Source organism: Motacilla alba, chromosome 10 (genome assembly GCF_015832195.1).
Source record: "Motacilla alba alba isolate MOTALB_02 chromosome 10, Motacilla_alba_V1.0_pri, whole genome shotgun sequence".
NCBI classification, from domain to species: domain Eukaryota; kingdom Metazoa; phylum Chordata; class Aves; order Passeriformes; family Motacillidae; genus Motacilla; species Motacilla alba.
The window spans coordinates 12704012-12776100 of NC_052025.1; the positions used below are offsets into that span (position 1 = coordinate 12704012).

General features: G+C 45.2%; 1 protein-coding gene across 2 annotated transcripts; it reads right to left on the reverse strand.

The window, feature by feature from the left end:
* Positions 1-20763: 20763 nt before the first annotated feature.
* Positions 20764-38847, reverse strand: MINAR1 (membrane integral NOTCH2 associated receptor 1). 2 transcript variants are annotated; one of them, XM_038147464.1, is made up of 4 exons: positions 38661-38847; positions 29755-32110; positions 28035-28289; positions 20764-24507 (listed from the first exon to the last, which is right to left on the reverse strand). In XM_038147464.1, the coding sequence occupies exons 2-4, from the start codon at positions 32062-32064 to the stop codon at positions 24310-24312; spliced, it is 2763 nt and encodes a 920-aa protein (XP_038003392.1). In that variant the 5' UTR covers positions 32065-32110; positions 38661-38847; the 3' UTR covers positions 20764-24309. The 2 variants fall into 2 exon arrangements, with proteins under 2 accessions (XP_038003392.1, XP_038003393.1); XM_038147465.1 differs by lacking the exon at positions 38661-38847 and adding an exon at positions 38487-38652.
* Between the last annotated feature and the right edge of the window lie 33242 nt (positions 38848-72089).

Sequence of the window (72089 nt, forward strand, 5' to 3'; positions counted from 1 at the left end):
CCTGAAATATTTGTGTAATATTTTGCTAGTAGGAAAATAGTCTTTAAACATCACACTTTCATAATACTTTTTCTGAGGGTTCAGGTTTTCTTTACTGTTAGTCATCAAATCTGCCATTTTCTACTCTCTTGACTTCCACTGTGCAATGCCTCTCCTAGGAGGCAATTATAGATGCTTTTTTAGTGTTCTTAAATGTTATCATATACTCTGAAAAACAGTTGTCAGATCTCTTACAAAAATCTAAGGGATTGTTGTTTTGCTTGGAGTGCCTTTGCTTACAATAAATCAGATAAACAAGACTAACTAAGTGCAGCTTAACTCTTCCCACTGTGATTTGAGACTTTCCTGAACTACACGTGCTGCACTTTTCAAGCTGTGCCAGCTATTTTTACCCATTAACTGAAAATGAATTAGGAGAGAAGCACTCCACAATACACTTTTTTTTTTTTCCCCCTCAAATCAGCATGAGGGATGAGCAGGGTGCCTGGCAGTTGTCTCAGCACATACCTCTTCCCTTGTTAGACCAACAAAAGGGATTGACGGCCCAAAACAGTGAGTGAGGACAGTTTGGGTGCTTGGATTCCAAGCGCTGTTCTCAAAGCTGCCCTCAATATACGCACCGAGTTCCTTTGTGCCCTAGGTTTTGCCCCTGCTTTCATTGCAGGCTGCTGGAATCCTGGCAGGAGGCTCAGAGCCTTCCTCCCATCTGGGAGGCTCTTCCTGGGCAGTGTCCCTGTGTCCCCCCCAGCCCCGTGCCATGGAGGTGAACCCCAGCAATCCCCAGACACCTTCAATGGAGTGCACCACAGTTACTGAAAATTCCCACCAGAGTTCTCTGTGTCACCCAGAAAGGGTGCTGGGAGAGGGGGGCTTGATCCCCTCAGGCACACAGGGACTTGTCCCCTGGTCTTTGCCATCCCCAGCTGAGGTTCAGATCGCAGCAGTGAGCAAAACCAACCTCTCTCCACCCTCAGCACCAGCCAGGTCCATCCTCCAGCATCTGGGACTGGAAGGAGAAGCCAAACAGAGCACCCTAGACTAGGATCTCAAGGCACCAGCAAGCAAAGAGGGTGCAGAAGCATCTCTCTCCAGCATTTCCTATTGGATCACCCAGGCAAGTCTCTGGCAGGCAACCCTCAAGGGAATCCCTCCTCATCCATCCTCATTCAGGGATAACAGGAGCTCCAAAGGATCCCAGCTTGTAGACAGCAGCCTTATTAACCCAGCAATTAAATTTCACCAGCCCTTTACCAAGAAACCACTTGCACACAATGCTTGGGGTATTTAACATTCCCTGATCACTGCATAGCTCAATTAATTTGCACCACTCATTTCCTGAGTTTATAAAAGTAAATAAATCAATATACAGCTCTCACTTCTCATCTGAGACAATGAGCAGCATCATCCCTGCGTTTAGTGTCCTGAGATGGAAAAGAGCAGAGGAACAGATCACAGAGAAGGTGCCATAAACATAACATTGTTACCATCAGGACAGAGAAAAGAGAGTGGAGATAAAGCAGAAATACTTATCAGCAAGAGTCTCATCACTTGAAAGGGACCTGGATTCCATCCTGTCCCTTTCAGAGCATGGAGCTCAGACAGAGGATACACAAACACCTCTCCAGAGAAGCACCACCTTTTCACACACATAAGAAAGTGCATTTGTGAGGAGACAGATGTACAAAACTTAGAGCTACTGCTTTCCAAACAAGCCACTCTCATTGAAATTCCTGATGGATTTGTGTTCCCAGGTATTCTCTCAAAAAAACATGTCACTGTCAGCAGGGGAGTGACTGGGAGGAGAATGCACAATCTATATCCTAAATCAGAAGGATCTCAGCAAATGAGCTGGCCAAGGAACAGCACAAGAGAAATGGGGCATGTGATGAAAACACATAAATCTGTCCTCCAGCAACCTTGATGCCACAATTTCCTGACACCCTCTCAGAGGGCTGGACCTCTTGTTTCCAATTCTTTTTCATGAGTAATTCAAATTCCTGACGTGGACTGAAAACTTCAGCCAAACTTTTGTCACCACACACTGTCCCAAGTACTTGCAGGACCTCTGCAGTGTGAATCCCTGTGCAAACTGGTGTGCCCATGGGTGATATCTGGCCCTGGAGCTCAGCCCAGAGATGCTCAGGTGATTCAAAAACCAGGAAGTCACCACAGAGAAAATCTCTCTATTAACCCCTCTGACCGATGACACTTGGAGCAGTAATTTTAGGACTGAGCAATCCAAATGACAGACACAGTTTCAGCAGATCCGAGCCACCAGCAGGTCTCTCCTCAACTTTCCAAGGTCACAGCCCTGTGATATCTCCTGTGCCCAGGTGGGAGGTGCTGCAGACCCCTGGGCACTGCTCTGAGCTGATGTCTGAGGTGACCCCAGCCCATCCCATCCCCAAGGTGGCACAGCACCTCCATCCTCCTGTGACTTGCCAGCATGGATAGGAACCACCGCTCACTCCTAAACTGCCTGGCCCCAAGAATGAAAAATAAGGATGAGAACAGAGCAACAGCAACTTTTTAATGCATTTTTCCAATGTAAAACCCACCAGCCCTTTCACAACCATCAGAGAAACTTGCACCAGCTGCAAAGGCTGTTCCTTCAGGCCCAATAACTGGAAAGGTTAACTCAGAAAAACTCACTGTACTAAATAAGCTTGCAAGGCTTTTCCTGTGATCCTTGTCTCTCACCTGGCATATTTCCTGATTGCTTCATAACAGCCCAGCCACCAGTGCTGTAATGGGTGCCGTGTCTCCAAAAATGCTCTGAGCTGAGCCTGGCCACACAGAAGCTCACTGAGAACAGGAATTAAACCAGCTGTTCATTTGACCTATGTATTTTTTTTTTTAATATGCAATTGTAAATCTTATCTCTTCTACACATATGGCTGCTCTACAGAAAATGCTTTTTCTGCTAAGAGACCCTCCAGGGGCATAGCATTAGCTGCAAGCAAGCAATGCAAATACTGAAATGCTTTATCACCATACAAAATAGAAATGCAAAAGCAATATTTGACACAGACCTATTTTTCAAATTATTTGTTTAAAAAAAAAAAAAAAAAGGAAAACACACAAAAAACACAGGTGACCAAAGTCTTCTGTAGGTACATCCAAATAACAAACAGTACAATATAAAAAGCAAACTGCTTAATACTCCCAGTGAGACACAGTATTTAAAAACTTAATTCCCTTTACTGTGACTCTTCAAATGACCTGCACCCAGAAGCAAGCCATGCAGAAATCAAGGACGGGGACAACTGAGGCACTTTGTTTGCTATGAAAAACTGCAGGCAGGAGGCTTCTGGGGACTAAACATCCTGCTGTGTTACTTGCACACATCAGAGCAGAGAAACAAGTTTTCAAGGAAAAGTTGAGTTTTTTACCTGAACACAAGACTACTCATGCAGCCTTTCCCCAGGAGACTAAATTATTGCACTGCTTGGGAAAAAATAGATCAAGTTTAGTGCAAGCTAAGGAACTCCATTGAGCAGCTTGGAGCAGGAAGCAATTACTGCTGCCATGTGGACTGCTGGAAGGCAGAGGCAGGGACAGGGACAGGGGATGCAAGAGCTGGGTCATGTCAGAAGCACCACAGATATTCAACGCTTTCCTCTGGGCAGCTGTGCAAGATACCACCTCAACAGTCCTGAGAATTATTTTGTTGGGTTTTGGGCTGCCATGTGAATTCCCAATAGGTTTTTCATGGTGAGTGTCTGAGTTCATACAGATGATGATTTGATTGCACCCATAAACTCAGCTGAAACTGCTGAGCTTCATCCAATTATGAGGTGAACCAATGTGAAATCCAAGCAGTGTCTGGGCAGCTGAGTCAAAGGTCAAAATTTATAGGAGCAAACCTGAGGTAGTTTCCTGCATTTTCAGGTTTCTGACACTGCAGAGATAGGTCTTGAGCTATTTGTATAGATTTAAGATATTTAGATATTTATTTTAAAGAAATATTTTAATATCATTTCAAATGTCTAGACATCCCTGAGTACTTTAGCACCTTTTTGGTACCTGCCATTACCCAGCTAGTTTGCAGGAGACACTTATGGGTTTCTCTGGAGCCTGGGTCCAGTTGGGTTTATGTGAACCCAGCCTCACACCTGGAGAAGTCTGTCAGTTCTGTGGTTATCACCAGCACTGCTGCCTTGTCATTCTTGGCTGGAGTTCCCTATGTGTGGTGATTGAGAATGAAGCACAGACCATGACATTTACAGAGCCAAGATTAATCAGAGGAAGGAGAGTTATCCCTTTACAGGTGAGCAAGCCTTTACAGTGTGAAACATTTTCCTTCTACTGCATGTGCTTGTTTTCCCTCTCAATTTATTCCTCCTCACACCCCTCCTCATCTGAAATATAACACTGTGGTTTTGCCAAGACTCCCTTTGTGAGATGAACCTTACCTACTGGAGCACCTTTGCCAGGCACTGGGTTATTACTGGCCTCTTCCCAATCTTCTCCTTTCACTGCTGCCATCATTATGTGCACAGGACAAGTCCACAAACCTCCAAAAGAATCCTCTTGTGCAGAGGCTCCAAGCAGCATAGGATGCTGCCTAAGCAAACCTCTCCTCTTCAGAACATCTATATGTATTTTTCTAAACCACTGAGGAGACTCCAACAAAATGCAAAACCCTCACGAGTGATTTTCTAAGATAAGTGAGTTGTCAGCTTTGCTGTTCACATCAGGTTTGACTGTCTCAGGTACAGGCTGAACTTTTGCTCTGCTTTTAGATTATTTCTGAAATCCACGAGCAGCCTGCCAGCGAGCCTGACTTTGATAGGTATGAGCCTGGGTCACCTCGCAAGTTTTCACTTGGGTATCCTTCCTAGGATGAAACATCCCTATTTATCATGCAGGAAATGACATTTTCATGTTATTGCAGCAGTTGGCTGATCTGGTACCATCAGAGGAACAACTGAGGTACAAGCTACCTCTCCTTTTAGCTACAAGGAGGAACAACAGAGAGATTCATGCTCTTGTCAACTTTTTTCTGATCTGCAGAGACAGCTCCTCAGCATTCAACAAGGTGGGAAATGCAGAAATTCTTTTCCTTGTGGTAAAGACTGCACCACCACTGATGATCACTGAGACTCTGGTTTTATCATCAGCCAAACCCTGACCAGAAAATGGTCTCATTCCTGGAGGGGCAGCAAGATTGCTGCACTCCTGGATGTGTCTACATAAACAGGAATGAGGGATCTGCTCAATTCTTTATCCTTCTGTACAAGAAAAGAAAAACACTTAAAGCCTGGCTAGAGCAGGGACCTACCCAGCACTTGGCCTCCCTCATCCTGGTCCAATCACCAGAAAAACTTAGCTGACCAGATTAAGGTAATAGAAAGCACTTTGGAGTTTATATCTTAAATAAAACTGCAATTAAATGAGTGACTTCTTGCTCGAATCCCTCATGGGAGCAGGGGGTGAGAACATTAGGGGCTGCCCCACATAGAGGAGAAAAAAATCCCGGCCCATCTCTGTGAGTCTGTTCAGACATGTGTGCATCCAGGAGAGAATATCAACCAGCAAATTATGATGCTAATCCTTCTATTAGTATTTAAAAATTGGAAAAGCTGTGTACATCTTTGGGGAATACTTGGAGCAAGATCTTGGAGTATGGCACATCTGGAGTGCAGCTGTAATGCACATGATGGTGTAAGGTGCCAAAGGAAAAGGTGCCACATTGGAGCTGGGAGCTCTGAGCACAGCACCAGCCCTGCAGTGCCTCACCAGGGGCAGGCAGCAGATCCAAACAAGGGCCTGCAGTCTGGATATTATTCATATTTTGTAAACTGAGGGTGCCCCTGCTCCCCAGGTTCCCACAGCCACAGGGAGATGGAAGGAGGAACCTCTGCAGCAGCAATGTTCTCCCTCTCCCAAGGGAGAGCTGTGCCTGTTCCTCTTCTGCGTTACAAATCACATGGGCAGGATCTGCTTGTCTAAGGTTTTCCAGGAAATCTTAAGGACAGACTAAAGCTGAATCTGAAGACACATGATTGATTACAAGCCTGAAGGTGCTGAGCAAAGCACCAGGCCAGCAGGACCCCATCTCTCACTGCTGGAGAGGGTGGGGGGTGACAGCCTGAGTCTGCTGCAGTTATTGGTAAATTGTCCTTGGTGAGCAGGATTTCACTTCCCAAGCTTTCCTGGGGGTTTCATGCTAACAAACCAGGCTGTTGGTCCTGCTGCCCTGCTGCACAGCAACTTCTGGCCAAGGGAAAATCCATACCCTGCATCAGCTTCTTTTCACACTGCTCTGCAAGGGGGATCCACAGGGGATCCTGGCTTCTTCCTGGCTTCGTGCAGGACTTCAGATAACATCTTAGAAGAGCAGGGATGAAGCTGTTCAGAGATGTTTCCAGCAGCCAGTGACAGTGTGGAGCACTCAGCAGCATTCAGGGATGACAGAAAGAAAAATTATCAGTTTTCAGGAGGGAATTAGAAGGAGTTTCTCTGTTTTCTGGCTTGAGAAAAGCAAACAATGTCAGTGTTTAAAAAAAAGACATTTCCTGACTGTAATCACACGAGTCAGAGGTTCATAAGCTTTTATTAAAGGCTCAGACAAGAAATCTGAAGTATGTGGTTACTGAATGCTACAAAGCCAGATTGGAAGTGTCCTCTCTTTCCAATAACACGTGAGCATGTGAAGCTAAATTAACTGTTTTGTGATTTTGAAGGTACAGTGGGGTAAAACATCAAAGGAATTAACATGGCCAAACTAATGCATCAGAATGTGTCAGGTGAAGGAATTGTATACATGGCTGGAGAGAAAAAACTGGGGGTTTACTTTAAGGGGAACCAATGCCTCACTTTTTCCTACTATGCTCCATAAATCCTCTTATTTAAATACAGGGGCAGTGAAGATTAGCACTTCTGTTTTCTAGCTCTTTGGATTGGGGCACTTTCCCCCTCATAGTGCAGCAAGCAAAAAAAGTAGTTATTCAGTGATTTAGTCACGACCATTGGAGAAAAAATTTGCTCTCTTCTCTTTCTTCCCTTTTAGCCTCCAGATGTGGGTAGAAGGAAAATTCACTTGAAAAGGCTGCAGCTCTTTGTGTGGTGAGCTGATTGAAATAAACCTTACCTGCCTTTGCATATGTTTGCAGTTTAAAATGGATCTGTATTTACAGTAGATGAAATATTTACCAAAATGATTATGCACATTTTTCATTTGCATAAGTCAATGAATTATATCTCTAATGCTGTTTGAAGGATTGGAGCATTTTTTTGTAATGAGAAGCAAGGCTTTGGCAATATTCTTTTTTCATATAGTTAAAGAATTGGCTATTTTTGGCAGGACATTTGCTATCAAACAAATATTCAAAGCAGTTCTGAAGGTTTCTCATAATCAATAAATATTAGAGTCTCAGCTTTTAAGTCCTTTGCCACTTATTAAGAAACTCAAGCAGGCAGCTCTGCACATTTAAGCTCAGGTTCACTTCTTAATGCAGCAGGGGAAAAATAAATTCTGAGAGAAACCTGTTGCTGTCAGCAGAGACACCAGAGGAGAGGAAAAAGGGAAGGAGAACAAACACATTTAAAGACTGAAATACCCACAGCAAAGCCAGATATGATTTGCTGTATGTCTCCAAAGGCAGTGGAACATCACTGTTTTGGATTATTTGCCCACACTGCCATGCTCATGCAACTCAGCAGCAGTACTTCTTCTCTGGCAGAGACTCCATCTGTTGTGCTGTTACAGCATCTGAATTTGCTGGGGTTCTGCCAGAAAGGATGTTTTCTTCTCTCTTTGGAGAAACAGCCATCTTCCAGGTGATCCTTGCTCTGCTGAGCATTAGGAAGCCACACTGAGGTGTCCTCCAAAGAGAAAGACCCCTTGGGAAAGTGCTTTGCCAGCCTTTACTTGAAAAGGTGGCTTGAACTCTGCAATCCAGTTTTGGTTAGTCCCAAATCTTCTGTTCTTGTGCTCATTTGAGTGGGAGGCTCACAGAGACCTTATATATTTACACTGTCCAAGTGTTGTTATTTGCTGTAGAAACTTATGGTGGTAATAGCATCATAAATGCTTTATTACACATTATTGTCAGATTCCTTACCTTGGTCTTCCAAAGGGAAGAGGAGCTTAACAGTACAACAGCAGTCTGGCAGCATTAGGGATGCTGGAATAATCTTTCTAATTGATCTTGGAAGGGGTGAGCAGTGATTTCCTTTGGATGATTTTCATTAACTGAGCTCCTTCTTATTGCTTGGGTGTGGGTTATGAATATAACAGTTTTCACATGAGTGTGCCTTCAGTTCAAACACAGTTCAAACACAATATAATCCGCTTCAGTAAACAGGTGAAAGAATGCAGTTTTCAGCAGCATTTTTATTAAGTACTGGCAAACCCTTATGCATGTTAATGCTTGATAAAAATACAGCCAGCCCAGATGGAAAACACTGTGATGAGTTAAGGCATATGACAGGTTAAGCAAAATATACCCAGTACCAAATGATACCAACCATCCTTGCAAACTCAGGTCAGAAGCACTGGGAAGAGGAAGGGGTGCCTGGGGTCCTCAACATGTTAAATTTCAACCATCCACTTCCTAAGAAACTGTAATTTATCCCAGGAAGGCTGTCTAAATAACCCCCACAGAATAAACTGGTTAGACATTTGCAAGTGGATCGCATCTTGTACTGTTGTTGAACTCATTCTGTGGGAGAGCATTGACAACGTGTCACTTAACTTCATATTCACATTTACGAACACAGTGAGAAGAATGGGAAATTAGAAGTTCTTATAGCCTCTAGATACTGAACCCTGCAATTTCCTGTTATTTGCCATTAGTTTCCTTTATTCACTTTTGGTTATGTATGTAGCCTACACAACATGAGCTGAGGAAATCACTTGGTTAAGCAAGCAGAGAATGGTGTGTCCTTGACCACGAGCATTGAGAACAGGAGCCATCACCTTTTCTATATGAGAGCTCTGTCATCCCTTTAAATCACTGTAAACTGGCTCTGCCACCAAAACAGCTGTTCCTGTCCTGCCTTGCTTCATCCTGTCCCATCCCTGCATTTCAGTCAAACATTGCTACAGCTCCATGGCGAAACAGAAAAGAGATCTGAGCCAGATTCAAATCACCCTGATGAAAACCAACAACTGTGTCTTATGGTGGTCCTAAGGCATTAAGAAAGGCATTATTCCTGGAACAAAATCTTACAGGATGTTTCCCAGTATATTGTAGTACAGCATTTTCCATGCCTGTGAGAATAAGATATTTCTATTTAAGCAGTAAATACCAATCCTTCTGCAAAACCAGTTCTTGCTCCAAATTTTGCACCACTGTGCTGATTTCAGACCTCTGGGGCAGATCTGATTTAGTGTGACCATGTGCAACCCCCCTGGGCCCTCAGGGCTGGTGCTGATTTCATTGGAGATGAAAAATTTTGCAGCAAATGTGAGGCTGTGCCCATCATCCATGGCATTCACTTGAAAAACTGCAGCCACCCTGGGATAAAATCCATGGATTTCACCATGGGGTTACACCAAGAAATGCCCTTAGCCCTAGAGTTCAATGACAATACAAGTAGCCTGAGCTGTAAGAGCACCCAGAATTGGTGAGCAGTTCAGAGATGCTCTTTCAGACAGTTGTTTTTGCTACATTACCTCATTGCCATTTTTCTTCTCCGTTAGACTGTGCTGCTATGACTCTCTCATTCAGGGTCATCTCAGGTCTGCAGGACATAGCATCACAATGGAGAGAGGGGGATATTTTTAGGCCTACTGGAGAAAAACATGAGTAAGCATGGATGTTTACAGTGAGGCTAGAGAATTGTGCAAGGAAGAAATGTGAAAAGAAAAAGATTTTGCTGCACATCACCCTTCCCTGAGCAGTCACAAATTAAACTGTTTTAGGCAGGAAGATCATAGAGCTAGGGTGGAGTTGAATCCAACTACACCATGCATGACCCACTCTGGGAATGACAGGTGGGGCAGGACTGACTTCAGTCAGCTCTCCAGTTGAGGCTCATGTGGATCTGTGCCCTGGTTACATCCAAACTTCCTTCCCAGCACAGGAAATCCATAGAAAAATCACCGCCAGGTCAGTATCTATCACAGCTCCACTACAAACACGTGCTCTGCCCGTGTTGGAGGGCTCAGCGGTGTCTTGGGGGCAGTGAACAAGCCAGTGCTTGTTGTTTCTTGCTCCTGTGTCAAGTTTTCACTGTGCTGCCTAATCAGAACTGCTGCAAGCAGGGAATGAGGGTTGTGCTAGTGCTTTTGCTGCATTCCTGCTGCAGGGAAGTTGTGCTGTTTGTACACTGACGTCTTCACCACAATGACAGCGAGGAACAAGGAATTTAATGCTGGATGGTATTTTCACAGTGTCACTGAGAGAATGTGCAAGAGCAAAAGCAGCTCAGTTCAATTTGGGTTATTTAGGAACTACTTGAAACACTGCTAAAGGACTATGTGATGTAATTAGGCACCAGGTCAGAAGAGCTCCCAATACAATTAATAACTTCATTTGGGAAACATCTTTTCCTGTTCATTAGGAAAAGCAAGTGTTAAGCAAGTAATCTGTCTCTTCGTTGCAATTTCAACACAATATATGTCATGACTTGTCTTACAAAATGAATTACAGGGCTCTCTGATAAGGCTTCATTTTACTAATAGTGAAGTGGCTCCATACACCCAACAGGGCTTTGTTAAGATGGAAGCATATTGTAGCATTAATGAAGCATGAGTTCAGCCTAATTAACAGGATGGCAACAGCAATCATACAGCCTTTTCATTCACTTTTATACATTCTGTCAGAGTAACAAAGTTGCGTTTCAACTCTGCTGGAACCCTCTGGCTTTGCTCCCTCTCTGCAGGCCTGCTAATCCTGCTTTTTGTTCCAACGGGCCGGGATCCAGGCCAACACCAAGCCCATCTAATCACAGATAACAAGGCAGGACCCCTGGGCAATGGCCCTGCTCAGCCACCCACCTGCCAGCTCCCACTCCTCACATTTAACTGCAGGCATGAGAGCTGATCCCTTGCAGCCAGCAGGACCACTCACAAATTTCACTTAAGCACATACTAAAATGCTTTACTGGATTACGGCCACGGTTTGTACTGTAAGAGGAAAAGTCACAGGCAGAATTCATTTTCCTGAATAACCTATTCTGGCCATGTTGGAAAACAATAGCATTCTCATTACCCACTTCACAACTCACCTGAATGAACAGGTAAGGTTCCTTGCCTCCAGTGGCTCTTTCATTTGGGCTTGCAAGATGAGCCTTTGAAGGGCAGCCCAGGGCAGGTGAGTTGTGTCTGATGTGGGTAGGATGGAGGAGATATCCAGAGAGAAACTAACTTTGTTTCATTAATTTCAACATGTTCTGTCGAAATCCCTCATTTGACGTGCTGAAAATAAGCCTGCAGATGGGGAGCCACAGATCCTCTGCCTTGGCCCAGCTCCAGCTAGGGTAATTACATGCTGTCTGCCTGAATCCCCTCATATGGCTTCACATGGAAAAGTCATCCTCCACTTCTGCTCCTGAAATACTGCAATGTAGCACAGCAGTCACAGAGTGGCAACTGAGCAGTGTCTGCAGCTCAGCAGTGGTGGGAACAATCTCTCATGGACTAAATAAAGGCTGAATTCCTTCAGTAACCACTACAGCTCCCCTGGAGAAGATTTTTGTGTTTCAAGGTATGGCTCCTGGCCCATGAGAGCTTCCAGATGGCTCAGAATATGCACAGATCAGTCTGGTGGAAGGATTAGCACAGAGACACCCCTATACCACACAATCTTGGGAAAAATTCATCTCCAACTCTGCAAAAATGAAACCTGACTGCAGAAGGTCACCTTTCCACTTCATTGTAGTCAATGGTGTGGCCCTGCTGTCAGTCACTTGGGACACCCTCTCCAGAGCAACTGCTCCAAAGTCATTCAAGATCTACACACAAACTCAAGCTCAGAGACTGACCATCTCCCGCCTTCAGAATGAATTTGTCTTTCTCTGGTTGAAGTAAATCACACACTACATTTCTACATAGAGTAACTTTGTAGGCAGCATGAAAAGAGATGAAGGAAGCTGTGATCAAAGCCTCCAGTAAGACTACAGTCATTGAGGGCATCTAACAAGATGCCAGATTTTGCTCTTGTTCTAAAGTGTTCTTCAGAAGCTGCATTTTCGTTTGATCACATATTTAAGTAAATCAGATCACTGCAGCAGAACTTTCACTGGAAGAATTTTATTCTCTTCTACCAGTTACAGTGCATGGCAAACTGATAGGAGCAGGAAAGACAACCCACTGTTATTGGGGGAGACTTGAATAAAACTAAATTCAGATGGAAAGGCTGGACAGCTTTCATGGGCCGACATGTGTGGGGAAGTCTGTCTTGGTTAATGCATTTCAGGTCTCACAGTGGCTACTATATTACTATATTTTACTACAAGGAAGCTGGGCCAGGACAAGAAGAGAGGTGGGACAGTTTGGACATCAAGTGACATCTCTCATTTCCTATCTTTTCCTGGACTGCATCTTGCTCTACACAACACACATATTGTTCCAGAATGGTTGCATGTTCCATCTTTGCAGTGTTTCTGAATGGTTACATTTTGTCTGCACCTTTTCTGAAACATAAAGAGTTCCTGTAACCTTGGCATTTTATATCCTTGAAGAGTTTTAGCAGTATCACCTCAGCTTCCTGCAAACACCAACAGAGTGAACAGATCTCTACCCATTGATCTCATCAGACAAGCTAAATACTGAATAAACCCAAGCACTAGATTATCCTCTTATTCCTAAAGGTTTGTAGCGGAATTCTTCCAGATTAGAGGTACATGATGATAAAATCATAAATGGAGTGCTGTCCTTTACTTGACCTGAATATAACTCTTCAGTTCCCAAGAGGTTCTTCCCCTTCCAGAAATCTAGTTTACCTAAAAAAGACACAGTTCATTTGTACATAGTGAAAAATAATTCTTGTGTACTAGTTTATCATAGAATAAGATTAAAATCCTGTCCTCTGGCTATTTTTTTGTTACTTTTATTGAACAGCAGAAATGCCTGCAGTGAAAGTAAGATGAAAAGCTCCAAAAGTATTACTCCCTTAAGGGGTCAAAAACATGCAAAGAACAACTCCTTTCTAAGTGTTTCAGTTCATACTAATCTTGCAGGAAAGGAGCATGACAAGCTTTTGCTAAGTATGGCATCAAAGCAGAACTCAGGAATGCTCAGGATATTTTCAGTAGCAGGCCCTGGTACAACATACACCTTTATTTTCAGGTGTCTTCTCCCACATCTGGCTGATAAAGCATTACTGGGGAACTCCTGAGAACTGAAGAAACTGGTTTGGGAACAGAATGTAATAATACATTACAATGAAGCCTTTTACAAGTGGGTGTCAAACCATTTTTTGTTGATCTGAGAAAGAGATTATAATAGGAAATGAAATTATGAAATTATTAGACATTTAAAACTTTGAGACAAAATGTTGGCAAGCTCAAGACACAGACAAATAGTTGCAAAATGGCTTTATTCTCCCAGAGAACATGGCACCATCAGCAACAAATATGCTGCTTGTCTGTATTTATATTCCAAACAGTCTTGTTTCCCATAAATCATTTATTCTACATTTGCCTGGGTTTTGTTCTAGTTTTTTTAGGTTTTTGGTTTTTTTTCTGAAGTAAATCATATCCATTTACACATAATGTCATGGGACATATTCCCATGCACAGGCAGAAGTGTTTCTCTCAAATCTGTTTGGATACCCCAACTCCTGGGACATTTTGAGTTGTGTGACAGAGACATTCTCACAGCACAGTCATCAACACAGATGCAAAAGAACTGATTTTCTCAACAAATGCTGCCTCTGCAGATGGAGCTGGCAGGTCCATGGTTGAGGGAAGAAGAACATGAGCCATCGTGGTGCCCTGGGAGCAACAGGGTGTTAAGCAGAGAGGGATGAAGATGCAAGAAGAGGATGAAGCCCAGCAGCTGGATCTGAGGAGAGTCTCTGCTCATGGAGGGCTGACCACCATGGCACTGAGTGAGGTTAAACTGCAGGGCCTGGTGGTGAGATGCTACCTCTTCAGAAAAACCTGGGAAGCAGGACTTCAATGACTCCAGGATCTCACCCTTGCCATTGAAAAGGCATTGATTTTCCTGTTATAGTCTATTTCTTCCAGAAAATAAGGCAGTTTGGACTCTCTTTTATTTGAAAATAAAATTTTGAATAAGTTCCCCCCCTGCCCCTTATTTGAGAAGATGCAGGGTCAAAAATAAATACTACTGCAAATACCACTAGAAAAATACTGGCAGTAGGAATGGGAAAGGTTACTCAAGTCATGCTCTGATAAGAAGAGCTCCAGCTCTAGACATGCAGATACAGCTCAGCAGATGGCAAAACACTGCAATTCACCAAACTTTCTTTTGTCTGAGCTGGGACAGGCGCTCACATGCTGTGAGTTGAGGATTCCCATCTCTTCATCCAAGCCTGCAGGTCCTCTGCTGAACTCCTCTCCTGCTTTACACTGACCCAGCCCCTCCAGAGCCAGGAGGTCACCAAGGACAGACAACCTTCAAAACCACTGCCTGTTCTCTTGGCTCTTTTGCTTTGAGCCCGAATTTCAGGTGGGCAGCAGGCAGGGAAGAGAGGAGCAGGGGACACGTTCTGCAAGGACAAGCCCTGCTGCAGTGTGCAGCACAGAACAAGTGACCCATCCCATCTCACCAGCGTGAACATGAGCTCCTGCAAGGAAAATGACAGGGGCAAAAGCATTCAAGGTCTTTTTTTTAAATGTTCTTCCCATTTTCTGAATTTTGTTCTCCTCTATTTCAGGTAGCTGATTGAGGAGTTTTCCCCTTTACCCACAGCTGGAAATAAGAAACCCTATGAGGAGAAACCTCATTGCCAATAAATGGCTCAAAACTTCCCCAGCTGGGACCTGCCAGGGCAGGCGGATTACAGCAACCAGCATCAACAGATTTGCATATCCAAAGCCCGTAATTGAGGAATAAGCAGTAATGCCATTATGCAAATCCCCGGGCTCTGAGTGGCCGAAGCCAGAGCTCAGTTTACACATCCTTCCCAAAATAAACCCGAGAGGCAGCGCAGGGCAGGCACAGCCAGGGAGCTGGGATTGCTGAACGGCAGGAAAAGGCACCGTAATTCATCGGGAACTAACCCTGAACTCCGGCAGCTGAGCCACCTCCTTCCCCCCTCTATATTAGATATATTTGAGCTCACAGTTCTCTCCTGGGTCCATGGTGAGTTAGAGGGCAAAATTATTGCCTGCAACAGGAGAAAGGCCATAGAAGTATATCAATAAAATAACATCCTTCCGTGTGCTACCGGTGAGCTAAGCAGCCGGTATCGTGGTTCCTTTCTTATTTTTTTCTTAACCCTTTTCCATCTCCTCATCAGCAGAATTGGATCTGAGAAGGTGTATTTCATACTTCATCTGGAGGACAATTCTTCACCAACTCCACTTGTGAACTTGGGCTTCAAGGTCAGCAAAGGTTATGGAGAAATGAGTGGTTCAATTGGCACCTTTAAAAGCAAGTTATAATTACAGGAACTTTTTTTTTTTTTTTTTACTTAAAACACCTGAAATACAGCCATGCTTTCAGAAGGATTCTGTTCAAGTCTCTCACATATTATTTTCCACAATACATGGCTGACTCTGCACCAGTAATTCACTTCACCTTGATTCATGAATAACTATCCCTCACTTCCTACTGTAAATACAATTCTAAACATATGGGAGAGAAATTATAGTGAATTAGGGTTGTACATTATCACTGTGATTAGCTGCATTTCTTACCCAGCAGATGTCTGGGTAGTAAAAATCCCCCATGAGGAGAGTATCCTGGAGTTTCCCAATTCCTTGATAACTGGTCCAAGAATTTCTCAGTCCTGCTGTGCTCTGATCCTGGTGGCCCAGAGCAGATGCTCGCTGTCTGCCCATGTTCTGCGGCACTAATCCCACTCTCCCCATGCTCCCAGCAGGGCATCACGCTTCCCCTGCTTTTCTCTCTCATGTTATCTTCCCCCAAAAGCTGTCCCAGGGACATTCATCATCCTCACAGTACCAAAACACTTTGACAAACTCAGCCAAACACACCTCCCTGGTGTCATATCACTGACTACCACCAGAGTTACAAATCTGATGACTGATCTGGCTGTAACTATTTATGATACTGGCAACGCCATCACAAGCATCAAGGTGGTGCTTGTAAGATTTCTCAGCCCTCATTTGGCCCCTCTTTTCTTGGGCATCTCACGACCCCACAGCAAGGGACAAGCTCTATTCCAAGCAAATGCCTGAAGAGAGACACAGTGAGTAACTGGCACAAAATGAAAGCCCACAGAGATCAAGCAACTAGTCCCAAAACACAGAAGACATACGGTACTGCCTTGAGAGCTTTCACATGAAATTATCTTTCCCACTGCACTGCTTTTCCCATCCAACAAGTGCCTTACTTTTGGCAGCTCAGCTCTTCCAGCAGAGAAAAAATAAGTATCACTGTCCCACACCCCCCCCCCAATGGCTCTTGTTCCTAGAGGCTACGAGAACATAAATGGGCTTTTTTTGTCCTCTTTGCAGGCTGCTGCCACTGAACACTGTGTTTGCTGTGGCTGGAGCCACCTTTGGGACCAGTGAGCTCATGCATGCTGTGACTTGGACATAGCCAGACGTTTGCCTGCCCTAGAGCTCCAGTACATCTCAGCTCCTCAACACTCCTGCTCCTGAATCCCAAGGGATGAGCTTTTCACCTCTAACAGCAGTGATCTTGCACCTACCACATCCCAAGCATCAGCACCACGAGCACCGAGCTTTCTTCTGGCTGTCAGACAAAGCTTTGAAGAACAAGTGCTGTCAGATACATTCTAAATTCCTGCCTCATCATCCTGAAAATATTTTTCCAACCTCTTTTCTCCAACATGAGCAAGCCCTCATCATTGGTCATTTGTCTTATGTTACGTCTCCAACCTTGAATACCAGATTAGCAACTATCTTTAAACTGGTAAAAAGGCTACCAACACCAATTCATCCTTCTAGCAGAAAGTGACTTTTCTACATAGTAAGAAAATGAAAGTTTAAATGTAAGTAATGTCCATGAATTTATCATTTACTGAGCAGTTATTGTTCACTGACTCCAAAACAGCACGAGGTGTAGCCCTCAGGGTAACCCTAAAATGCAGTTCAGTCTCTCCAGAGCAGAATCATGGTTAAAAGGCCCATTTTAATATATTGCATCCACAGACATCTGCTTTTGAAACCTGGAACTAAAAGCCATGCAAAGCAGCAGAAACCCAACTGAACCAACTCACTGGGCCAAAATTTTCAAGGCTTAATTGAATAAATACAAATGTATAAAAAATACATATTTGTGTGTTGTGCATGTACCATTTTTTAACTTTTACCTGGCAAACTCTTCAAGGCAGCACTGTTTCAAGGAATTAGGAGCTGTAAGGTGAACAAAACATGAGCCCTGCTTTATTGAACAGCCATTAGCCATACTTAGAAACTGCACCATAACATTAATTTTGCAGCTACAAGATATTTGCCTTGAAAAGAATAAATGCATATGCACATATTTGCTACACAGTCATAAATTTTACTAATGCAGTTTTGTGAGCCTTTTAAATGGTAACTATTGCAAAAAAAGATAGTAACAGGAAAAGCAGGGTAAAGTTCAACAGCAATATTTCATTACCAAGACAAGCAAAGAAGATAAATGATTCATCTTCCTTGGTTCTCTCCTCTCCCCCCACCATTACATGAGGTAAAACATGCTGCACAATATGAATCTCTGTTATTGTTGGAAGTGTGGCAGTCTGGCAGGACAGCAGATCAGCAGGATCTTTCAATTCAGAGATACATCTGTCACTAAAGCAGAGTTTACAGCAAAGCTGTTCAAAAAGGAGCAGATTCCACATAATTTCCAGGGACAGACAAAATAATTAGCATTTCTCCAGCCCTCTTTTTTACTGCACATAATTCCCTCTTTTCCCCTTCTTCCAGGGGGACACCTGCTGTTGTGGGCACAGGCTGGAGCCCCACCACGTGCTGGGGAGCAGCATACAGACAGCACACTGCACACAGGCTCAAAATGAGCAGGGAAAACAGAGCAATTCTGCTGTGAATAGCAGGATTTTCCATTTTTCTTGAAGAGCCAGCAATCAGAACTGCGTGTTCCTACCCAAAGAGTTCACCCATATATTTCCATCCTTAATAAATGAAATCAGTTTTCAGCCCTCTGGTTGCAGAGACTGGCAGGAAATGTGGCTCCCACAAAGCCCAGCGTGAAAGCAAATGGGACTTGTTTTGTAGCCCTGCCATTTCCAGGGCTGTCTCATGATGTTTTGGGGATGATGAGAAGAGGGGCCAGGTAACATTCCCTTGATGCTGTCAGCCTCTCCAGTGGGGCAAGAAGATCACAGACCCTAGGATTTTTTTCTTTAGCTGAGGCCAAAGCACCAATGTCTGGCAGAAAATTCCCTCTTTTTACTGAGGAAGTCTGGTTAACTTTGAGAAAAGGCAACATCTGAGCCTTCACTGTATGTCCAGAGACCTGTTTAGTGCCTCAGAGGAATATCCCGAATTCCACAGGTCTAGGGTGCAGGAGGGCAGGGAGGAGCAGGGCTGAGGATGGGTAATTGCTGCCACAATGCTCTTAATTTCTAAAAGCCTCCAGCTTCAGCAGCAACCACGTCTCCAGACACCCACATTTCCTCAACCCTGCACTGTGCTATGCCTTGTAGAAAACTTTCCTGATCCAGGAAGTGTTTTAGACATCTCCCCACCATCCACTGCTGCCCCACCAGGACCAGCAGTGCCTTGTGGTGCCCTGCACAGTCCAAGCACAGCTGCTTTCCTGTGCTGGGATCATCCAAGGCCATGATCTGGTCTCTCTTGAACATCTCCGTCTGTTGCTGTTGGGAAGCTGTGGATGTAGTGCTGCTTCTGGAAGAGCTCCATGCCCCTCCTGCACATAGTTTGTACAGTATTGAAGAACATAAATAAAACCATAGGGAACTTACTCATGGGAGGAGTTTGGCTGCTGACAGCCCACTTCTTCCTTGTTTGGAGATTTTCTTCCCGTATCTAAGTGAATGTTGGAAGTTCAGATAACAGCCTGCAAGATATCATGTTATCCAGCGTCTCAGAAGTCATCCAAAGTAGCCAAGGTTCCTGGAGAACCACTAGCAGAGCAGCACTTTACAAGATAGAGTGTGCTTTCCTGAAAAGACAGCAAGGAAAAAACAAAATTTAAAAAATTACCTCATCTCCACAATTACTTCCCCAGGTGCTTTACTTTTCCTAAAGTGCACACCAACACAACTGACCTTTCCTTTCAGTAGGACTGCACTGCTGCAGACAGGGCACTGCCTGCTTTCCCTTCTTCTGCTTGCAGATGCAATTAAATGGAGACACAGGAGCTCCTCAAAAGGAAATGTATGGCCCTGAGATCCAATATTCTGCTTGTGACTTGTTTGTGCAATAGCCAGAGCCATTCACCAGAGCTCGATCTGAAATCAAGGATTTATTCAACCAGGACAATCGATTGCTGTGACACATTCAAAGCAGCATGGGCTCGTGGGGCTGGGCCTTGGTTGCCAATACAAAATTGTGTGTAGGAGTTTTCTTCTACCTTGAGACCCGGTGACTCCATCCGGCAGACAGCAACCTGGCAGCTGCTCCATCTTCCAGCACAACGATGACCCAGATGAGATCTATATATCCAATATACACAGTTTCATGGCTGAGGAGGGCTGTGCCAGAGTGCTTAGGATTTTTTGGCATAAGCCTGGTCCCACTTAGCATTTTTATGAATGTTCCTGCTCCTGGATTCGTGCTGTAATGTAAAAATCGAAAGGGCACTCCTACTTGTAAGCTTCTGGACTTGATGGGTACAAGAGAAAAACCTGAAATTGATGCAAACCCATGACAAACCCTTGGTGCAAATGAGTGCAAAACTATCTCCAAAACGGAGACCAACACCAAATTGTGACTGACAATCCCTCCATGGGGACCTGTGGTGGTTGCAGCCTCACTCACAACACGTGAGCCCCCAAGGCTGGAGCTGCTAGCCTGGCAGAGAGCACTCAGCATTCCCTATCCTGACCAAAACTACTAAAGCAACACAGTGAAGGTGTTTGTGCAGCAGAGAGAAGGAAACCAGGATCTCACATCACTGAGTTTTCATCACTGCCCATTGTTTATGTGTTCTCTTCCACAGCTGCCCTCTGCAACCTCTGTCAGTGGTAGGTTCAGCTCTAACTGTGTTTCAACACCTGGAATTTTAAGACAACCTGATTTTGCAATTAACAACTCACAAGCAGCAAGTTCAATTCATCCAGGGACCCTAAGTAAACTGGCTGCCTGTTCACAGGTGATTAAAAACACTTATCTATAGTACTGACATAAAAGGGCCAGGGGTTGCATAAACATGTAAGTTAAAGAGGTACCAAAATATTAGTCATGACCTTGTTAAAACAGTTAATATGGCAAAACTCAGGCACGAAATAACCTATAAAATGAAATATGATTAGTGTCAAGAGCTAATCTTCCAAAAGCCCAAACAATGTGATGCAAAGGAGCTTTTAAAAGAAACCAAACAAACTCATTTTTCATTATCTTCTGCCATCTTATTATTTCACAAGTTAGAAATCCATTAGCAATTCTGCCAAGAACTAGATAGGCTGCTTGGTTATCTAACACTGAAACACTCACATCCCATGGCTATCTTGATGTCCCTGGGGAAAAAAAAAACAGGAAAAGCAATGGAGTAATAAATTATTATAACTGTTTCATTAAAACTTAGGACACTGTAATTTCCAAGTTTATTTGGTGTTATATTTAAATGAACCAAAAGGCAACATTGTACAGTAACATTATAAAATAAAATTATTACATAGTACATTAACCAAAGCCCCATTTAAATAAAAAATCCTAAAAAGTCATCTGGGGACATATCCTACTCTTGCTCTTCTGCACACATGATTTATTAAGCTCATTTAAAGCAGCACTCTTATTTTTAGGAAAAGCAAAATGGAATTTGCCCCCAAAATGGAGTATGTTTTCTTATAGTTTTTGCAGTTTCATTTTATCATGTGTAATATATCAAGTTTATAAGGCATAAATACGAAAAACAGTTCAATATGCTCATCATAATTTTAATTAAGTAATACAATCTAGGACACTTTTTCAATCACACCAAGGATTACAATGTACCTATAGCTTTAATTTCTTTTTTTTTTATACAAAAGTCTATCATATGGTATACAGTGTATTCTAGTTGGTAACTGGTTCACAAGGTGGATCACAATATTCTTGCAGGTTAATATGTCAGGATTTCACCTAGTTTGTACACTCTGTGCAGGCTTCCTCCTTCCCTGGCTGCTCTCCTCCAGCAGCAGCAGCAGCATCCCATTGCTCCATCTCCTTGCCTGTTTTCAGAAGGGCTCTGTGCCACATGTAAGTCCCACTGGCAATGGCTTGGGATGCACATCCCAGGGGTGCCAAGGAGCAGCCAGGGGCAACCAGGGAGTGGAGGAGATGGCAGGGCAGTGTCTCACAGAGGTGTTTGTGGAGCAGGGAGCCAGGATCTGCTGTCCCAGCTCCCCTCAGGCTCCTGGAGGGAACAAACCACAGTCTGATGTGTAAGGAAACCGCTGGCCAATGGAGTGGGTGCCACTGGCTGCTTGTGCAAAGTAAGGATGGGCAAAAGCACCTCAGTAAATTAGGAGGCAGCATGGATGTTTGGGATGTTGAGTGCTCGGGTTGGGCCAGCTTCACATCACCCACAGCTCCATAACCTGCAAAGCCTCCCCAGGATTTTGGGCATCTCTAATGCAAAGGTTCATCTGGTGCCAGTTGCACAGATAAACCCTGTGATCACTAACACCTCCCACACCCATCTCCTACCTCCCCTTAGGCTGATATTTTTTAAAATCTGATTACTGAGATGCCCTGTTGAAAGTGCTGCTGATTTGGGGCTGGGGGCAGCAGGGCCAGACCATTCATGGCAGTGCAAGAGGGGCTGGAGAGGGCAGGGGGTCTGTCCCCACTCCTCCTGCCCCTCCAAGGGTCTTGTCACTGCTGGTGTGGGCAGATGGGGGATTGACACTGTGCCCCCCCAGGACCACACCGCTCCCTCCAGCAGCCTGGAGGGGTGTCAGAGGGCTCCTGACATTACCTGAAACCAGAACAGCTTTTCCTACACAGACAATCACCTTAAATTGTGCACGAGGTAAACTGCAGAGCAGTGTCCTCAAGAGTGTTTTTCCCATGTCTAATATTAGATATCTTGCTGGCAGCTCTGAATTGTCCCCAGAGGTTTCTCTACCTGCCTATATTTACTATGCATGGATCCGAGCTCCCGTGCTCAGGTGCTCTGAATCACACCAAAGGCAGCCTAAAATAGACAGTGTGAATTGCTCTCTCCCTGCTGTGACTCCATCCCGCAGCATCTGGGAGGAAAGAGAAATTATCTTAGTATTGTGAATGGGCCAAAGTCACCAAATTTGGGTCAGGATTCAGGCCAGGCAGGCACAGGTTCTGTCTGTGGGCCTGCTCTTGTTCTCTATTTGCTGATGGGACGTCCAATCCTGTGCTTACAGTTATTTTTCTGATAGATCAACAGTCTCAGGAATCACCTATCCCTAAATAAAGCACAGCACGTGAGCAGCACATAAACAGCTCTCCAACTGCAGGAAAGAACTGACACACATCTAAAGTCACAACAAAGCCTTCACCTCCCACACACCCTTCCCTCAATACTTTTTTTAAACCAGTCAGAAACAGTGAGTGCAGCACATCCCAGAGAGCCAGAGGAAGGAGCATCCAGTGCTTTCTTAGCTGCTGTGTCATTGTGTAGGGAGGCTGCTTCTGAAAAAACCAAAATTACCCTACATAAAGAGCATTCACTAAAACAATCTCCTTTCCCTTGGAGGACCAGCAAGATCACATTATTTCCTGAAAATCCTTTTTTTTTTTTTCTTTTTTTTTCTATACTTGACAGAAGAGTAATACTGTCTGGGTTTTTTGCTTTCACTAACCATGACAGGCAATTTCTGTCCCAGCTTGAGAATTCCATCGAACCTGCTATTTGCATTTGGGATAAAGCCTCAAATGGGCATTTCCCATGGGATACAGACTGCTTGCTGTCCAGTAGATTCAACCATCATTCTTAAGTACATTAGCAAGAGGGAAGCAAAAGATCTCCCTGTGCTGAATGCATTGCACCAGCAGCAAGTTTCTGCCAGTGCTGAGGAATTGTGCCCTTAATGTAAGTGCTCAGTAACCACCAGCCCTGCTGCTTGAGGAGCACTTGGAACTGTATAGAAGGCTTGCAGGAAAAGGACCTCCATTAGTACCCATTATGCTGTGATTTATGTTATGGGCTTAAAATAGCAAAAAATTAAACAGTTCTATTTAACCTAGAGTCTAAAAAAAGGCACAAAGACTTTGTGGGGAAAAAAAATTAACTGTTCAGATTACATTTCCAAGAACTTTAACAGAGTGTTGCTTTGATTTGCCAGCTTTGCTTGCTGGCAGGAGTGAAATTGAGACAATTTCACTGTCTGCAGAGGTAAAGAATACCCTTTTGGCAAAGCAAGTTTGCCAGCTCTATGCAAATGTTATTCAACAGAAGTAACTAAAACCTTTTGTGATTGCTTTAAAACATAATCTTTTTGGTCTGCAGCACATTGCACTTAACTAAGTACTCAGTGATGATAGAGTGGGTCTTAGGGCAAGACCAAATACAAAGAGCCCTTTTTAATCTGAACGTAGGAATGAACTCTGTTCACAGCTACAGTCTGCTTTCGAACAAATGATCACTAAATACATAAATACTATAAAATAAATACAATACATTCAGAGTTTTCAACACTGCAGAGAGCTGTTAAGACTTCCCTAGCTCCTCAATGTAATGCATATAGAGCATTCCCTTCTATACAGTGCTACTCCATGTACCCACACCTCCTTTAAATGCAACATAGCTCAGACAACTTTCCTCTCTTGCCTGGATTCTCATCAGTCTCTGATTCTGTAAAACATTATATCATTTCTTTAGGAAAAAAAAAATATTGCACTTCTAAAAATGCATAAAAATCGAACCGAGTTCCCATTAACTCCACCACACAGTCTGTTATTTAAAATAGGACTTTTCCAAAAATGTATCTCTGCTTGTTCTGCGTTCTGCCTCCGTTCTCCACCGGGATATCCTCAGAACATTGTCCCTTAGCGAACTCCTGACAGTTTTGCCAGCAGCCATTAGACACACAGCGTGAGCTATCCGAGACACAGGTGCTGGGAGCCACAGGTGTGTGCCCAGGCTCAGGATTTCATGGTGCAGATGGGAACCACAATGACCAGGATAACCGTGCAAGCGGCCGCTGCGATCAGGGCAGCGATCTTGCAAACCTTTGCCCTCCTGAACTCAGCTTCTTTCCGTTTCAACAAGGAATCGTAGCCAGGAGTATAAATGTCTTCCATCCAGTACTCTAAGTTGTTTGGGTTTAAAGATTCTTGAGTCTAAAAATTAAAAGGAAACACTTGTTAATTGTCTGGGGTCTGCCATTAATAAAAAAAAAAGTGAACAAAGCAGATGTATGCAACTGCACCTGGATCTGCTGTCAGGATAAAGTGGGTTAGTGCCACTTCTCACACCCCTTCATCTCCTGGTCCCAGTTCCATAAAGCTGATGAAAGTGGTAAAAAAATACTGCAAAAAATAGACCCCTGCAACAGTGAGATCCTGCTCCAAAATCCCTCACGTACCTCTGATTTACCGGAAACTTCGTCATCTTGGATGGCATTTAAATAAGATCTCTTTAATCTGCTTGACAGCAGAGGTGTCAGCAAGCGCCGGCCTGTTACTGCTAATAATTTTTAAATTATTAAAGCTCAGCTGATGGGAAAGGTTCTTAATATATGCTCCTCATGCACTACATTTTATAAAGCTAACCCTAATTTCGTCACCGTGACTTGCTTGCAGGGCCTGATAACCCAGCCCCATCCAGCACCCAGCCCTGCTGCAGGGGCAATTTACAGACCCCTCCTCTGGAACGGCATTGCCTGGGGACACAGGCAACCTGCAGAACTTCATCAGTATTTCCATCTGAATTACTTATTTTTAATGTCTTACAGCTCTTAGTTCCTAAGTATTTATGAGCTCTTAAAGCTCTCCATTTCAGCCTTGCTTGTTTTTTCCCCCTTCAACCTCTGTGTTAGAGGAAAATGAGGGGAAAACTGGGCAAACCCAAACACTACACATTATATTGAACTTATCAGCAGAAAGGAATAAAGCAAAAAGAACATTCTGAAAAATGACAGCATTTCCACAAAACTGTCTTCTTTATCTGATGCTCCAAAAGCCCATTTCTTAAAAAAAAAAAAGAAAAAAAGAAAAAGATTCCATATAAAAATATTACAGTGGGAATACCCTAACACACACCATTTGTGTGCTTGTAACAGTCCTGATCCAAAGCTTGCTGGACTCTGCAAAGAAACTCCAGCTGACTTGAGAAGGATTTGACTAATCCTTTAGCCTTTAATTGACTAATTCAGATTTTGTGGATTTTTTTTCAAGCTACTGGCTGAAACTTTGCTTTTCCTGATAGCAGCATTTGTTTTATGTAAAGAACTACTAAAAGAAGTGATTCTATAGCTATCTCAGAAATAAACAATTAAAAATGAGCAATGGATTTATGATCATTTAATGGACACCTCTATGATAGTGTTAGATGCTGAAACAGAGGCCATCAACCACACCTGTGATTGGATCTTTAGGGCTTTGAATGACCTGTTTCAGCCTTGTGAAAAAAAGGCAGCAATCTCATCTCTAAAGGCATCAGAAAATAGCCTGATACTGTTTGATCCCAGTGGATCATCATACACAAAGCAAAGCAATGAATCTCACACAGAGCCCACACCTGGGACAAGCTTTGGGCCTGCCTAGTTTTTCAATTTCTTTTTTTGGAGGAAAACCCAGCAGAGTTGTCAGGCTCCAGGAGAAATTTTAAGTAAACAAAGGTAGAAAAATCCCAAAGATAGGCATAGTATGCTTCAAGGAAATTGCAGTTTTGGACCCGTCTGCCTTGGCATTGACCTTTTAACTACTTCAGAAGGAAGATACATTATTAAAAAGGCCCATTACTGTTAATCAGCTTCCTTTCCCATTTCATTGCCAGACGTAGGAATGTTCATTAAGGCATAATGTATTTACTTTCAGTTCTAATAAACTTAATCACTGGGAAAAAAACCCCCACTCATCAGTCTGTGTCTATTTTTTAAGTTTGTCAGTAAGCTCCATTATAAAGTCTAGACATGGGCTTTGCAGGGTAGATGCAATTCTGACAATCTTTTTGGAGGGAGAGAATCAAACCGGTAAACTTCTATCACCTTTATCCTAAAGATAAATGATGGCAATAAGCCGATTTCTCTGGTTTGCTCACAGTCATGCAGAGCTGCTTACAGAGGACAAAACAGCCCAACGAGGAGCAGATGGAGAGCACTTCTCCCAGAGGGGCTTTGCTTCCAAATATCACCTCCCTTATTGCCTCACACAGCAGGTAAGTGATGCTTTGTGACTGCCTGCTGCAGAGGAACTTCTTCCAGCCCATTCCTACTCTAGCATACAGCCTGCAATGACAAGGTTAGGAATTTAGTAAGCCTTCTAAAGCTTTTAAGACCCAAAAAGCAGCAGAGAGCTAAGGCAAGATGCAGCCTGCTCCCTGTGCTTCTTGGTTTCTCTCTGTGCACTTTAGCCACAGCAAGGAGCAGCGGCTGGTGAGGACAGGGAAGTTTGCACGTGCCAAGCAAGGAGGTGAATTTGTTGTGCACAAATTCCTGCACAAACACTCATGGGAGTTGCACTACAGCACTGTGTGGGGATGGTTTCAAATCCAAATCAGCCAGCTGAGGGTCCTGAGGCACAGCATCCTGATGCTTTCCGAGGGATTAGTCTGATGGGTTTGGAGCTGGCTTAGGTACCTCAGCACTGAGCCACTGAGGGCTGGCATGGAGCAGCAAAGTCTCAGACTCTTCCAGGCTGCTTCCCCTGGCAGACAAGCTTGGAGACAAGCAGACTCTCCCCATGAGCACGGCTGCATCCCACAGAACCCAAAATGCCTGAGGTCAGCACCAGACCTCCCCACTGGTCCTACACTCTACTGTCAAAGTGCATATAAAGCATACACAGTTATCTGCACATCAGTGTGCATTTCATTGTGCAACACATTTCGGGTTTTGAGACCAAGAAATGCAACATTTCTTTGGTCTTTATGCATTTTGGATGTCATCCTTCAGGTCTCCTCTTTAAACCCCTGCTCAGATATCTTCCTTCCTAAAAGATGTGTTGAGTTTATCAGACTACACAGAGTAACCAGTGTGGGTGCTCATTTTATGTCAGGTTTGTGATTTCATGTTGGGAAAATGTTAATGCAAAATTTGAATGTGTCTCCTCTGCCTGTTGCACAAGAGCCTGCACACCTACAAGCTGAACCAAAATGCAAACTAGACACAGCATTAGTTGCCTGGCTGGTTTCCAACAGCCACTTCAAAGCTTCCACAGTGACGTGTTTCAAAACCAGTCATGGTATTGAACATCTACAAGTATTTGATGTCTTGTGTTCCTAGTAAAATGGAAAAAAACCCCAAACCTAACATTGCAATTACCTGTGAATAATTCAGAGACAGAGAAAAAGGCAGCAGTCCCAGCAGTGCTCCTGCACCACTCTGCCTTGATGCAGTTAGGGACCAGCTCACCTCTGCACTCCCTTATTCCCCAACTCTTTTTTACAGCTACTAAAGCCACGATGGCTTAGAAGACATATCCCCATTGCAGAAAAAGCTGGGAGCATCAGCCTGTCAAGGATCACCATTCAGAAACAAAACATTCACATTCTTCATTGTCCCTGGCCAGGACGGATAGGGATCAGCAAGATTAGAGGCTCAACAATCCACAGCTCTTTCCTGAGCTATCCAAATCCCTTCTTAAATGCATATTCTGGCAACATCCATTTGCAATCAAGCCATTCAAATTAAACAAATGAGACTCACTTGTAGATCCAAGGCTGCAATCTTGCCTTTATCCCCCGAATTTCTCGTGTATTCCTCTATGGTCCATGATGGCTGGGCACGTTTCACTTCAGCCAGCTCTGTCAACCTCATGTCTGTGTAGAGAGGGTTGCTTTTCATGTGTGACTTGAGTGATGCAGGGTAGGGATGAGGACTAAAGACTTGTTCAATCAAGAAAGCATCTTTTGGCTGTTTAGAGAGTCTATGTGGCTGTGGGATTTCATATTGCCTGTCTGCCTGCAATAGGGTTTAAAAGAATTTGAGAGAAAAAACAAGACTATGAGGGAGTTAAACACAAAAGACAGAGATATTCCTTTCAGAAGCACCATATGATAAAAAATAGACCAGCTAGGATAAACGTTTTGGATGGCCTTCGTCCATTTGCCCACCTTCTTCTCACAAACAAACCAAAGAGGTATTGAGGTATTTTACAGACACAACTCCAACACGAACACAATGCTGACACAGCAGAAGAAATTAAGGGTTTGTGCTGTTCAGAGATTAAAAAAAAATATTCTGAAAATGGCCCTGACATCCAGAGAAGCCCAGCTGATCTGCAAAAGCTGAGAGACACAAGCAGGCTTCCAGGTTTCTGCTTCAGATGAAATCCTAACATGAAGTATTCTTCAGGGATGCCCCCGGCCTGACACTGCAGCATCTATGGTACCATGCAGTGTCAGCCACAGGCCACTGAAGGAGTCTGGGAGGGATTCTCAAAATCAGCATGCCATCCTAAGCAAAGCAGTATACACAAAACCAAGGTTTGGGCTGACTAAGGACGGCCTTCCTCCCCCTCTGCAGTCCAGCAATAACCCACAGTTTGTGGTTTCTTGTTCACCCAAACACACTTCTTTCCACCAAACCTCTTCCTCTCTGTTCTCGACCTTTCTCTGCCCTCACACCCCGTTGTAAGAAGGCACAGCATGCCTATGATGTGGTCACAACTGACAAGGGGCTGCAGGACCCCCTCCCCAAACAGAAACAAGCACCCACCCCGTGCAGTTTCACAGAGCAGCCCCCAGAGCCCTGCACAAGGGCAGCCAGGACATCCATGGGGTCACTGAAGGGGGCACAGGGAAGCTGCTGGGAGGATGGGCAGAGTTTTTCTGCCCAGCCAAACCAAGAGCACAGCTACACTGCAGTTCCACAACAGGAGGCTTAAGACTCATTTAAATGACCATGAAAGTCAGATAAAGAGAACATAACTACAATGAGCATCTCACAGCACACATACAAGGGTTTTTTTCCTTGAGGGATTTGAATCCATGAATCTATTTGGTTGGCTTTTAAATATGTACATACTTCTCTGATAAAAGCCATCACAATTCAATTTCAAAATATCCCTTCTAAAACAATCACTAGACAATTTCAATTTTCCCCACACCCTTTTCACCAAGGTAATTACCAGGCCTCCTTATATTGCTGCAGATGATGAAGAATACCATCGCCTTCCCAAGATGTCACCCACATTACCACCCTTTGTTTGCAAAAAAGCAAAGTTTTTGAGAAGCAACTTGGCCATTTTGCAGCTGCCAAGCAAGAATCTACAGGTACAAAATCACTCAATTATGATAACAATAAAGGCAGGCATAACATGGCAGGGCAAAGCATTGTCATACCCCGAGGCTTGTGATGACTATGGAAGGCATTCATAACCACATTATTTTTAAGCATTTATTATTTGAGTTAAAGTTGAAATTACCTCTTTAGATTTCCTGTGCCAGTCCTTATTTTCTCCTCCATCTCTCTCTTTCACCTCCTCCTCTGTAATGCCAACTTGGTTGGTGTAAGTAATAGCTCTCCAGTCTCGGGGAGAGTTTGAAATACTTGCTATTTTGGATTCAGTTGCACTGTTTTCTTCTGTTAGTGATCTTGATGATCTCCTAGTAAACAAACTTTTTTTTAAGGCTTTTACTCGAAGACTCTCGCTATTACTTCCACTGGCATCTGAACAGCACCATTCTGGATTATTTTCCAGTTTGCTTCCATGAGGAGTATTGTGGCACTGAAATATCTGCGGGGAGTTGCTCTCATCTGACGCAGCGTCGCTTGTCAAAGAGTTGAGATCTATTTGTACACTGACCTTCTCTGGCTGCTGGATTTTTTGATCCAGCTTGCTTAATTTTCCCAGGACTTGAGAGATTTCTTCTCGGACACCTGAGAGAGATTCCAGTTTCTTCTCTATTTCACCAATCCTCAAGACTAATTTGCAGACACTCGTTTTCAGTTCATCATCTGTGTTACTGACATCTGTCCTGACCACTTTATCCAGTTTGTTACAGGCACTCCCATTGGAGATCTTAGTCAAATTGTGCTCAGGTGAGCTCTCACAGTCTGATTTATGCACCTGAGACAAGGAACCAGTGCTGTTGTAGCAGGAGGACTGCATCACTCCCGTGGACCCGCTGATACTCATGTCATCCAAAAACCTGAAAATGTCACTGATGTCATCGCTCACGATTTCAGAGTCGTCATCCGACTGCTTCAGAGAGTGCCGCTCGCCGTACTTGGCTTGGCCTGCTGCACACAAATCCTTGCATTTCTTGTGCTCCAGAACCTGCTGCTCCGTTTGTGTCCCAACACTCATGGTCCTGTCAATGCTTAAGATCTGGACAGAAGTACAGTTAATGCTTTTATCCTTAAACTTTTTGACTGGCTCATGTTTCTCCACATCTAGAATGGAAGGAATTTCCTTAGGTTTATGCCCGTTGGGTTTCACAGCATAGCTTGTCTGCATAATCGGCTGCTGATCCTTTGCGTTTAGGTAGGACTGATGCCTGTCAACTGAAGGAAAGTTTGGAGGCGGGTTGCTCGAACTCTGGTATCGTGGTTTCTCTTCAGACTGCTTCCTATTAAAAAATGAGCGTTCAAAGTCAGGGACCTCCTCAGTATTTAAACTCCAGCTTTTAGCTGGCCAGGCAGTTTGCTTGGCTGGCTTTCCAGTCCACTTTTTGGTTTCCTGTGGTCCAAGAACAGTAGTTGGGCCAAAATATGTTGAAGCTTGAAGATCATCTAAACTTTCATGCTTCACTCGCCTTTTGTCCGGTATAGGAGAATAAATTGGATTCAAGTACTGGCTGCTGTATGGCATTTCAAAGCTATGGTTGAAGAAAGTCTGCTTAGAGCTTTCTTTCCTGTTCTGAGGCTCTCTGTGTCCATCTTCTGGTGTTTTGTTGGATGGTATTAAGTTGGGAGATATAGTAATCAGATTATGAAAATCTTCTTTGAATATATTTCTTTTCTGGACACACGACTGCATCATGAACGGCTCGTCATTTGATATGAAAGTTTCTTTTAAGCCTGCACTTATAGGCAAGGAATCCTGGTCTGAAATAGATTCATTTTCAATGTTCATGGGGAAATATGTACTCTGCATCTCACATGGTGGGGACGTGGCGATGGAGTAGGACGCCAGTGCCTGCAGCCTGTCCAGAGAGGCAGCCCGGCCCTTCATGTCCTTGTTAACACCGAGCAAGAAGTTGGGTTCTGATGAGGGGAGGAACTGCTGGCAGTCTTTGCAGTCCATCTTTCTGCATTTTGAAGACCTTCTGACTGGAAAGCCCCGGTTAAAGTCCTGGTCGTTGAGCTCACAGTTGGGCACACAGTCAGGCACACAGTCTGCCATATTGCAGATCTCTGTGTCAGACCTGCAGGACTCAAAGGACTCCTTCTTCTTCACTTTGTGCCTTGCAACTGGAAGCTTCTCCTTGGCCACTCCCCCGTTCATTTGTATGAGGTTGAATATTGTTACTATATCTGCTGCAACCATGATTTTCTTTGATTGCTGATTGTTTACAGTGCATCTCATTTTGTCTTTGAACAAAGTCGCTGGGAAATTAGGATCCAGGCAAGCAGTGTAAAACAGCACACTTCTGAGCTTGGCCAACTGGGATAAATCAAACCTTGCACAGAGGGACTTGCAGAGATCCTGGTAAGAAACAGTATTCTGCTTTGTGTCCAGCTCCTCCAATATCTTCACCAGGAAGAGTGAGGATTCCTGGTTGGACTCCATGGCTTAAGCGTATTTTGTCGTTTAGCCTGGAAACCACGTTCCACTTCTACAGCAACACAAAAGAGATTGTAAGTCACCCACAGATAATACCCAGAGCCTTGCTACCCAGCCAGAGATGGGGCCTGACTCCCTAACCATGCCGTCCAGGGCTTGCTTTTATAACCCATCCTCATGTTCTGAACCTCAGGCTGCAATCCTAGCATCCAATAAGTCAATACTTAAACAGAATCAGGGTTTTATCCGGGAAGGCTCCTTTATGCCAATGTCTACTAAAGCAACCAAGTGAATAAACAGAAGAAGCTTTGCAGAGGCTGAACTGATGGCAGATAGATAATAGCCTGCACAGAATTTCAGCACAGAATTTCTTACCAACTTATGAGAGGTTCAAAGTACAGTTTGAGCATCAAATTGTCTGCAATAATTCCAGTCCTAGCCTAACCAGGGCTGATCTACTGTACCATGACATGTTTTCATATCTGAATGCAAATGGCTCTGAAGATTTTCTGTCAATAAACTTCTGACATGTTTTTAGAAGTTATCTGAGAACATAATTGCCATCTTGCTTATTTTAAACCATTATTTTCTCCTCGGCTCTGAATTATCTCCTTTGGATACTTTGACATATTTTTTTCCAGAAATACCTTAAGTATAAGATTCAGGGATGGAAAATTTGCCAGGTCCCATGGGAAAAGTCTGTGTGGGCCCTGTTTCAGCTATAAAAGTACAAAATTTAGCAAAGAACAGAAGGAGTTAAAAAAAATAAATCTTACTGAACCTTGAAACCAATCCAGAAGATGCTAGAGGGCTGGCTGCCAATCAGGATGGATTTGAAGACAGAGAAATATCAAGGACAGAGAACATCCTTTTCAGTGATGTGCTCCCAGTGAAGCCTAGAAGTGCATTTCCATTCACCATCCCGAAATGACAGGGCAGAGGTGAAGAGCAAAAACTTCACATTTATGTGGATAACAGGAATAGCTTGAACAAGCACAGCTAACACTAGCAAACATCTTCGGGAGAATATAAACCCCTGCACTTTCAGAACTGAAACCAACCTTTAGCTATTATGGATTAGGAAAGGATGTTGATGATTTTTCATCTATCTATTGTGAATATCCTTGTCAGCGTCTCTGCTGTTGGCTACTAGGAAAGACAGAGCACAGGATGATGAAGTCTGCCAATTGCTATGTTTGGTCACTCTGTCTTTGTTATTCTTACTGATGGGAATGACAAAAATCTTCTCCGTTTCCCAAAAAGGTTTCTTATCTTCCCCCATTCACTGCCACCCTTAGGTGACCCCTGGAACTGGCCTCTCCTCCATCAAGTGCAGAATATCCACCCAAATGGCAGAGCACTGAAGTCAACATTGCAAGGTTTATTATTACTCATTCTAAAAGGCACCTTCTGGTCAAAACCCTCAGGACTCCTGAGCACCACTCCAGAATCCAGGGCTCCTGTTTCATCTCCTGCCCTGACATTACACATCAGTGATTTCTATCAGTGTCAGAAGCCAGAGTACTTCGGCTGTCATAACAAATAGTTACCCAAAAGAATAGGAAACAAGTCTCCATATGAACTCGGTTGTTTATTTAAATAACATCTCTCTACTGTGTGTGATCAGGAGCTGAGCAGCAGCAATGTGAATGTATTTCTGTGATTGTCAACACAGCTCTCAGAAAGCAATGGCTACAGGGATTTTCCAACACCTCTGCTGCATGCATGTTTGCTTTTAAAGCTCCTGTATTATGCATAGCAGCACAACTCTTCTGCCAGCTGACAAAGGAGAAAAAATGTTTTACTGTTCTGTGCTCAGCTCCAAGAAGTAATGCAAAAGGCTGGAGGAGGGTGCTTTTTTCCTCAGCAGAGCGTGCTTGGAGGCACAGCCTCTTCCACAGCCTGCCTTTGTATTTCTCTGACATGTCACCATTAATGATGCTCCCATGCTAGGTCCAAACTTTGTTAGTTACCACCAAGGCTGCCAAGTTCTCACAGAATAAACTTCACGTGTGGAGCTCAGAGACATTCCCAGCTGACGGGGGGCTGGCATTCCAAGTCAATTTTCTGCATGTTATAAATCTCCCACTTGGGACAGGAGTGAAAATATGTCTTTTTGTCACCTCCAGGCTGAATACCACCAAAGCAACTACTTCCTCCTATTTGTAAATTCACAGCTTCTTGCCAACCCCTCACCTGGATACACATTTTCACAGCCTGATGCACACCCTGCACTGGCCTGCCAGCAGCCTGCCTTCTCCCCACTCACACTCCTCCTAAATCACCCAAGTAGCCAGTTTGCACTAAGGTATTTTTGAAAAGTGTCAACCCGTTTTGTTCCCCACCTTTCTGTCTTTACTCTCTCATCCCAGTAAGGATATCCTAGGTACAGCTTCTTGAAAATTGTTGCTTTGCACCAAGCCATTCTTTGCGTCACCAGAGGTTTTAACTTCAATTCAGGTTTCTAAACACTATGAATCTGGTAAAACTCAGGTGCAGCCTGATTTACAAGGCTGCTGAGTGATGACAAGCTCAGTAAGTTGAGTGGAAGCCCTGCTGCATACCCCCAATCTCATGGTACTTAGCACCAACATGGACCCTTGTTTTGGGGACCCCAATCCATTCACAAGCAGTAAGGCAGAGGCACTGAACACAGACCCAAAGCAGGAGAGCTCAGCTAGGCTGGGTTAGCTCAGTCCCAAGACTCACCCTGTGCTCCCAGACCCAAGCCTGGCAGGTGACAGTCAGCTATAAAGCAGCAAGAGGTCAGGGAGGTGACAGAGGCTTTGAGACAAAGATGACCAGGAGAGAGCTGAACCTGCTCAGGTGGGAATTCAGCCAGTTCGTTCAACTGAGGCTCAGCTATGGGAGGTGGAAACTGAAAAGGCAGGTTGCAAACTCAGATATAGGCCTTGAGGAAAAGAAAGATAGCTAGGAGCTGGAATAATTTCTTCTTTGCCCCTTGGCAGTTCACAAACAGCTTTTTGGTGTGAGGGAATTTTAGGTGTGAAAGATATCTATGGGCTTCAGCCTGAGCATGGAAATTGGTGCTCCCTTGTGCCAGAGCTTCAGAAACATTGCTGCTAGTGGAGCATCAACAGATTGGGGCTGTGAAGAACAGGATGTACTATCCCTAAGGATAATATACAAGGGCCTTGGAATCTTGTTTCCTGGTTCAGGGATGTAAAAACCTGGTGCCAAAATTTTTAGTGGCACATTAAGCTCCTCTGCCTCTTGTCAAGCCTCCTAACAGCCTGCGACAAAGACAGGTGCTTCTTGGCAGGCCACCCCAGGAGCTGCCACATCTCGGGTGCCAAGCACTTGGCCATGCACCATCTCAGCCATTATGTCCACGTTCATTCAGTATCTCTCAAAGCAGGACCAGAATAGAGCTAGACGTGGCACAGAAGTGCAGAGCTCTGAAATGAGCACAGGAAGGCCTTTTAAAGAGGGTACAGGGTCACGAAGCAGTCAAAAGCAGCAAAGCAAATGGAAGCACCCACAGCAAGAGCAGCAGCACAGGGTCTCCTCAGATGGCCTCAATTCCACCAAGGTCCTCGTGCCTTACCCTCACTGCCAGCAGCCACACACATCCTCCACCCCTCCTCAAACTGACTTTGGTCTCCAGACACGTGGAGCTCCCCAGACAAAGGGATGGGATCTGGCTTATTTATCTTCACCGAGACCATCTCTGACCAAAGGAGCCACTTAACATTTCATCCTTAATGATTTTGTTATATTAACATTGGAAGGGTCGCTTTGACTCAGCTTCCCAAGATTTGACATTTGCTGCTCTAATGGCACAATTATATCCCAGCATGGGCTCGCAGAGCATCAGATTGCACAGCCAGTCGATGGGGGCTGGCTCTGCTTGCACGCAGATGAGCTCCAGACTTACCACAAATCGATGTCTTCTTGTCCTGCACCAGGAGCAATGAACTGAGCTCTCATCTTACCACTAACCCACTGTCTCAGCCTCTGGAGGAGAAGTCCAAGAATATTGCAATTGCAAGCTCCATCCTCAGAGGAGCCTCTGCTGCGCAAAGGGAATATACTGTTCTATTTTCTGGTGTCTTTAGGAACCAAGCCTCCATGAAAACTCTCCCCTGTGGTTCTCCAGACCAGGGGAACCTTCAGACTCTTTCATGCATTTTGCTTCCTTGCAGGAAAGCCAGAATGCACCTCCCATCCTTACCACCTCCCAAATCAGCAGTGGGGTGGGGGTGGTCCCCTCATCTCCTGCCTGCCCTATATATTTGCTATCCACAGGAATTCATGAAATTAGTACTGCTTCCCAGTTGCCCTGGCTGCTTTCCTGTGACTCCTTCAGCCAAACCTTGCCCTGCCAAATGGTCTAAGGGCAGCACACATTGGGACAGATAAACCCCAGCAGAGGATTCAAGAGACAGTCCCACCACTCGACTTCCCTGAGCAGCTGCAGGGTGGCAAGGTGCCCTGCACGAGTCTGAATCATGGCCACTGGCACACAGACCACGTTATCTTCCTCTCTTATTTCCTGCTTCATTTCCTTCCCTGTTCTTTGTGCCACTGACATTTGCTCTCCCCATTTCCCCAGTCTCCACAGCAGGTGCAGCTAGCACACAGATGTGACTGCTGGAGTCACCGTTTCCCCTCTCCCTTTGATTTGCCAGCCAAGAGGGAAACAGCATCCTCGTTTTGTTCCCCCCACGGTGACGGACGGGCCACCCCAGAATGCCACCACGGCAACACAACAGCAGAGTGATCCTTGCATAAATCCCCTCAGAAAGAGCCAGCTACTCCAGCACAGCAGAACATTAATACAGAGCCAGTAATATGCTGTTTTACTATTAACTTGAGCTCATAAATCATTCAGCCTGCCTTCCCAACACCAGATACTATAAAACAAGGCAGGCAACGCTTGCCTCACATGAAATGTAACCCGTCGAGACGGAATTCAGGTTTTGCTTTCTCCCACACTCATAAGTCCATTTCTCTGTCAAAACATTAAGAAATTTTCGATGAAGGAATGGAGACCTCGAGCCCCATCTGGCTTCCACTGCACACAGACAAGGGAGCTGGCACTCAGGGAAACAATGCCCATTTCCACACACCTTATTCCTCCTCCTCCCTCCAGCCTTCTGCTGCTCATTAAAAAGAAAACTAAAACACACACTTTGGAGCCCTGCCGGTGCAATGGCAACTGCTCCTCTCCACCTTTCATTGACAAGTCCTCCTGACCAGTCTGCCATAGGCTGTCTCCTCCGGACCGTCTCCTTGGCTGCGCAGGAGCAGGGTGGGCTCAGTCCCTGGGGCAGGTGGAGGTGGGTGCTGGCTCCCTGCCTCGCTGGTGTGGTTTTGATTCACTCCTTCAGAGCCGAAGGGAAGGAGCACCTGCATGCCGGGAGCTCAGGGTGCCTGTGCACCCGCTCTCGCCAGCGGCTCGCTGCTGCTGTGCGCGGGAAGGATGCACACCCTGCACCTTCCCGGGCACCCGGCTGCCAGCCTCCTCTGAGGGTCACCGGGGGTCGCTGGGAAGAGCAGGGGAAGAAGCTGCTGTTTTCTGGCTCTCATCTTGGATGAATGAGCCCTGGAGAACCGCGCTTTACAAACCCAGCTCCTTACCAGAGGCAGGCTCTGCTGTAAAAGGGCTCTGCACAACACTTCAGCTTCCCCAACACCCCAGAATTCAGCGGTTTTTAAAGGATCTGAGTGCCTAAATTAATAGGGAACTTGTGGATAAAAGCAGTGGACCCTCATGGCTGTGCAAGAGCTCAAGTCGAACAGGGTTTGCCATTGATTTTTCTTGCACAGTAACATTAGGCTGATTATTTGCATGGTTCAGTTATGCAATCCAGGTTAAGGTATCTCTACAATCTGGGAAAGTGCAAACAATAATTCTAAAACTGTGAAATAAATTACTTGAATTTTTACTGCATCATGTACTCTTGATTATTCTTTGCCAACTCTTGGCCCATTCAGACACACACAGATACTGTCCTCCCAATACATTATTAGAGCACATCCAATGCATGTTTTTACCGGAATTTTTTGTATAAGGAGACACCATTAAAAATAGTGACAGACAAACACAAAAAAGTCTAATTGAATTAAATGTGAGCAATTTATCCCATCTGTGAGCAACCTGGATTTTTGCACAGCAAGTCTGTAACAATCTCACTGGCACCCTGCTCCCTTGCCCTGGTGGTCCAGTTTCCCTGATCCCCATCCCTTCTGACTCCGTTTGGGGGTTGGGGTCCCTGAGGCTCAGCCCGAGGGTCACCCACTTGCCCCTCTCGGGCAGATCCGGATGTGCGAGACTAAAGTGGAGCTGCCAAAGTCCCAGACGGAGTTTCACGATTTTGGAGCACCCCCTTTCCTAGAGAGCTTAACAAAGAGGCAGGACCCCGGGGCACCGGTGGGGCCACGGGGGCTGAGCGGTCTCTTACCTGCACTTACTCCTCCTTCTCCCAGCCCGGCGGGGGGAGCCGGTGCTGAACCCGCTCCCGGGCACCCCCGGGTGCTCAGCGCATCCCCGGAGCTGGAGAGCGGGGGGCTCCCGTCCTCGGCGCCCCTCTCCCCCAGCGCACCGCCCCGCGCCCCCTCCCGCACCTGGGGCTCACCTGCGGGCTCCGCCTGCCTCTGCCGCGGGGAGCGCGGCCGTCAGAGCCGGGTCTGCCGCTGCAGCAGCCGCTTCCCGGCCAGCAGGAGGAGGAGGAGGAGGAGGAGGAAGAGCCCGAGCCTGAAGCCCCAGCAGGATGCCATAGCGCCGGGCTGCGCTGACAAAGGCGGCAGCAGGTTGGCATGGGAGGAGGGACAGAGGGGAGGGAGGGGAGGAGAGAGGAAAGAGAAGGAGGGGAGACGGGAGGGAGGGGGCTGCACAGGCCGAGCCTCCCCGCACCGCCCCCCGGTCCCGCAGCCGCGGCGGGGCTGCCCCGGCCGGCCCCGGGCGCTGCGGCAGCGGCTCCGCAGGGACCGGGCGCGGTGGGAGGCGGAGGGGCCGAGACTCCGCTTCCCTAAACCGCTATATCCCGATTATTTTCATTATTCGGGTGAGTCCCGGCGCTCCTCGGGGCGGGGAAGAGCGCTCGGTCCAGCCGCAGCGGCAGCCCCGCTGTCCGGGCGGGGGACAGCTCCTGGCGCAAAGGCGGGCAGGAAAGGGGATGCCCGGAGGGAAAGGAGCCCGACTCTTCCCAGCCGGGCACACGGACAGCAGCAGTCTGAGGAGGAGCGGCTGATGGAGCTGGGGCTGTTCAGCCTGCAGGAAAGGCGAGGCAAGGGTGACTTTATCGCTCTTTACAACTCCCTGAAAGGAGCTGGTAGCCAGCTAGGGGTCGGTCTCTTCTCTCAGGTAACAGGCGATAGGGCAAGAGGAAACGGCCCCAGGTTGCAGCAGAGGAGGTTGAGGTTGGATATTAGGAAATACTTCTTCACTGAGAAGTGAAGGCTGGCACAGACTGCCCCGGGAAGCGGTGGAGTCACCATCCCTGGAGGTACTTGCAGAATGTAGATGTGGCACTTGGGAACACGGTTTCGAGGTGGACTTGCCTATAGTGAGTGAACACTTGGACTTGATCTTAGAGGTCTTTCCCAACCTAAACAATCTGGTGATTCTGTGACAGCCTCCCGTGCCCACCTCGCACGCCCAGAGCCCACCCTGCATGCCCATGGCCCCCGGGGCACCAAGGCCACCAATGCACACCCTGTACTGCAGAGCTGCCCTCAGGCAGCTGGTCCTTGCAGGGATGGGGTCTGGCCGTGCAGGAAGGGGCTGCACGGTGTGGGAGTCCCCACCCCAGGTGTGCTGTGGTACGCGTGCCGTGCCCACGACACGCACGCTTCTCTGTCTCTCAGGCAAGGTCTGACCTCAGTCCCAGCGCTGCCTCTGCCCCTGCTGCTGGCTGGCTCGCCACGCCACACAGAAATACTGCAGAGGGTTTTTAATAGAGGTGTTGCTGGGTGAAATAAAGCAGTGAGATGTCAAAGGCTCGACTCCTGTCACTTGCACTCTTTGGGGAGCGGACTGTCAGCTTTCCTTTCCCAGATGAACTAATTTGAAGGGTTGTATGCACAAGTACACCACAGCCCTCAGACCCTTATGGACAAACTGGCCTAAGACTATGTGGTTTACTTATTCTGACAATCTTGGGAACAGAACTCTCTGCTTTCCTGAGAAAAAACAAGGAGTCAGGAGGGGTTTTTTTGTTTAAAACCTACTGACGTGCAAGTACTTCCACTGACTTTGAAGAATATTGTGTGGGATTCGGTGTATACATAATATCTGTAAAGACACTTAACACACACAGCAGCTAATACAAGAGGAGAGGATAAATATACATCCTTGGAAATGGAAGAAAAACATGTTTATACTACATTATTCTTACCACTACTTAACAGCATTAAAAGAGGGAGTGTCCTTGGGTCCTATTTTCCATGCCTTTGTCAGATTTTTTTGTCTATAAGTATCCATTTACTTGCAAATTTCACGGCTGGGTGATTTCAGCCCTACACCACTTCCTAGAGTATATGCCTTCAGGTCATCACAACAGTCAGAACTCTCCGTACCCTTCAGAACTGCACACGCCAGAGAATAAATAGAAAACATTTCTTACCCTTAGTTCAGGTCTAGCTAATCTTACTTTGTTTTCCCTAGGTTCTAAGAGGTTTCCAGAGCTGGCTCCCATAGCTGCCACCAGAGGGAAATTTGGTGACTTCGCCTTTTGCCTTCCTTGTTTGCACCTCAGCACGCAGAAATTACATTTAATTGATGGCAAGGGTTTCATTATCTTTTTGTGGGCTGTGACTAGCAGCATATAATTAGGAATCACCTGCAAAAATTGGTTTGAAACAGTTAAACACGGTGCAGACCCAATATACACAAGTGTGTTGATTTTACACTGGGAGTGTGTCCCAAGGGCAGCAGGGCTGGCTCCCCTTGGGGCTGGGGAAATCCTCTCTGAGCACTTGGTCTGCTGCAGGTCTGCAGGGACACCTGCCCCCCTCCCTTTCCCTTGCTTTCCAGTCTGGACTCCAGCTCTCCTCCTTCCCCAGGCCAGATCTGACAGCCGCTTCAGTGGGAATTTCGTCCAAGAGGAGAGCATGGATCAGCTCTCCCTGTCCCCATTCTCCATCTAATTTTAGCACCATCAACTCCTGTCTCCCCTCGCCACCTTTCCTTGACATTTCTGCTTTGTTCTTCACTCTTCTTTTCCCTTTCATCTTCTCTTTCCTTCAGCAGCTGGCACATTTACCTTGTCTGGCTCCCCCATAGCTTCCACCTTCCCTCCAGGCCTCCAGCTTCCTTTCCCTCTGCTTCAGCAACTCCTTCCAAACTAAACAGGTGAGCCACAGGATGCAGATGTCTCCTCGAGCCAGGGGTGTCCAGGACTGAGCACCAGTCCCAGTTTGATTGGCACCAGTCCCAGGTTGATTGGCATCACAGTGCTGCAGAAATAGTGCCCAGCTCCTCACAATCTCTGCCCTACGTAGCACAGCCCTAACATAAAGGTATTTCAGCCCAATTAGGTTGCCAGGGCCAGAGCATATTCCTCATTTATACGTGATGCCAATTCCAGCTACACAAAAATGAATGCTTTGCCACTGTCCTCTCTCACAGCAGCAATGGTGCTTTTTATTTGTGCACAGGAATAGTTCCATAGGGCTGGAAACACTGAAGCTGATGGATGGAGAACGGGAAACTGATGTTGAGGGTAAGGTCTAGGAAAGAAAACCTACCTTTCTCATCACTGCAACACTCACTAGATATTTCTCTGAAATTTTTTGGCTCCCTTTCCATGTGAACAACTCCCTGTGCAGGGGCAGGTTTTTTCCACTCATGTCTTATCCACAGTCTCCTGCAAAATTTCCTCTCTGTTGCAACCCCTCCAGAGCAGTGTGCATCCAAGGACTCAGCACAAACATCAGCAAGCCCGGGCTCAGGGCTCTCACTTTGCCTTTCCTCGTGCCAGTGGCTGCAGCACCACACAGCTGCTACGTGCTCCTCCTTGCAGAGACTCATACAAGTATTTATAAATTCAACCCAAGCTGCTTGTCCCACTGACAGCAAAGGGACTGCCCCAAGGGCTCATCTAAAAGCATGAACAAGTCTTCATGCAGAAATTCTTTTCTTCACCTTCTTTATTGTGACCTCTGGGCAAATTTGTGCCTTTAGAAAAGCAAGACCAAAAACCCATCAGTCAACTTGGTGTTTTAGTTGCTTCCAGGAGCCCCCAAACCATTTCCTGGTGAATCTCTTTCACTAAGACGTAAAAGAAAACAAATTTCATTAAATGGGACATGACTTTACCTAGCACCTTCTTTGACACAGACATTTCTTAAACAGCTGGCAGCATTCTAATGGTATTGAGCTGTAGAAAAAACAGTCCTTTGCCAATATCACCTTTAGTGCAGAGACTAGTTTATATTTTCCAGTGTTCCAGTAGCAAGCCCTTAATCTCTTCTGGGTTTGCTTTTAAGAGAAAGAGAATATCTAAAGCCCAAAGCATAGCCTGTGCTGGGAGTACAGTTAGTTACATTCCAAGCAGACAAGTCTCTCTGAGCCTGCTGTGCTCCCTGAAGTCTTTAACCAGGATTTGGGAGAGCAAGGCAACCTCTGGGGAAAGAGCCAGACAACCCAGGGCACTGCTTTCTTCCTCACTGCCACGGTCTGGGTGAAACACTGAATCCTTTCCTAGCTTAAAGACAAATACTAAAACTTTCTGCATCGTTAAATAGCACTTAGCAATACAGAGCCTGCAGACTGCTATTTTTATCAAGTACTCCGAATTTGCACTTCCTCTGAAATCTCAGCAGGGTCTCAATATTGCTGAAGCTGACTCCTGCAGCCAGCATGCACACAGGCTGTGCCTGGAAAAATGCATCTTGGACTTGGCAGCGGTTATCAGCGAGTGATTGATAATGGGCAAACTTCTTGTTCAGCTAAACGGGCTTTGGCACAGGATCACTTGAAATATAACAACAACCAGAAAAAAAAATTAAAAATCAGTCTGTTGAAGAGCATCCACCCATACCAGATGTGCTGACTGGAGAATATGCCAAATTCCTCAAAGCAGTACAACTTGACAGCAGGTCTAGGCAGAAGTGATATTTTTCCCCCAATGTATTTACAAACAAAAAGAACAGTAACTGTAGAGTAGGATGGATAAGATAAAATATTTTTGTGAATATTGGTTTAAATTTTTTAATGAGTTTCCCTCTGCTAAATTGAATTTCTTTTCAGTGGGTGTGGCAACAACTGGCTTTTGCTGGCACAAACACCTATGAAAATATACATCCCCCCATACTGCACGTTTGAGCATTTGTAAAGTGCACTTTTAAAACCATGTAGGAAAACACTGATGATTAAAGTGGCCATGGGATAATCCATCAGAGAGAAGAAATGTTAGATTTAAGTTTGTTTAACCAACTTGAAATCAAAACCAGAACAATTTCATTATTTATATTCATGGCCAATACTTCTCTAAATGAGCCTTCACTTCTCAGTTCTGGTCTTTGTGAACGCACAGCTAACCATGAGCAAAAAGGGTAAGATTCAGACATTTCTCAGGTCATGGCACAGACAAGCTCCCTTCTAGAGTGAACAAAAGCACAGGTGCAACAGATTTTTGGTTAAAAGTGAAGGAGAAGATAATTGAGGGGTTGCTTTTCAAGTGCAGCCCCCGGGAGGGAGCGAGCGCTGCAGGCTGGGCAGATGGAGTCACTGTGGCTCACGTGTATCCGTGCCCTGCCATCACTCCGGCTCTTTGGGCACTGCTTCCCCTGCATCTCACAGGTGAAGGCAGCAGCAAGTGTGACAGGTAACCACCTGCTACTGTGCAGGGCTCCCTGGAGCACAGCCCCACAACAGGCTGTGTGGGATCTCGGGTCAGGGCTGGAGAGATATTTGTTCCGTGTGAGCTCTTGGGAAGGTGTTACCTTCCACAGCGAGTGCCAGAGAGGTGAAGGTGCTTCCAAGCTGTGCAAACTACGTGCAGGTTTCTTGCACGTTCAGGTGAATTTTCTGTGCAATCTGCCTCTCTGTTGGTTACTGGCTCATCCCCAAGCCCATCCAGGTTTTCTAAAGGAAAATCAAAATAATTTTCCCAAGAGAGTCAAAGCCTGAAGGAAGATCTCTGTCACGCAGCGATGCTCTGTGATGGAGGGTGGCACAGCTCTGCCTCCCTGCTGGCTTCAGCCCTCACACCATTTCCACAGCTGTGACCTGACCAAATGTCCACTGAAGCCAGAGGAGACCTTCCAGTCGTATCGATGGATGTCTGATCGTGGCACTTAGTAAGACACTGGCACTGGCACTTAGAAGAGACTCAACAGCCTTCAGATATCTTGTGGTCACCAAGGAATTCACAAATGCCTTAGCTTTTACTGCCCTGAGTAATTATTTATTGGGATGGCCTTTTTATAGAATCTCCTTAAAATGTCCATCCAGGTTTTAAGGCCAGTAGAGACTATTAGCTCATCAGTCTGCAAAATAACATATCCCATAGCATTTCACTCAATAACCACCACTGTGTTTAGCTCAGCAGTTAGCATTTGATTAAAAAGCATATTCCAGAAAAGCCTGCAGTCTCAACTGAAGAAATAAAGAAATTAAGAAACTACCATTGCCTTCAGTGGTTTATCTGGTGCTTCATCTCCTCTTGGGTTTAAAAGTAAAATGTATTTAATACAGAATATCCCCCCGCCTTTGAACACCTCTGGACACTTGGCTGGGGAGCACTAACATCTCTAGCCCAGCATCCTCACGGGTTTCTATCCCCCACAGCAGTGTGACACAGTGTGTCTTGCAGAGAAATGCCTGGAATTGTCATAGGGGATTGAGCTATTCATCCTAATTCCAGCCTTGCAGTCTGGGAAATAAAGAAAGAATCTTTGCAAAGTATTATTGAGGAAAAGGACAAGTTCTCATTTCTTCCAGGTGGGTTGGAGGAAAGCAACCATCACTGTGATAGAGTGGTTTAATTCTGACTCCTTCTCAAGCTGAATCAGAAGTTGCACTGCTTTGCCTTTTTCTCCCTCAGTATTCCTGTCTTGCTTGTTCTAAGCTCCAGTTTCCCATCTCCTCTGTCAGTTTTGCACCAGGAAACAATATCACATTGTGGGAACGGGTCCAGTTTGTTCATGCATGATGGTGGGCAGGGATGCACCTCCACTTAACCTTGGCTTCTTTGGCCCTGCTTTTATTTATAACCATTTCCTGGATCTTCACTGGGGGAATAAGGATCATGTATTAAGCAGATGCTCCAAGGCTTTCAAGGGATGGAGCAATATGTTCTGGCTGAGCCCATGCAAAGTGGAGAGTCAAAAGTGAGCTTTTGCAACAACAACAACAACAGCAGCTGCTGTGTGGGGGCCAAGGTCAGCTTCCCTGGGAGGGGATATGGGGAAGACCTGTGGGAGAGAAGCTGTAGAAGCTCTAAAGGAGGTCTTTCACATGTTTCAGCTCAAATCTCTAAATTGTTCCCTGCTCCTAGTATCCATACCCCTGACCTGAGTTAGTCTGCCTTAAAATCCTTTGAAGCTATGGTTGTTTTTGTGCTCCCAGAGTGAAGAATAGCTCAGAGTGTATCTATGGAAAAGTCATTCCTTGCTGGCTTCTCCAGGCCACTTTGTACCTCAACGTGGTGCAAAATCCACTGGCTGCCATCCAAAGATCCACACAGCAGCAGATTGTGTCTTCGGGCTCGGTGGGGTTAAATCACTCCCTTCATTTGAAATTGTCAGCAAAATCTTATTGATCTCAGCAGCCCTGGGATTTCTCCAGTCGCTGCTAAGAGCGGAGCAGGCGGTGTGACACCATGTGACTGCCACTGGAGAGCAAGGGAACAGTATCTCCACGTATTCCCATTCCCTGGTGTTCCTCCCCTGTGGCACTGGCTCGCTCACAGGAGGGATTGCATGGTATAATAAGATGCATCATAACAAGATGTCTTTATAAGCCAAGAAGTCCTGCTTCTCCATGCTGGGAAAAACAGCAGATGAATGACCCATATGGATCACAGTAACTTCAATTACATTATGGAGACAGTGAACTGTTTGTGGCACATCCTGTACAAGGCTCTTGAACCACAACAAATAGATTGAAACCTCTCTAGCATTTAATCTTTTCTCCCATTGACCATGGGCAGGTCGTACAGAAAAAGGATCTCTCTTCCTTCTGTGTCTGTATTGCATTTCATTAGGTTTGCAAGGTTTGCTCCCTGTGTGAGTTATTCTAAGTCCTTACTCTTCCCCTGTGATGTGCAGGGGATTATACTCACACTGCAGCCCCGCTCTTCCATAATTGCTTTATCAGTGAGGACCATGTAAAACGACATTTTACATGGCACTTTTGGCATAATTTGTTTTGCTCATGGGAGAGATTGAATACTTAAAGGAATTGCTCTTCTGCTCTGTACCAGAGAGGATCCATGAGGTGTGGCATACCTGACCTGCTTGTGTGCACCAAATCCACGAGGACTCAGGAAAGTCTTGCCTGGAGGTACAGAGACAAGTCCAAGGAGCAGCAGCATCCCAGGGAATGAATGCCTCATGCCAAGAAGCTGCAGCTATTCCCAGCTGGGCTGGGGCACAGCAGGTTTGCTCAGCGCAAGAAGGTACCAAGAACAGTCCAGCCTGACTCCTGGTGCTAGCTTCTGGGCAGTAAGTGCCAAGGTCAAGGATGTACATGTCCTGTGAGCTACACTCACAGGCAGTGATGCCATGCCCCCTGTTTTCAGCTCCCAGCTGAAGCTGGGAAGGATGGAAATGCAGCTGTTGCCTCCCACCTCCACGCATAGGGAAGGAACAGATCTCACCCTGCTTTGCACTTTCACCCCAAATGCTTTTTGAGGTGGTTTCTCCCTTTGCCCCAATTGAACATTTGCATCGAGCCCAGCAAGAACCAGCTCCTGAATTTGCAAGATAAAATTATTTTAAAGTATCTTCATTGTGTCCAACACTGATGCAGAGAGCCAGAGAAGGTGGTATTGGAGACCTTTTCCTTTAAGTATCAATACTGTAAAACTTCACCACCACCAAGTATTACCAAAGATTATGAGTTAAAAAAAGCTTTTTAAAGCCCCTTAGAGACAATGATACCATCTAGACTTGGAGTGATAAGCATCAGAACCCTACATGAGTTTTAGGGGATGTCCAAAAATAGAAAGTGGGGCTCAGATGTACAAAACCAGTGATAAGACAAATTTAATTTCTTCTGGTAGCTGGTTGGTCAGGTTTTGCTCTTTCATGGCTTACTCTGACCTCACTGTGAAGCCAGTAATGCATGTTGTTCTCTAGATGAAAATTAAGCCATGACTATGCATTTCTGCAGTGCTCCCCAAAATGCCTGCTGCTGGCCCTCCTGGCGACAAAGCCTTCCACTGGAGGGGCTCTTCTGATCCAAACTGTCACAGCAGTGGCCCTGCTTCTGTGCTCCAGCAGGGCATGCCAGACTGCATCCAAGGATAAAAAGGTAATTGATCCCACAGAGGAAAAGGAAAAGCCTGAGGCAAGGGACAGACACACAAACTGGAAGAATGCTACATTCATACTTTTACCTAAATCAATAGTAACCATGAGAAAGCTCCTGTAGCTGCAGGCTCTCAGGCTGTGGCTGAGTCTCAGACCTGGAGAGGGGCTTGGAAATCCTTGTGTGCAAGAAAGTACCTGGAAACTGCACAAAACTGGGTGTGAGGTGAGGAGATCCAAAGCCACCAGGAATTAGCCGCACTTACACACAGGCACAGAGAGGGGTAGGGGGCAATCTTCCTGCACCAAGCTCATGCCATTTTGGAGGTGCCAAAGTGTAGGCTGAGACCATCAGCTCACTTTGCATGACACAGTGAACAAGCGTTTTTCTAGACAAGGTTTCCTGACCTAGGCTGCATTGGAAGAGGCAGATCAGACATCCATCAGTACCCCACGCACTCTGACCACTGGAGATCATTTATTTTGGCTCCAGTGGCAAGCAGCAATATGTGAATTCATCACAGTCAGATAAACACTAATAAAATGTCCCAGGTTAGAGCAATAGTGATTTTTCTGTCAAGCCCAAACTGAATAAAAAGCAGAAAAATTTCATTTTCTGCTCTGAAGCTGGAAGGACCAAGGTGTAGAAACAGAACGAGAACAAACCCCGTGAATTCTTTGCAAACAGCTTCCTCTCTTCTAATTGCATTTCCCATCTAACTCCTCTTTCTATGGCTTGTGGAGGTAACAGCTATTGATCTACAACTATTTTGACAAGGAGAGGTGCTGCAGAAACAGCAGAAATCTCCTCAGGTCGTTGTCAGCTAATCTGGCCACACAGTAAGGGAGAAAACAATTAACACCAAACACTAGCTGCTGGGCTTATCATTATCCAGCAGTATAAGGTCCTCTGAGGACTTGAATTCACATTTGGGTCCAGCTCATAATACAGAAGCCACACTTGAGTAACATATCCTGGCAGAGCTGATTTCACAGAGTACAGAAACACAAGCACAGGAGATGCAAACATGTTTTCCATTGACTGGAGAGTACAATGTCTTATTTATCACAAGCCAATTGATGACTAAACTCACCCAGCAAAGTCATAAAAGCATTAGTTTGTATTTGTTGCTCACATTCAGAGACATTATACATCAAAAAGGTCAATGCTTCCCAACTAATTCAATTATAACACAGCCATCTATCATACCAGTTCTGTTAATACCATGTTAGCTTGCTGTTTCTGAGGAATGATAAAATTTGAAGTGTCCATACAGGATATTCCACTTTAATGACAAACCTGTTAGTGATAGCAGAGCTCATTGCAAACCTTTCTGCAGCCATTCTTTGCCAAATTCTTTGTGCATCTGAACTACTGCTCCTTGCAGGTGACAGGGTGTTTAAATGCACTGAGGCACAGTGCTGCAGCCTGAAGCCATGCTACCTGTGCAGAGCTTGAAAAATGAGAGTCCCTAAGGATGTTTTATTTGTCTGCATTTGTTATTAAATGCATGGTGACTGGGATTCATTTACTGGACTGTTTTCAATAGATTTCATCAAAGAAAGAGCCATCATCTTCCCTGCAGAGGTTTGAAAATCTGGATGTAAGATAGCTACAAGGCAAGGATTTATTTAATAAATCTGTGCAATCAGATAGAATGAGAAAATATGATATTCCAATTTTTTAGAAGTGCAGACAAGCAATCTGGGCAGCTTCAGGTTCTCCAGTCTGATTTCACAAGCAAGCAAGGCTGTTTAATACATGATGAAGAAAAGAGCTCTGGAAGCCAGCGGTGGCAGGAGAAAATACACCAAGATAAATCACACCCAGGGACACCATTATGTTTCTCTGATAAAAATCCTCATTTTTTAAAGCAGTTCATATAACCTATCAGGACTTCAGCAAAACAGCTGACATGGAAAATTAAGTTCACTGGAAATTATTTGGATTAATTCACAACTACTAACTACCTCCCCACCCAGCCAGTAGGAGAGATGCTGACATGCCATTTTGAGAGGAGGAGGAGCAGGCTGGGGGAGGTTATTAGAGGAATTCCTCTGTGTCTGGAACCCACTTCTGTTACTATTTTCATTAATTATCTGTAGACAGAGCAGAAAGGTACTAATGCCTCCAGTGGCATTAGACAGAGAGCTGGGAAGCATTCTTAGAGAAATTGCACAGAATGAGAGGCTGAGAGATGGGTCAAACACAAAAAATCATTTGTGATTCTGAGCTGAAGGAGCAGCAAGAATATCTGTGAGCACCTGGGAGCTTATCAGTGGGGAGGAAGGGGAAAAGCAAAGCATTAGTCTAGCACAGGATGCTTACGAGCATTTGTCAGGCTGTGGCCATACACAATCAAAGGGAATGGGATGAGGAGCTCTGCACACAGCCCCTGGGGAGGATGCTGACACATTCCCAGGGCACAGATCACTGGGAAGGACGAGCATCTCGCTGGGAACACCCTGCCCCACCCCTGTGCTCAGCAATGCCCAAGTCAGAGCAAAAAGCAGCAGGGATGAGCCAGTGTTGTAAGAGGAAAGTGGACAAGCTGCTCCATTTAGCTTTGCAAAATGAAGCCTGAGAGGGGCTGTGATTATTTTCTATAAATACATCAACGGGGTAAACACAGGGGAGAGAGAAAAGCTATTTCAGCTGAGGAAGAGTATTGGCACAAGAACAAATAAATGTAAATTGATGGACTAAAAAAACTTCTTCAGACACGTGAGTTTTTGGAATAGCCTCAGAGACAGGGAGAATGAGCTTTCCCTGTCTCCCACACCCTTTCTCTGTTGCTGAATAGGTTTGCATGGCCCATTTGGGTGGGATGACAGCACACTGCTCCCAGGCCATCCTCTGAGGTCTAGGTTCTCCCACTGAGCAGACACCAGACCTGCTAGCTGGTATCTCTGATGCCACAGAGATCTCCAAGCCCCCACTCAGCCCGTACCATCCAGAGCTCCCAAGAGTTTCATACTCCCAGTTCTATAAATGGTGGAGTTTTCACCTCAGCTGTGTTTTCCTGGTCACAGACCAGCCCAGGGGGACCATGGAGCTCCTGCCCTGTACTCTGGCAGGGAAGTGGCACAGATGCAAATAAAACCTGTTGATGTGCACACCAACACTTGCAGGAGCAGCCTGTTGATTGCTTCCCTGTGCCTCTGCTGACAGGCAGCAGGAAGGGTTCATACCAAGGAGAGCTCCAAATAATGGGATTTTAACACTAATGGGCATCAGAAACCATAATGCTGGACTCAGGCCTTTTGCTGGTGACAAAGCAGGCTTTTAAATCACAGAAAATAACCATTATCCATACTTACACAGTTACATTACTAACAGACGCACAAAATACCATCCCTAATCATCACATACCATGACACTAAACAGTGTGTGGGAAACTGAGGCACAGAAAGTCAATGTCACAACTCAACAATACTTTGCTCACTCATTTCCAGCTAATTTATCCTGCTCTAGCCTTACAAGAGATACAAATACCATGGCTGTCACTGGCAGCAGATCTCCACAGACACCAGGGTAGCTTTTCCCAGCTCTGTAGCACCTTACTCAAGCCCTGGCCATGGCCCCCCTCCCTGTGCAGAGGCACAGCACCCCAGGAAGGCATTTTGTCAGGCTGAAGCTTTCAGTGCAGCACGTTCACACTCACTGCTTGGATGGCCCTCCTCCACCAGGTAACACATTTCAGCATCTCCTCCAAACAGCTTTCTCTCAGGGCAAACACATCATCTTCTGGAGTGTTTTTACATTATCACAGCAGAGCTGCTCTGATGACACATCACTAATGTGGGACTTTGCTTTTACATTTTTGTTGCAGTCTGCAATAAAATTAGATGGAGGGCTCCTGAGATGTGCATTTTGAGTCCTTCCATATCACACTGGAAAGTGCCAACCCATCTTGCAATGAAGGAGTCAAATTCACAAGTGGAGACTTCAGTATAAACTGGTATTTCAATGAGTGGGGCAATAATTCTCATTGCTCTTCCTCTGAGTCACACACGAAAACTCTCCTGCAGACCCAAATGAGCTCATCTATCCCTCAAGTGCAAATAGGAAATGCAGTCCTCTCCTCTGGACATCAACTACCAATTTGTGTGTTGCCTCATACTGTTCAGATCATGTTTTGGGCTGATATTATCACTTTTACAGTCAAGTTTATTGGTTTTATTTATACCAACTGGAGTAATTCTTTTTAGCATAGACTATCACCGTGCTTTATAAATCTTATCACAAGGATAAATCAAGAATAACATTTTTTGCTAGTCTATGAATCCATAATTGGCTTTTGCTCTCTGATGTTTTATGCAGATGAGGCTCTTTCTCAATACATTACTACACATGCAGAAAAACCCCCACACTGTTCCCTAGAAAACCCAATGAATTTTAAATCAAAATCTTCCAGATCTTTTGTGCCCAAAGGTTGATTTTATTTGCACACTGAACAAACTCCTGGAAGAGAAACACATTCATTTTAATACCTACTGCTGGATCTTAAAGCATGTTATCTTTTCCATGAAGAAAGCCTTCAGAAAAAAAATTATAATAGACTATTTGCTCAGAAGCTCTTCTGAATCTGGGAACTTCCTCTCTGAAACTGATGGAAGCTATGTGACAGGGCACAGGGGTCCCAGGAGCTGAAGACCCACATCCTCCCTCCTCTCTGTTCCAAACATCAACTCAGGAACCCCAAATGGGGCACGGGTCAGGGATGGCTCCAACTGATGCAGGGATCACCAGGAGCTGGGAAATATGGCAGCAAAGCCAGCTGCCCCCATCCCAGCCCTTGCTTTTATTCTGGTGGACTCTAAATCCCCCTAACATGCCAGGGCTTTAGGAGAAGAAAAAAACTTGAAGGACCTTATTTTAGTCTGGATCTATTACAGAGAAAACAAGGTGTCATGTGTGTAACACTGCTTGGGGAAATAGTGTAGCTTCTTCCTCTTTCCCTACTGTGATATAAAAGGTCTATTAAAAGGGAAAACACCACTCTCTCATAGAAAATAAAAACCCCGTGCCCTTTTGAGATGAATAGATGTCAGTCCAAACTGATGGCTTAAATTAAATATTAAAGATTAAAAAAAAAAAAACAAAAAAAAATCCTGAACCAGAGTTTGATTTATATAGTGCTGTTCCTTTAGAGAAGATTTGTGGAAACATGAACTCCTTCTCTCTGTTGTTCTTTGTAAAAGAAAAAGAACAAAATCAATTTCTATAAAGCAAGATTATTTTAGGAGTCAAGTTATCAGAAATGCCTGCTGTATCTGGGACATCTGTTTTTCTCTTCCCCATCCTCTCTCTCATAAGGCAGTAACTGCAGAAAAAAACTGAAAAGGATCCCAGAGCCAGCCCAAAACTAGGTTATTACCACTTTCCTCAATGTGATTAAACTTGTCTTTATTGCAATCTCACCTATTTCCAGCTAACATGATCAGCAGAAGCTCAGCTCTCTTCACAGACCCACCTTTGCTGCAGCCAGCAGCATCCCTGGGCCCACTGGGTGATTTTTCATGCTCTCCTCATTTCAGCAGGACACCATGGAGCACAGGGGCACCCAGCATCCAAAAATCACCACTTTCCCCAGGGGGACTGTCCCACAGACAGGAAGGGTGCTGGCAGCATTTGTTAACAAAGCCAAAACAATTATTTCTCCAGCAAACCCTGGACTCTGAACTGGTGATCACAGGGTGATGTTTCATAGCAGTGATGAACCTTGTGCCCCATTTCCAAACTCAACAGAAGCCTGGACGATTCTTAGTGGGCTTTGGGCTTCTTAATCTCCCAGGTTCTTCTGGAAGGGATTCCAGCATCTAGCACTGCTACTCACAATTCTGCAGAACGTTCCCATCTTTCAGGAGGATTTGGCACAACACAGCCCAGGAGACAGGGAGTGCTACAAGCCCCTTATGCACAGCCAGTGTTTCACATTTCATGGCTGGCCTGGCACCAGGTTTCAGCTGCCCGAAGGAACCAATCCCCTGGACCTGATGGACCAACTCCAGAGCTAAACCATGTGAGCAGGGGACCCAGATGATGCCTGGGGGCAGGCAGGGAAATGTGAGTGAGGGGAGCTGCTGTGGGGCTGCAAAAGGCAGCCTTGGGTGTGGGAGAGCTTAAAAATTGTGCTGGGCACAAGCTGTCCATGGGGGTGGGAGGGTTAATCACACAACAGCTCCCATGAGGGCCTGTCTCACAAAAGCTGTCTTTCACAGGCAGAAAAAAGGAGAAAACAGCTGCTAAAGAGAGAGAAAAGATGCTGCAATGTTAGAGAACTCCTCTGGGCTTGCAATAAGTCACTGGAGCAAGTTTGTTCTTGAATGTGTCTGAAATACCTCCAAAGCAAACATGTCCATTTGAAGAAGGATGTTTTTTATATGTAGCTCAAAAGAGATTAGTTGCCAATAGAAGAGCAAAGCAGAAGAAAATATTGAAAAACAACTGGAGATTGTAGTAGTGGTTATCACACTACTCAGCAATCAATATTAGAGTTAATGCTGTCATCATTAATTTAAATATTAGAAGCCCAAATTAACTAAGGAAACCCACATGAGCATAATGAAATCATTCACCTGCATCCAACCAACTCAGAGGAGTTTTCTCCCATCCAGTATCTGCAGTCTCTTGTACAAGTGACATGTGAGTTTGCATCAGAATTTCAGATGGAAAACCCAGAAAATTGTTCAGCTCAAGTTGGATTTGGCTGCATGACTACAAATAGCAAATGCAAATCCTGTTACATGGTGCACACTTACAGCAGGATAGAGATAAAGCAAGGGAGATGCTGGGATGTTCAGTAAAGAAACCACCACAAAATTTGGCCTGCCCTTCACCAAATGCCCAGAAAGAGAGAGGCTGAAAGGCTGTGCTTATTCCTTACTGTTCCCCATGTTTATTTTCTCCCCAGAGATGCCAAAATATTTATCCAGCTGCTGTGTTTCAACACTGCACTGGAAAGGGACTGGAAATACTTTGCAGCTCTTTTGCAAGTTTGTTTTTTATGGGAAAAAAAAAAAAAAAAAAACAAGCTGAGGATGTGTGTAGCTGGGTAAACTTCCACTTGAAGCTCTCAAGTGCTGTTAGGCAAAACAGCAGGATTTTATTAAAGCAGAGATGTGCCTGTTGCCATACATTACTGTGTGCCTTTCTGGATGCTCACAGATGCAGATACTGAGGCTACAGGAGGTTTATCAGGGATCCAGCCTGGTCAATGTTGCTGAGCACTGAGCTCAATAGCCCTTGAAAACAAACAAACCAACCAAAAAACCCCAAAACACCCCACCTGAGCTTTCAGCAGCAAAGAAGGTTCAGCCAATTCCACTAATTAACCCAAACCCTTTAAATCTTCCAGAAAACCCACAGGCCTGAAATCACAGCCTTTGCAAGACAAAGTCAACTGGCTTTGAAAGGTTAATTTCCAGGCACATTGGAAGATGCTTTATGTGTACAGCTCGGTTGGCTCCATTATTAAATTAGCAGGTTACAAAGCTGGTACACCATGCTCTGCACTGGGACATTAAGCTGCAGGAATTTTCCTCTCAGCACTGGCATCTCATTATTTGCTTCTGTTGATTATTCAGATTGCATTAGATGTCAAGGCTTGCTGGATTCAAAGACCTCAGTGAGACGAAGGCAGTTCTATCCATCACAGACAACGCCGAGGAAATGAGAACAAAAGCTACACCATCCTTCAGGATAACAAGTGATGCAAAATATACCACACCATGCCTTATTTAAGAGTCTTTTGAAATGTCATAACAGCTTAGATTTAATAGGGGGAGGTGCAGAGGAGGGGGGAATCCATCCAGTTTCAGGAGGGTCTACAGTCAGTGAATTGCACTGGTTTGGTCCTCACATCTACAGTTCATACCTAGCTCACCTCTGCAGTACAGTTTCCAACCCTGAAAAGTGGGAGGCATCTCTGAAACAGAGGAACAACCTAATTAAGAGATTCCACTTCCATCTCCTCCTCTAAACAGAGTGCTTGTTGTAGGAAGAGGTCCAGTTCCCCCCTGCCCCAGCAGCTGGAAATATCCTCGAAGGACAAAAACCAGCTGCACCTGAAGACAAAGCAGCCCTGTGCTCTGCAGTTCCAGGCAGCCTCATCCTTCCTGCCTGAGGTTCCCTACCAGGAGCACCTCAGTGCCCCGTGCCCTTCTGCTGCTCCCTCCTGCCTGCCCTGGGCACAGGGAGACTCTCCAAATCAGAGACATTTGATCCCACACCCTCACTCAGGCACCAACAATGGAAAAGAGCCTGCACAGCCAGAAAGTTGAATTTGCTTTGGTTTAATACCAAAGGGGAAAAAAATGCGGAGATTGCCTAATTGTTCTCTCAGCTAACCATTTTAACCTTCTTTCCTCCTACTAAGTGAATATCTTATGTGATTTCTGTGCTAAAAGCAGCTGAATGTCAGAGACATTGATCTCTGCTCCAGTTGCTTTTACAGGATTTGGGTCTACTCTGATTTGGCACCACCTTATTGGTATCTATCAGTGTCAAATGCCGCTTTCTGTTTTGTTTTTTGCTGGTTCGCAGACCTCAGCCCTTTGGAGGGCAAGTGCCAGCCTAAATAGTCTGGGTAATTAAACTGTCATGGGAGGAGACTCTCCTCGTGTCCCCAGAGCATCCTCTGGTGCTTCCAGGGGACATGAATGTACCAGTGGGATGGGAAAATTCCCAGAGTAATTCACTGCCTCCCTTCTGTACCAGAATTACTAGAGACATCACTGCCATCACACACCAGCACAAGGGGAGCAAGCAATGCTGGTGGTGCAGCAGCAGCACTTCCCAACTTGAAATCACAACTTCAGTTTGGAAGATGGCAGCTCTGCCAAATGAGAGAGGGAAAATCCCTCTGCCCTGCACAAGTCCTGGGCTCACTGAATGATTTTTCTTTTTTAATAACTACCTTCTACCTTCAGAGCACCCTCATTCTTTTGTTTCTGTTGCCTTCTCCCTAAATAGTGGAGCTGTCTCAAGCTCCCTACATACTAAAAAACAAGTACAAAGCACTTTTGCCCTTCCAGGATGACACACTATATAAAACTACATAAAGGCACATTAATCATAAAGCTCACATTCATTTATTCATGCCATTATAGATGAGAAATATTCCTTGGTTTTAAAGGTTTCTATAACAAATGGAGGTTGAAAAGCCAAAAGAGAAAAAGAAAGAAGAAAATGGAAATGAAAAAACTACATCAAAATATTTAACATGGGTGAATATCGAGTCAATGCTCTCATGGATTTCTTTCCAAAATCACTTGAAAGACTTTCACAGCTGAAATTGGGACAGAATAAAAGAACTGAAAATCCTAAAAGAACATGCTGAACAATTTTTTTTAAAAAGGTGAACAGAAGGTCTGACTGAAGAAACTTAACTGTGATCCCAAGGCATTTCCCTTACCCATGAGAACCCAAGCTCTTGTCAGGAGCTGGAGTTCCCCTTCCTTCCCTGCCAGCACCAGGACAGGGGGTCCTGTCTGGGACATTACTCTCAGCATTTAGCACCCCAAATCAGAACCCCAGGCTCTAGAGAAACAGCACCTTCTGCAGAGGTCTCAGAGCAGGGAAAGGGACAAGTGTGGTGATAGCTGGGAATTAAAACAAGCAAATGTAGATGAGCTCAGATTTGTGCTCAGGAGACCACCAGCAAGCCCTTCCTGAGGAGCAGATGGGGATGAGAAGTGCAGAAGCAGAGAGGTGTGGGCAGGGCCAGCACTGGATCTGGACCATCTGTTGGATTAGGCTCTTCTTTTCCAGCACAGCCTGCTCTCAACAAGGCAACTCAACACCAAGTTTTGGCTCAAGAACATCAAAGAGAAGAAACAGATGTGGGTTTTGGAGGGAACAGCAGGGACAGCCAAGAAGATGCAGTGAAACACAAGAGATTTTCATTGTCCATAGCAAGAGCTTAACAAGCCAAAGGGCTCTGAGCACCTCTTGTGGGAAGATATTATCCACAGGAACTGTGATTGCTCTCAAAATCCAATTAGGCCTTGCCTACATCAAAATGTCAGAGGGGAAATAAAGGTGTCTGATCCAAATTTGTCAAGTGCCTCCCAGCATTTCTGTAACAGATGGTGTGGTTTTTGACAGAACTGTGATGCGTGAAGTCGAGATTGATCTGCAAACTGCAGATGATGAAGACGTGATCAAGGAAACAAGAATCACTCGCAGAGACAGTGGTCTTAATCTAGTTTCCATTGCTTGAATGCTTGCCAGTGTAAAGTCTGTTCTGCAGGCCATTTGCCAGTGACCAAGGACACCTATGGTACCAGTTGTTTCCTGTAACAGCCAGAAAACACAGTAACTGATTAAAAGGTGAATGCAAGTCTCCAAAACCCCTGTTCAAATTTGAAGTTGGCTATTATTTTATAGTTAATCTTCTGTCTGTTTGTGGTAATGAGGGAGCCAGATGTTTAATTAGTTTTAACAAAAAATTCCATTAAATTTTGTCTTGCTTCTACTGAACTAGATTTATAACCTGTGTAGACAGAGACAATTGAAAATCCCAAGAAAAATATTCTATGGGGAATCCAAGAAAATCTGTATCTCAGAACATTTTCTCCTGTACTTGGGGACCTTCAAGGTCTGTAGACTCAGATAGAAAGACCACATGCATTTTTCAGCTGTCACCATCACTTACTCACTTAACAAAGGAAAAAGAAAAGCCTAATTACTCATGGGTCCATTTTTAATTTGCAAGGTTAGCGATGTTTAAGAAGAAAAAAAAGAAAAAAAGGAAGAAAAACACAGAGATGAATTATCCCTTCACTTAGAGCAGTAAGATAGTGGCGTTTCCAGGCAGGCAGGTCCAGGGAGGAGTGCTCAGGAAGCTTTACAGCCCAGAGCACTATTCCAGCCAACATCACACAGTAGCTGCCAGTTTGCAACCCTCTGCAGTTGGTTTGCATGCTTTTAAGCAATATTTTGCTCAGGGACTTGTTTCTGTGTTATTCTACCCAACCTCATCAAGCCAATTTGTATCCCCACCCTCCTCAGGCACAGAACCCTCATTTCAGCAGGTCCAGCAAGCAGAATTTTTTCTCTGTACAAAAAAAGTTCCAAGCTAGACTAAGGCTACTGTTTTTTATTTAAAATAAAAAGTGTCCTTTCATCATAGCCTCCCCAGCTGTTTTAGGAAAACCCTCCACATGCAGACAAATTGTTGTGCACAAATAACTACAAGCAGTTCCAAGCCAGTGCTTTGCAATCATACATTCTACTATTATTCTGTTAAGCACAGAAAGAGCCACAGTCATGGTTATTTTGGCTCTTCAACCCTCTGAGTGCCCCTCAGGTACTGCTGTGACTGAGAACAGATCCATCCCCTAGAGGCTGCTTACATGATTTTCTACTTGTTGCAGTTTTCTTTCCTCTTCTCCTAATTAACACTGTTGTGAATCTGGTTGCTCTCCCTTAACCTAACTGATTTTAACATATGCAACAGCATTGACAAACTCCTCCGTTAATTATTTAAAAATACCAATACAAACATGTTTTGGGGCATTGTAAAACCACCTCAGTGTAAGTAGGACTGAGATATAAAGCAGATCCCTGTCTGAGCTGAAAGGACTTAGTTTTGATCACAGAAAAAAGCCTGTAAGCACAATAAGACTTTGGTCTTTTTCAGGCTGCATTCTCATGCTTTCCTGGATGAAAAGAAAAAATAAAATTGCAAGCACGTTTCTTTAAGGCCAGATTTCAGCCTTATACAAAATTGAAATCTTTGTCTTAAATAACACTACCCCCCTTGCCATCGTGAGGGGCAAACTCAAGCCAAGAACATTTTTTAAACTGCTGTTAAGAAAAATAGGTTTTTCTAGTAAACACAATCCCATGTCTAGACAGAGCCTGAAAGGAATCTACTAAAACCATCCAAAAAGAAATATGTAGAAACAGCATATTCTCCTCCATGCAAGAAAAGGTTTTTCCTGGGGCTAAAGCACCTCCAGAGGCTCAGCTCCAGCTCTTTCTCAGGGGGTTCAGATGCATCTAATGAGATATTTTGGCCCCTCTCAGTGGGGTCAGGAGACTTGTTCAACACCTGACACCTTGGTCAATACTTGGATCTGTAGAGGCTGCATCCCTGTCCCTCACCAGCAAATTCCCTCCCTGGCACCAGGGAGAGCCTTCGGAGCACCACAGCTCATGAGGAGCAGGATGTGTGAGTCAACTATGCACAGGAGCAAACTCCAGCAGAAAGGGGACTTCATGAAGGTCTTTCCATTTCCCCCAGGACCAAATTCCCCTGCTCCTCAGAACAGGGAGAACATGGGAGGGGGCTGCAGCTCCAGGGCTCAGCTCCTGCCTCCGGATCCATCCCGCTCCTGCGGCTGGCCTGACCCAGCAAACCTCCACTGTCATCTCAAGGCCATTCCCTGCTCAGGAAAAGCTCAGACAGTTTAGATTATCCTCCTCCCTTTCTAAAACGTGCCTTGTACTTGTGCCCAGGGCAGGAGCAGTTTAGATAGCATAAATAGAAATAAATGATAACTATAAAGCAAATAACAGCTGCGTGGAGGGAATGGCATCTTCTGGAGTGTGTTGAGGCAGTGTTAAGAAACACGGGACAAGCTGCACTGAATATCAAATTAGGAAAAATGGCTTTTTTCTTCCTCCTATTCTCCCTGGTGAAACCCCAAGGCATTTCTCATTCTGCTCTGAGGCACAGTGCCAGGGCCTCTTTGAACAAAAACTTGTTTTCTGGCCAAGCATGGGGACTGGGAGACTCTGGCTTAGCTGAAAGTGTTCTGGTCTCAGTATTCCAGAGGGTGCCAGGCTTTTCTAAACTTCTTAACTTCCCATGACAGCAACCTACAAAGTCCTGGCAAGAGGACTCTGTTTTCCCCTCATTTTCTCCAAGTACAGTCATTCCTCCCTCTGTCCCATCTCATTCAGCGGTCCCCTTCCCTGAGCACATCCCATTTACCAGCCTTCCTTGGGGACACTTCTGTCCTCCTACTCCTCTGAACTTTCACTCCCATTGGGCATCTCCACAGATCATTCAAGCCATGGCTTGTAGGAATGCGTAGGAAAGCACATTGTGTGTGGGGAACTGTTCATCATAAGAATGGTTTTTTAATTTTTTTTTACTATGCCATGTCCTTTGTCCATTTGGTGCAGCCAGAAGAAGTGGGTGGAGAGCATTTCCTGCAAAGGCTCAAAGTGCCCTGCATTGATAAGAAGGCCAGATATCAAAATACCAAGAAGAAAATAAATGCCAAATGTAAGGTGACGCCAGTGTCACAGCAGACCTGGGAATTTTCTGCACCTCAAACCCTGAGAGGATTCCCAGAGTGCTGCTTTCCCCCCACCCAAACCAGGGCTAAGATCCCTGAGCACAGGGAGGGGAAGTGAAGAAACAGCCCAGGGACATTGCAAGCAGCATGTTCAAGGTGGTGGTGGAGCTAACAAAACTCCACCTCACTGAGGGACCCCAATATGGAGTTGAACATGGCAGGTGAGAAGAAGCCAGCAAGGCGTGTGTGACAGCACAACCCTGAGCCAGAGCTGCCGCGTGCAGGTGGCTTTGGCAGGACCCAGAGCCAGCCCCAGGGCATTGGAGGCTCTGCTGCCCAAACCAACCAGGGATGCTGTTCAGCATGTAAAACAGATGGGGAAAAAGGCACAGGGCTCCTTGTGGCACCTTCAAATCACTGAGGACTGGAGGCTTATACCAGGAAAGAGTCCCACATCATGCCCTGCTCCTCCCCTAGGGCCACCATCAGTACAGAGCAAGGGCTCTTCTGTGCAGCTTCTACCACAGAGGGCCTCTTGCATGACAGGAAAGGAGTAGAAAATAAATATAACTTGGTACAATCCCAAACCTAAATGAAAATTTAACTTCAATTTGAACTCAAAAAATTGGATTTTGAGTGCTGGGACACAAATAGGATGAGTGATATGAATGAGTTAATAGAAATGGAAATCACTCCCATCTGAAGTGAAAGTAAGAGCCGGAGCTTAAAGCACTTAAGTTCTGGGGACTGGATAATTCCTGAGGATAATGATAATTAAAAAAAAAAATCTATCAAGGCGTAAATGGCAGTGTGTGCTAGGAAACAGCAAATATAAAACTATGTTTAAGAGAAGCCCATTAATCCAACTGCACTAGTGTGCAAGATTTCCTGAACAAGTTATGAAGGGAACAATAATTAAAAGATATGGTGGCTAATGGAAAGCAGTATAAAATGCAGCATGGGTGTACAAAGAGAAGCTCATGCCAGACTGAATCCAATATCTTCCTTTAAAAAGATAACTCGTTTTCCACAGGAAAAATGTGGCAAGTCTAATCTATTTGGACATCTGTAAGGAACTTGGAAATAAAACTGCATGGGAAAGTGCTGGTTGGAGCTAGGAAAAAAAAAAAAAAAAAAGGGTGCTACAAAAATTATTAGCAGTGAGAAACTCTTCAAGGAGCTGACCAGAATACACACATGCTCTGTTCTTGTCCTCCCATCTTTTATCTTAGCAGTGGCTTAATTTTTTTAAGGTTAGTCTGAGTTTCTATGGTTGATGAAATTCAATTCTCACATCTTAGGTACTTAATAAGCCCACACATAAAATAAGTGCTTTTTTGGGGTTTTTTTTAGGGAATGTAACAATATATTGTCCTTTGAAGTAGACAAGGACAGTGGTGTATGTCCTTAGCTTCAGGAAAGTTCTGCAGAAATTTTATGTCCTAAACCATCCAGTTTCTAATGCTCCCCAAGCCTGTATTCCTCTCCACAGCTGCAGCACAGCTTTGTCTCTTCAGAGTTTCAGTCCATCCTCTCTCCTCTGCAAACTCAGTCACACCCTTGCCAAGGATCTGCTGTGAAGCTTGCTTCATGCTGGCAGAGAGGAGGCTCAGACACTGCAGCTTTACACTGTGGATCGTGTAAACAATGGATATCCTGAGGCACCAAAGATGGACATCAGGCTTGTGCCAAATCCCCTGCTCCACAAGCAGCAGCACTGAGGTGTGGTTCAGAAAAATACAACCAGTGGCAAAGGGAAGGACTAGAACCATTCTCCTGCCACCAGACAGGGAAACACTGTGGTTGTGGCTGTTCATCAGCACAGTCCCAGCACCAGCCAAACCCAACCTGCTGTGGAGGAGCCCAAAGAACCCTTTCCCTGGGCCAGGAAAGCCCAGTGCCAGCAGGAATGACATTGGTCTGAACCTTAGCTGTCTGTGCTGCCCTTTGGGAGGCTTTCTACAAAGGCACCTTGCAGGAGCACATTCCCAACCTGAGTTTTCCCCAGGCACAGAGACTCCTCAGCTCCAAGATTGCAAGCACAATCTTCCCTCCATGGGCAAAGTGGCAGATACTTCGTCAGCAGGAAAATGACTGCATGGCTATTAAAGAAATCAAACCCAGAAAGGCTGCACATACCAAGTGCTACTAAACTGCTATAACATTCAAATTAAGCTGCATTGCATTGCACAAACTTCCCTCCAAACCCACCCCATGTAGGGTTATTAAATGAATGTGACTGGAGTGCTACAGAGGAAAAAAAAAACAATATGAAAATTCCTGAGAAGCCAGTGCATAATTTTCCCATCTCCAAGCCATAATGGGGCAGTGCTAGAAGGTTTCCTATTTTGGAAACATCAGGCAGGCACATTCTGTCTCCATCCCAGCATGGCTTAATCAAAAGCATCCTGATCTCAGGTTCAGGAGCCATTTGCAGGAACAACCAGCAGCACACAAATGATCAGAGATATTACAGAAGAGACGAGTTCTGCACCAAGAAGCCTTAGCAGGGTCTCCTCCCCTCTCCAAACACATATCTTTGTGCCTTATTATCTCCATACACTGCTGCAGGAAGCAGAGAGGAACAGCACAGTCAAGACATGAGCAGTATGGCCAAACCAGACTGTACAGGGCATCACTCATTCAAAGATGCTGAAGATAATTGGGGTTAATTGCACTGTGGCTCATCTTTCAGCCTTTGGGTACAGTGAAGAAAATGGGAGAGACACCGGGAACAGGGTGGGAAGGTGCTGAACCAGCCTGGGAAGCATCTGGAAAGAGCAACAGTGTGCAAAACAAGAAGTTGGTTTTCTATAGGGAGACAGAAGAAGGTCCAGTCCTGATGTAATTTAAGGTTTAACTGTTTTAAAGAGATTTAGCCATGCAACAACTCACAGCTGTGCCCTGCCTGAAACCAGAGGATCAGACATTGTGAAATGGAAATCAGTGCCATGAGCCAGAGCTCCCTCTTCAATACAGAAATAATGAATAAACAGCTACTCCTCACAAAGGGCAACAGAAAACTTTACAAGACCATCCACAATTTGAATCTTAACAAGCTTAAAATGCATTAATACCTCAAGTATTTGATCTTTTATGAGCAGGAAAAGAATATTAATTTACTGCTGAAGAACATTTTGGGTTTTCACCTCCTGTGATGAATCTCTCAGACAAAATCAAATCAATTCACGTTACTACCGGCCTATCATCAGATCATACTGAGGTACCATTCAGAAGGTAATTGAATAAAGTTTTTAATCTTAGATGACATTCAAATACCAGTAAACAGCTTTCTCACTATTAAAAAAAAAAAAATCACCCCTAGTTAGCAGGTGGCAGATGCAATGATGGCTTTTAAGGAGATTGCAGTGTTAAGCTGAACAAGAGTGACAGAGCTGTCAGTGTCTCTTCAGTGGTCTTTAAAAAGCAAAGTTTGCTTGCAAACTTTAGAGTCACTGTCTCAGAAGCTCTCTGGGAAAGCCTGGCTCTCCGAGGAAATGGCCACTTCCACACTTTTGGTTGAGCTCCCTCACAGCACAGCCCTCAGTTCTCCTGAGCCTGTCTTCCAGCACAGCTCAGGTGCTGCTCTTCAACCCTGCCTCCACTCATCATCTTTTTGGGCACATCTTCCCTCTGGAAGGTTTAGGAAATCAATATCCTCTGGCCTATGAGTGTAAGAGAGAGACAGTGCTTCTTCCTGGAAGCTTTATCTTTTATTAGAAGTGTGATGTAGTTTAAAAAAAAAAAAAAAGAATAAAAGCTAAATAGGAAGGAACATACTTGCCTGGAAGCCTTCCTCACTGCCTCCTTTACATTAATACAGATATTGCAAACCTCCTTCTCTAGACATTTGAACACAAAGAATTTGCTGACCTGGCTCCACCTTGACACAAGAGCTCCCACAGCACCTGCAATAACATCCACCTGAAAGAGACATTGCCATCAAAACCCAGCGTGCCTGCTAAATTGAACAGTCCTGCAGAGACTGCAAAATTCTCCCAAGATGAAGACAAAATAGCTCACAGGAAGCCAATGCCCTCCAGGTTAGCAGTGAGTTCACCCAAGCCAAAATCCTCAGGGTTTTTTCAGATATCTCAGCTCCTGGCTTGGGATAATCAACCTCCCCCTCACTGCCTGACCTGTACACCAAATTATTCCCTGTCCTGCTGCCCTGCACCAGGCTCAGTCCTGCTCGTCCTGCATGGTGCCCACCACATCCCCATGCATTTGGGAAACTCCTGCAGTCAGAATTGCTCTCTGATGAGAATGGTTAACAATCCAATTAGTTTAAAATTAGCTGGTTTTAAGGTGCAAGGCAAGAAAATATTTAAGTCAGGAGCAATCCTCCTCTTTAATTAACTTTGGTGGAAAACAAGTTTGTCAGATGGTATGGATATGTTTGTTTTGGTTCAGTAGGTTTCTTAATAAACACATTAGGTGTAACATACTACAGTGAGCTTAATTGCACAGCTATAACAAAATTCAATGAAGAACATAGTTAACAATTGCTAAAGTGCAGCAGCTCCTGTTATTGCTCACAGAGTTATTACAGCTGGCAGTGGTCACCCGGCTCCTCCGGATCCTAACAGAGCAGGGACTGCTCCAACCCATAAAAGAGGTAGGAGAGACCAATATACACTTAAATAATTGTGCAGCAAGGCCTTGTAAATTCCAATTTCTGCTAACACTGCTTCCCATGGAGAACAAGCAGCCCTGGCTGGCACGGTCCCTGCTTCTCGCACACAGGAGCTGCTGTGCTCCCTTGCCCAGAGCTGAGCTCACTGTGCACTGAGCTGCAGGGATGTCCCAAGCAGAGGACCAGTCCTGCCAAGCCCTCCATCAGCACACCAGGGAGGAGGCTGATGGCATCAGTCACTCCTGTAGCACTCACTCACAGCCCAGGGAGGAGCAGTGGATTGTTCCTCTCTGCAGTACGTGGCTTTAAGCATTTCTGTCCACGAGCTGGGAATTCTTGGAAAGGAGAGCAGAAAGAAGAGACACAACCAGCACCTCCTGCTGCCAGGGCCATCCCAGCTGCAAGGATGATGAGAGTTTGCCCAGTGTCCCTGTCTGAAGGGCACAGCCCAGCAAAATGCACACACTTGCTCAGCATCAGCACCACTGCAGACTCAGTTTGGATATTCCTTGTCCACGTGCTGCAGACTTCACTGGTGGGAGCTCTCATTGTGCAGCAAGAGGAATCAATGCTTCTCCTCTGGCAGGAAGAGGGAAGCCAGACCGGGGTGTATGAGAGTGATCCCTTCAATGCTGCTAATGCAGAGAGACTGATGCTGCAAGATCAGGTGAGACCTGTGAGTCCCTGCACCACGAGCAGCACAGAGCAGCTCTACAAACCCTGGATGAGACATGCCCCACCCACAGAACCCTCCAGGAACACCCCTTCCACATCCCAACACGTGCCAGTCTCAAACTCAGTACAGGCTGATCCAGACAAGACAAGGAGCAGCAGCGATAGAGACACAAATAATTTTAGTTTTGTTTGACACAGCTTCAATTTTCTACTCCTCCTGAGAACATGAGCAGCAGCAGTTGATCCTTATACACACACACATATATATATTATAGAACACATTCCTGTGATGGATGTCTCCCTTCCCTACCACATCTCTCAGTCAGCACACAAATTAACTTCAGCCAATCAATCAATCATTCTGCTATCTGCACCTATCACCATATATTAACTCCAGTGATGAAATAGTGTTAAGATGCAGTTTAGATATAGGCCTCTAACCTCTGGCTGGTGCAAATGAGTTTACACAGCCCATAGTTTCACAATCTCATGAGAAGAAATAATACGTACTACCTCTGGTTTAATGATGAGCACAGACTGCATATCCATACTTTTATAGATACCCTGGAGAAAGGTGAGGGAAGGTGCACTCCATAAGCATATTGATGAGTTTTGTAGAAGTGCTCCAAGTACCCATTAGACACTCTAATATGATGCAGTCTATTAAGAGGAACACAGGCCGGACAAATCACTGCGCTCTGTTACTTTGTAAGTGATAGGCAGAGAGGCTGTGGACAGAAAGAAATCCTCTGACTAAAATTTAATCAGGCAGGAGACAGTGCACAGCAGGGTTTTTGCTGCTGTTTTACCCATCATCCCTCAAGAGGAGAAAAAAAACCCTTGCTTAGCTTTGGTGGCAGAGAAAAATCAACGCCACACTTGGGGTGAGGGTTGAGGGCCTTTTCTCCACAAAACCATCCCCAGGAGCTGTTCATTCCTTTTTACCTCTTCCCAAAACCAATAATGTCCCAAGCCATCCATTGCACACACACACAAAATGGTGTCATTGTTCCACTCCTTGATAAAGGCTATCTTGGCCTAAAACAGCAACAATTTAGCAAAGCAAAATGAATCCAGCTTCTCTTGGTAGATGAAGCGTATCAGCCATGGAGATGTGCAGTCTCCATCCCTTTGCTTGCAACTGGAACTGTATTTGGCCTCAGGTGGCTCAAAGCATTTATGTTTAGAAATCCTGGTTGTCTGCCATTAAAATTGTGCATTGCCATTCAAGGGAAAGGGCAAACATTCTTCCCAAAGGTTTTGCAGGTGCCTGGCTGACCACACACCCCTCCAGACCTCGCAGCCATCTCAGGAGGCATGGCCAGTGACTCAGCTGACATTCACCCCAGCTTGGTGAATCTTCTCTACTCAAAGGTGGTAACAACCAGAAGCAAGAAATAACCCACTTCAGTTGTGTCACAGCAGAAATCCTGGAGAACATTAATTAAGGTCAAGGGAAAGAGCTAGGAGGGTTAAGAGCACAGGAGCAGTCAGCAGCAAAATATTGCCAATTAACATAAAAAGCACACAAGTTGTTCATTCTGTTTAAGCTTGTTAAATATTGAAATTAAGTGTTATGAACTATTAAATAAAATTAAAGTCAAAATTAACTGCCATGCCTCCCCTTTTAATGGCTCATTAGTGATGATCACCAAGGAGCATCACCCCACACCCAGCACCAAAGCTGCTCCCTCTGGGATTGTCTGTGGAGAGTTCCCATGAATCAGGCTCCCAGAAAAGTTGGTGGGCAAAAGTTTGACACTTGTGGATCAGGAGCCAACACTGTCCATCTGAGCTAGATACAGCTGGAGAGGCATAACAACCAGCAACCACCTCCTGAACGTTTCACGTGACAGAGCTCTTCTCAGAGCAGCTTTAAAATCCCCCCTCTCTAATCCCCCCCTCTGCTAATTAGTCATACCTAAAAATACACCATTTGCCCCAGAGACCAAGAGGATTAAGTTACTTTTTTTCCCTAAAGACATGATATTTTTATAGGAAGAAAATTTGGTAAATATATGGAAATGAACCAACTCTCCTAAAAGGTTCTCTGATTTTAAGTGAAGACTGTTCTGCATCACCAGCTGTTTATATGCACTGATTGAAGGCATAATTGACAAGGGATAATTGCTTATTCTTCCTAATACGTGGTGAATTACATTTTTCTGACTCAGCACACCACACTGATGAGAAGCCTCACAAAACATTTGCAACAGAATCAGTCTGGAGGGCAGGAGCCAGACACATTTTTCAACAGGAGGGGCCACTTGGGCCTTATCTTGAGCACTGGAGAGCAATGCTGAGTCCTCAAGAAAGCTGAGACACCACTCAGGAGGGCTTGGTCTCCTTGGCACTACAAAATAGCTCAGCTGAAAGTGCTACAGAGCTGCCAGCACATCGTGCCTGGTACAAACCTGCCATCAAACACAGACATATTAAAAGTACAACAGGAGCAGAGTTCAAAACTGTGAGAGAGTTTAAACATTGAGTATTCATTAATCAGGTGAATGTAAGATCTACTTAAGACCACAAGCATTTAATAATGCTGATAAAAATTAGCAAAGGCTGATAATTGCTTTGCAGAAAATACAGCCCAAGGAATGAGTAGGAGGAGGATTTAAATCCCCGCAGTATTTGAAAGGAAAATATTTTTGTCCTTAAAATGTTTCACAGTAGTTTAAAAGGGGCAAAGAGTTTTCAGAAAGGGTTTTAGGGATTTGGGAAGTGCATTTGGAAGTTTTTCCAAAAGTCTTGGCAATGAAGTTGGAAGAGAGCATTATTGAGCATCCTCGAGTCCAACCAATTCCCCAGGCTCAGCCCAGGAGCACAAAGTGCCTCCTTGTCCTGGCACCGCTGGCAGACTGGTACAGGGTCTGGTCAGGGCTGACACAGGGGTCCTGCACTGACAGGATGACAAAACTCTCCCTGATCAAATGCTAATTGCAGTGGTCAGGCAAAAGCTTCACACAGTGAGGCCAGGGGAGTATTTTATAGATGTTCTCACAACCCACCCCAGCCCTCCTGACTTCAGAGACCATGGATGAGTATCTCCAGCTTTATCAGATAAGAAGCTTATTTGAAATTCAAGGCAAGGATATTCCAAGGCTCTTCCTTTTCTGCATGTTCATTCTGTTCTAATAGAAAGATATTTTATCTAATGCTTTTTAATTCTGGCTACAGAGTATAATTGGCCAAGACTGGAAGATAAGCAGTTAAAAATCTCCATTTCCTTTTTAAATTAAGGCTTTCTTGAAAACAACCTAAATCACATTTAATGAACTCAAAATATTTAATGCTTATTCAGTAAATTTCACAGGAATTAATTTTTGGTTTATATCCAAACAACCCTTCTGATTGTTGAAAAACAGTGTGCCTTCAAATTAAAACCTGCTGGTGGGAGATGTAATCTAACATCTCCTTCAGATTAATGCCAACAATAGAGAGGGCATTTCTTGAACAACCTCACTGCTCCAAAGAGCCATTACAGGATGCAAGAGAAGCCACAGATGCAGAGGAGCAGAGTTCATCCTCCCAGAGTGCTCCTCTTGCTGCTCTCCCATCCCCACACATCAGGGATGGCTGCTGAGCACAGACAGGTCCAGCTTCACCTCCCATCACCACAGGGGCCTCTGAATGGCCACAAACTGACCAAATCAGGGTCTTTTTTCCAAACCTGCCTCCAACCTGTGCACCCCATGTTGTCACTGGTTGGGTGGTTCTCAGCCACAGCCTGTATCCTGATTTATACAGGCACTCAAAAGCATCCCAGTGCTCAACTCTTCAGCAGCATCCTTTGCACAGGCTTCTTTGGGAGTCAGCAGCAGTGCACAGCAAAGGGCAGCAAATTCTGCCAGCTCCCGGGAAGCTTTGTCCTGGCAGAACTTCCCCAAGCCAAAGCTGGGCAAGGAGGAATCAAGGTGGGACATCATCAACGAGATCAGATCTTAGGATGAGGTGATAATGTCCTAGAAGGTGCCACCGGAGAGGATGAGCAAAAGGCAGAGAAGCACTAATGAGACACAGATTAACAGTGACTTTGGCTTATCTGTTCTCTCCTAAGGGAGAGAAGGATCTCTAACTGCAGGAGATGTGGTCTCAAGCAGCAACTGAAGCTTTGGGAAGTCTCCTAACCACACCATGTTCCCAGGCCCTCATATCCATCTTTCACCAGTGTTTGCCTGGGTGGAGAGGTGGAGCAGACCCCCTTTGGCACGCCAAGGACCAGCCCCTGCTCAGTGCCAGTGAGCTGGCATACAGTGCTAAAGGCTCTGCAGTGAGATTTGGGAATACAGCACCTGGAAAATCTCCATTTCAGAGTTCTGCTGCTTAATCCAGGGAGACAAAAAGGGAGCAGTGGAAAGCTGTGAGCCTGGATTGTGTCTTTGAGGCAGTTCAGGGCTCCAGCAGTGATGCCCAATTAACACAAACAGCCAGTGCCAAGCACAGCCCAGAGCACGAGGTGCAGGTTGCTCTGCACAGCACAGACAGTGCCCTGCATGGAGGTGGTAGGCTGCTTTCCAGAGGCTCTGCTGCAGCTCACAGAGCAGAGCTGTTTCCTTAACCTACTGCTGTAGGCTATGGGTGTAGAAGCAATACAACCAAAAAATAAATGAGAATAACCCAAAGAAAATAAACCTGCACTTGCTTTCAAGGAAACTGCTGGCTCATTCACCAAGCCTGCCAGAGTTTAAAGAACTGCCTGGTCAACACACAGGAACATGGTGTGATTCCTGGGGTGGTCCTGGGCAGGGCCAGTTAGATTTCAATGATCCTTGTGGGTTCCCTCCAGCTCAGGATGGTCTATGATTCATCAGCCAAGAATTAACTGGAAATGGCTGCTCAGCTTGGGTTTTGCTGGCCAGGATGAGTATCTGCTGCAAAAGCAACAGGTGAGCTATTAGCTGACAGAAAGGGTTAAAAGATGACTCCAATACAGGCAGATTTGGCATTTCAATGAGGTACTTCTAATTAGGGCCACAGGCTGGGGACAAGAGAAGGACAGCCAGCCTAAGACCCGATACAAGCTCACACCAAACTCTTGTGTTTTACAGGGACCTCTGGTCTTACCCAGGGTCATGGGAACCTGAGCAGAAGGCATAAAACAGGCTGAGAAAATGAGTGTTAGAGATGCAGATCAAGTAATTAGAGACAGACACCTGGATGGCTTAACAGAGGTAAATGAACTTAAGTTTATTAAGGTCTAACATAAGACAGCCAGTGATCTCAAGTGTCACTACTAAATGGGGTGGAGGAGTTTAACTCTTCAGGTCCATCACCAGCTTGTTTTGCATATGAGGATCCCAACAGGGTTGCTGGGGCACAGCTGGGAGGGGGAAGCAAGCAAGAACATTTTCCTGTGAGCTCATATGGAAAGGACAACACAGGGAGACCAGGGAAAGCCAGGAGATAAGCCAGGGCACACACAGCAGGGACTCCAGAGTCACAAGCCTCTGTCTCAGCTTTGCTGGGAGATGCCTCTCTCCATGCAGCAGCTCTGGCTCCTTGTGACAGCCTTGTGCCACCAGCTGCACATTCAGACACAAAATGGCTTTGTCAGCCCTAAGAGGCCCCTGGCTTTGTGCTGGTCAGCCCTTAACCCATCAGCTAAGGGGACTGTGCACGAGCTCAGAGGGGCAGCAAGAAAATGTTCAGAGAGGCTTTGGGCTCCAGGAACACACTGAGCTTCTACTGCCTTCTTCACACTAGACAGCTGGGAAAAAATTCAAACCACGAGCTAGGCCAGCAGGATTGCTGCAGCACACTTTGCACCAACACGTGTGCAGTTTGTGCTGCCTTCCTGCTCTGTCCTTACAGAGAGGCTTTTCAACGCCAACCAACTGCCTAAAGAGAAAAACATTGCAAGAAGGCAGAGAAAAATCAACTTTCCTGGATTGTATCAGAGCTGTTGGCAAAGAAAAGGAGAACCTGAGCGTCCTTCTTGCAGGAGATGCTGAGTGAACAGCAAGCTGTGCCCAGCAGCCAGCCCAGTGAGGGCACCAGCTGCTTTGCAGAGCTGGAC

Coding starts and splice junctions, on each gene's coding strand:
- MINAR1 (XM_038147464.1), bottom strand. CDS start 32,064: ATGGAGTCCAACCAGGAATCCTCACTCTTCCTGGTGAAGATATTGGAG. Junction 28,290..29,754: donor GGCACAGGAAATCTAAAGAG/GTAATTTCAACT, acceptor ACCCTATTGCAG/GCAGACAGGCAATATGAAAT. Junction 24,508..28,034: donor TTGCAGCCTTGGATCTACAA/GTGAGTCTCATT, acceptor TTTAATTTTTAG/ACTCAAGAATCTTTAAACCC.